We start from the raw sequence: 72,089 nt of genomic DNA, 5'->3' as shown, positions 1-72,089 counted from the left end.
TGCTTTGAGCAAGGAGATTGAAAATGGCAGCAAAACGAGCTTGGACTCGGGTTTGAGCTGGTTATTCGTGTTTGGGGGAGGAAGAAGAAGTGTATGGGTGAAAGGATAAGTGGAGGAGAGCCACCGTGGGCCCACGAGGCAGGGGGCGCGCCCAGGGGGGTAGGGCGCGCCCTCCACCCTCGTGGGCAGGTGGTTGACCCCCCCTGCTGTGTTCACAGTGCCAAATATTCTCAAATATTCTAGAAAAAAATCATATTTAAATTTCAGGGCATTTGGAGAACTTTTATTTTCAGGGTATTTTTATATTGCACGGATAATCAGATAACAGACAAAAAAATATTTGTTTTTATTTTATTTAATATAAATATCAGAAAGTAAAAGTGGGGTACAGAAGGTTGTGCTCTCTAGTTTCATCCATCTCATGCTCATCAAAAGAAATCCACTAACAAGGTTGACCAAGTCTTGTTAACGTACTCATTCCGAATAACAAGGAACCAGAGAAATTTCGAATAACACTAAGTTACCTTAACGGGGATATGCACATCCCTAATAATAAGAATATCATATTTCTTCTTGACAGTAGTGTAACATCCCAAATTTTCAATTTCGAATGTTATACATCAGATCATTTGCATATCATATTTTATTGCTTTTGGCCTGATCCAGAAATTCTACACCACTCAAGGACCCACGGAGAGAGTTGGGGATTTCGTTATTTTCATATTTGAGTTTTCTCAAATTTTGAAAATAGGATCATTTGATTTTATTTATTTTATCTTCAAGTATTTCTATTATAAAAATATGAGAGAGGGAATAAAATGAATTTCCCAAAATAAAGAAATATTGAGGATTTAATAAAAAATCAAATAAGATTTTATTTCAGAGTTTTGGCTAGTTCTATTTGAATTTAGGAAAAATTGCATGTTTTTCAAGACTGCATTTTAGGGCCAAGAAAATGTTCATCTCGTTTTAAATATTTTATTTAGGCGGTGAAAATTTATTTTGGCATTTGTAGAATTTTATTTTATTTTCTAGAATTTTTCTTAGTTTCGGCGGAATTTGTTTTTTTAAGTACCGCGCGCCCGACTGGGCCGAAGGCCCAGCCGAGCCAGGCCAGGCCCGTGCTGCCGCCGCCTTTTCCCGCGGGAGTCCGCCCCGCCGCCGCCGCCGAGTCCGGCCGGGGCACGCCTCCCGAGGCTGACCCCGACACGGCGCCCCCTTCCCCAAGCCGGACGCCCCCCTCTTAACTACCGCCCGCCTCACCCCGCCACCCCGACCCGCCCCGCCTCCCGCAGCAGCCGCGCCGCCCGCCGCCGTGTGCCGCCGCTTGCCGCGCCCGTCGACGCCGACACCACCCCACCCCGCCGGAGCCCCGAGTTCCACCGGTTTTTTTGAAAACCCTAGGTTTTATTTTTTTTATTTAGATCGTTTTTTTGTTTTTTCGGTTCACTTATTTAGCGAGCATTCGCCCGTTCGATCGTTTTAACGGACGAGTTCACCGTTTAGTTTCAGTTAATGAACGTTCGTTCGTTAATCTGTTCGTCAGTTTTTCTTTTTCTCGGATTTTCCGCGATTATTTCTGATCGCGATTTCTGATCCGATTTTCGTTTTAGTATAACTTTTCGCTCATTTATCGGAATCAGGCAAGTCAAGCGCCTAGAATTTCGTCTTGAAACCCTCTTTCTGTTTAACCAACTCAAACAAGTTTTTGCTTCTTTAAAATTTGACTTAAGTCCAGATTAGTAAACGAAGCTTGTTTCTTTCGCCGTTTGACTTTCGTTGTTCCGTTCGATTTGTTTCTTCTTGCAAACCGGAGTTCTTAAGTTGAACTTTCTGGTTAGATCTCTTATTTGAGTTTTACCTATGCATTAGATGAGTGCTTATCGTATGCTTGTTTGTTTGCGATAGAGTACCCGGAGTGCACCGCTTGCAACTTCGAATCCCTAGGTTTGACGGATCATCAGCAAGGCAAGTAACAGTTTGATCATACCTCTTTACTACCCAGTTTTATTGCATTAGATCAATCCTCAAACAATTGCATGAATAGGATCTGATTAATATGTGGGTTTTGGGAAGTAGATGAGGTAGTACCTATTACCTGTTTTATTATCAAACCTTTGGGAGTTACTTCTACGTTATCTTATGCCATGATATGCTAGTAGATGTGGATTGGGTGAGTGTATCCATGACAGATGTGAGATTGTTATTTAATGGTTTAATTAAGATGGCAACTTTAACACACATCTGGGTGGATTGAGGCACTTGGGTATTCCAGCGATTGCCTGTTTTTCTTTATGGACCGCCACCTAGGCTCAAAGGGATCATGAGATTATTCATGTTAGAAACTTCTGTGTGTAGCCACAAGCTACTATGGGCTCTAGCATAGTTGATTAAGTCATGCGAACTCTTACAGTGGTAGACTAGCAGATGTAGGGGAAAGTAGGTGTAACTGTCTACCCGATCGTAAGGTGCTAGCGCTTCTGAAAGACTATGTCTCGGTCATCCGTTTCTCAAACACCATGTAGTGCGAGAATCCCAATGAAGGAGATCGAGTCTTGTGGGGAAAAGTGCGCAAACCTCTACAGAGTGTATAAACTAATCATGATTAGCCGTGTCCCCGGTTATGGACGTCTTGAGTATCTAGTACTTGGATTATCATGTGAATCTCATCATGTGACTTTCATTAATTTTGTTGGGTTTTAATGATGATGCTTAATTGGGATTGAGAGGGTGTCTACACTCTCAATGTTTAACAACCACCATGTTAGTTAAATAAAATTTGTTCCTTTGCAGTAGGGAAAAATTGGCTTTACGCAAAACTGTAACCATAGAGCTTTCCACCAGCCATATATGCATGTAGTATAGCCTAGTTCTGTTCATTACTCTCTATGTGTTACCTTGCCAGCATATTCCATGTGCTGACCCGTTTTCAGGCTGCAACATTCATGTTGCCGACTTTCCAAACAATGAGTAAGGTGCCTATAGGTCGTGATTCTATACTCAGTGATGCCGTTGGAGTTGATGGAATCACTTATCTTCCAAGCCTTCCGATGTTATCGTTATTAGATGGCCTTAAGCCATATTTATTGTAATAAGTTTTATTTTGAGACATACAATGTAATAAGTGTGTGATTGCTACTCTGTTATAAATCCTTGAAGTACTGTGTGTGTCAGCATTACTGATCCGGGGATGACACTGAAGCACAGAGATCAGACTGTTTGAGGTCTGGTCGCTACAAGATGGTATCAGAGCACACGCTGACTGTAGGACACAACCACTAAGATAAAGCCCTGGATCACTACTCTCTTCTCATTTCTGACTCCTCATCTTTTCTACTATTTTAGGATGGCAGATGCAAGGAACAAGTTCACGCAACCGGATGAAGATACACCCTTTGGACGCCACCTGAAGGAAGTCGCTAAGTACCTGAACATCGGAGTACCAAGCTTCACCGGGACCTACAACGCCACTTTACCTGAGGAGGAGCGCTGGATGATCCAAGTTCAAGTTCCAGGAAGGACATTGGCGCCAGTCACTGAGCCTATAGAGTTTTCCTTTGATGCACCAACCTGGAGTCTAGGAAAGAGCATGGCAGCCCACATCACCATGGGACATATTGGAGAAGTTTACCACAATGATCTCAAGGATACTATCTACTAGATTTGTGGGCACCGAGATGAGCAATGGGAGATGATCAGCACCAGGAAGGATAGATTAATCGCAGCTTTTATCCAGGAGTTAAACCAGCACATTCGACGCCAGGAGAACCAGATGTGCGTAGGCATGATAGATCTGAAGAAGGCGATGACAAGAATCATGGAACTGGAGGAAGAACTCAAGGCTACACGTGAAGATTATGAAGAGGAAATCACCATACTAGTGGAGAAGAATGATGACCTGATTAAGAAGATCGGAATATTCATGGGAGACCCCACACCAGTAGAAGAAGACGAAGAACCCAAGGAGATTCGCCCGGAGGAATACATCATCATCGACGGCACCGACTCCGACCTTAGCGATGATGACTTTGAAGATGAAGCTGGAGCAGATATCATGGAGTCTGCAACCGAGGAATATTTTTAGTAGACCACCACATCAGTAGTAGTATTCCACCATGTAAATAGTATAGTCCGAGCACTTTTACAATAACTAGACCGATTGTATGCCTTGCTTGATTGAATTGAGTGAAATGTTTGTGTTGTCTCATGTGCATACGGTAGTGTTTTCTCTCTAGACCTCAATCTATTCTATACTCTCATCTTTTCTAAACCCTCAGATGCCTCCGAGACGTGACAATGGATTTGCTTTCCCACCGGAGCTCACTCAGTTGATCCAGCAGCAGAATGCATTGATGCAGTTGCTAGTCCAGAATCAGAATCAGGGGAACAACAACAAAAACCCACCACCACCACCACCTGTTGATCACTTAACCGTTTCCTTAGACTGAATCCGCCGGTGTTCTCCAGTAGCACCGAGCCGATAGTGGCAGATGATTGGCTCCGCAAGACTGGGAGGGAATTGACCACAGCAGGATGCACAGACGCAGAAAAGGTGTGTTTTGCCGCACATCAGCTTGAAGGACCCGCAACATCATGGTGGGAAAATTTCATAGCCACTTATCCTATCGACACTATCACATGGGATCAGTTTCAGCAGGCTTTCCGTACAGCCCATGTTTCAGCAGGAGCTATGGCCATGAAGAAGCGTGAGTTTCGCAACTTGCGCCAAGGAGGACGGACAGTTGGCCAATATGTGGATGACTTTACTAAGTTTGCACGTTATGCCCCGGATGACGTTGCTACGGATGCAGCTAAGCAGGAGAAGTTTCTGGAAGGACTGAATGATGAGCTGAGCATGCAGTTGATGGTAGCAACTTTCAACAACTACCAAGAGTTGGTAGATCGTTCTCTTATGATTGAAGGGAAGCAACAACAGATTGAGAACCACAAGAGGAAGTATGGACAAGGGAAGTACAATTCAGGAGCTCAGCAGAAGCCACGTTTTACCCCGAAATCAGGAGGACATTTTCAGCATACCCATGGAGGAGGGAATTCGCATAATCATAATGGCCCCAAGAACGGTAATGGGAATGGGGGAAGAAATGGTCAGAACCGTACCAACCCATCAACCCCAGCCAAGAGAGACCCGAGCCAAGTCACTTGTTATAAGTGTCAGAAGACTGGACATTATGCCAATGAATGTCCTGAAGCCTAGAATGGAAATGGCAATGGAAGCTCTGGGAAGAAGCCGAACCCTTTCAACAGGGGACAGGTGAACCACATTAACATGGAGGAGGTTGAAGCCCAGCCAGATGCAGTAATAGGTAAGTTTTTGGTTAAGTCATTTACTGCAATCGTTCTTTTTGATACTGGTGCATCGCATTCATACATCTCAAGGGGATTTGTGGATAAGTATAAACTGCCCACCAAGGTTCTTAGAACACCCATGTTAGTAAGCTCACCAGGAGCAGAGTATATGGCCAGCTGAGGATGTTTTCAAGTGCCATTGAGTATAGGTAGGCATGTGTTCCCATCGGATTTAATCATTTTGGAATCGCAAGGTCTGGATGTAATTCTGGGTATGGATTGGCTATCGATGTATGGAGGAAACATCGATTGCACCAGTAAGTCGATTTTGCTTACCACCCCGGAAGGGAGAAGGATCAAGTATGTATCAAGACATGAGCCGAAGAGGACACAAGTAAATACCTTATCAGGAGTTGTGCAGGAGGAAGTAGCAGTGGTGAAGGATTTCCTTGATGTATTTCCAGAGGAGTTGCCAGGCATGCCACCGGATAGAGACATTGAGTTTTTGATTGAGCTTTTGCCAGGCACAGGGCCGATAGCTAAGAGACCATACCAGATGCCCGCACAGGATTTAGAGAAAATTAAGAAGCAGATTAAGGAGTTACTGGATAAAGGCTATATTCGCCCAAGTTCTTCACCTTAGGGATCACCAGTACTTCTAGTGGAGAAGAAGGATGGATCATTGAGGATGGTTGTTGATTATCGAGGATTGAATGAAGTAACAATTAAGAACAAGTACCCACTGCCGATGATCAATGATTTGTTTAACCAATTGCAAGGAGCTAAGGTATTTTCCAAGATCAATTTGCGATCAGGATACCATCAGTTGAAGATTAGAGAGCAGGATATACCTAAGACGGCTTTTACCACCAGGTACGGGCTGTATGAGTATACTGTTATGTCATTTGGTCTGACTAACGCACCTGCCTATTTCATGAACATGATGAACGAGGTGTTTATGGAGTTTCTAGATAAGTTCATCGTGGTGTTCATTGACGATATTTTGGTCTACTCAAAGAATGAAGAAGAACATAAGGAGCATTTGCGTTTGGTACTGGAGAAGCTCAGAGAACATCAGTTGTATGCCAAGTTCAGCAAATGTGAGTTTTGGTTGAAGGAAGTTGGATTCCTCGGACATGTTATATCCGGAGAAGGAATAGCAGTAGATCCCACCAAGGTTGACACTGTGACAAAGTGGGAAGCCCCAACAATAGTTTGAGAGATCCGGAGTTTTCTTGGACTCGCGGGATACTACCGGAGATTCATTGAAAATTTCTCGAAGATTGCAAAACCTATGACGGAGTTGTTGAAGAAGGATACCAAGTTCAAATGGACTGAAGAATGTGAGGCCAGTTTCCAGGAGTTGAAGAAACGTTTGGTTACATCGCCAGTGTTGATTCTACCAGATCAGCGCAAGGATTTTGAGGTATATTGTGATGCTTCACGTCGAGTACTTGGAGCAGTGCTTATGCAGGAGGGAAGAGTTGTTTCATATGCCTCACGACAGCTTAAGCCCCATGAGTTGAATTATGCTACACACGACTTGGAGTTAGCAGCCGTAGTGCACGCATTGAAGACGTGGGGACATTTTCTCATCGGAAACCATTGTGAGGTGTACACGGATCACAACAGTTTGAAGTACATCTTCACGCAGAAGGAGTTGAATCTCAAGCAAAGGAGATGGTTGGACTCATCAAGGATTATGATATGAGATTGCATTATCATCCCGGAAAGGCTAACATAGTAGCTGACGCATTGAGCCGCAAGAGCCATGTGAACACACTAGTGACTGGAGAGTTACCAAAGGAGTTAGCCGAGGATCTTCGTGAGCTATGTTTGGAGATAGTTCCGAGAGGCTATGTAGCAGCATTGGAGATTCAGTCTACTTTGATGGATAAGATCAGAGAAGCTCAGAAGACTGACAGGGAGATTGCCAGTATAAAGGAGAAGGTGAGCAAGGGAAAAGTTAAAGGATTTCGTGACGATGAACACGATACCTTATGGTTTGAGGATCGCGTTTATGTGCCCAATGATCCGGAGATCGGGAAGTTAATTTTGCAAGAGGCCCATGATTCGCCGTACTCGATTCACCCAGGAAATACCAAGATGTATTTGGATTTGAAAGACACTTTCTAGTGGACCGGAATGAAGAAGGATATTGCCGAGTATGTAGCAGTTTGTGATGTATGTCAGAGAGTGAAGGCAGAGCATTAGAAGCCAGCAGTATTGCTACATCCATTGCCGATACCCGAATGGAAGTGGGATAAGCTAGGCATGGATTTTATCATGGGATTAACTGGGACCCATTCAGGCTATGACTCGATATGGGTTGTAGTCGATCGCTTGACGAAGCTAGCTCATTTCATCCCAGTGAAGACCACTTACACCAGTGCTAAGTTGGCAAAGATATACATGACCAGGATCGTATGTCTGCATGGAGTTCCGAGGAGCATTGTATCAGATAGAGGAACCCAGTTGACCTCAACGTTTTGGAATCAGTTGCACGAAACCTTGGGTACCAGATTAGAGTTCAATACAGCTTTTCATCCGCAGACAGATGGACAGACCAAGAGAGTCAATCAGATTTTAGAGGATATGCTGAGAGCTTGTGCGCTAGATTATGGATCTAGTTGGGATGACAACTTGGCATATGCGGAGTTCTCTTACAACAACAGTTATCAATCCAGTTTGAAGATGGCCCCTTTTGAAGCCTTGTACGGAAGAAGGTGCAGAACACCATTGTCGTGGGATGAAGTTGGAGACCGCCAGTTGTTTGGACCAGATTTGATTAAAGAGTCTGAACAGAAGGTGAAGTTGATTCGCGATAGGCTCAAGGTAGCCCAGTTCAGGCAGAAGAGCTATGCAGATTCTAAACGCAAGGAGACAATTTACGAAGCCGGAGATAGAGTTTATCTTCGTGTATCTCCACTTCGAGGAGTTAAGCGCTTTCGAGTTAAGGGAAAGTTAGCACCACGTTTCGTGGGACCATACAAAGTTTTGGAACGCGTGGGAGAAGTTGCTTATAAGTTGGAATTGACTGAGGGATTGTCAGGAGTTCACGATGTGTTCCACATTTCCCAGTTGAAGAAGTGCAACGCAGAGATGGCGGATATACCGCTGAGAGATACAGTGCCGCTGGAAGAGATTCAGTTCGATAGTGATTTAACCTATGGGGAGAAACCAGTCAAGATTCTCGAGTATGCCAGCTGAGGGAGTCCTGGATTAGGGGGTGTCCGGATAGCCGGACTATAACCTTTGGCCGGACTGTTGGACTATGAAGATACAAGATTGAAGACTTCGTCCCGTGTCCGGATGGGACTTTCCTTGGCGTGGAAGGCAAGCTTGGCAATACGGATATGAAGATCTCCTCCCATTGTAACCGACTCTGTGTAACCCTAGCCCTCTCCGGTGTCTATATAAACCGGAGGGTTTTAGTCCATAGGACGAAGAACAATCATACCATAGGCTAGCTTCTAGGGTTTAGCCTCTTTGATCTCGTGGTAGATCTACTCTTGTACTACCCATATCATCAATATTAATCAAGCAGGACGTAGGGTTTTACCTCCATCAAGAGGGCCCGAACCTGGGTAAAACATTGTGTCCTTTGCATCCTGTTACCATCCGGCCTAGACGCACAGTTCAGGACCCCATACCCGAGATCCGCCGGTTTTGACACCGACATTGGTGCTTTCATTGAGAGTTCCGCTGTGCCATCGCCATCAGGAAGGATGCCTCATCCCGTCGTTAAAGACGGCACTGTTGCTAAGGGAGCTTTGGTTGTCGGCCAAACTCTCCGGCTAGGCGGTTTTCTTATGACCGCCCGTTCGGCCGCTGCGCCGACGATGACTTCTCGGGTCATCAAAAACAATCTTCACATCAACTTGGAACTCGCCGAGCAGTTAGATCCAATGGAGCTCTCTTCCCTAAACGAGCTCTTGGATCGCATCGCCGCCCTGGGAGTCACTACAGACTATGATCAGATTGGGCCTAAACCCGATCTGAGAGAGATCAACTCTCCCCAGGTCACCCATCACGTTGCAGTGGTGGAGGAACAATGCGGTGACCCTTCATCTATCTTAAGGAATAGCTATGTGTGGATTCCCGATCCCTCCAAGCTGGATACCCGTGGAGGGGAGGATGTCACTCAAGACCCGAACCTAGAGTCAGGCAGCGGGCTAGATCCCAGGTCACCCATCACGTTGCAGTGGTGGAGGAACAATGCGGTGACCCTTCATCTATCTTAAGGAATAGCTATGTGTGGATTCCCGATCCCTCCAAGCTGGATACCCGTGGAGGGGAGGATGTCACTCAAGACCCGAACCTAGAGTCAGGCAGCGGGCTAGATTCAGTGGAAAACATCCAAGAATCCAAACTTCCGAGTTCGGAAACTCCTTGGCCCCTGAGTCTCAGATTGGGTGATGTTTCGGATTCAATTCCGCCCACCCACCCAAACATAAGAGATCTATCCCAAATTAGGCAAGAGCCCGAAGAAACAGTACACCATTACTGGGCCAGATTCCTCCTGGTCATGAACAGGATAAAGGACTGCCGCGAGGAAGATGCAATTTCATTCTTCTGCAATAATTGCACGGACAAGGGAATCCTCAACGCCATAAGTCGCCATGAAATTACACGCTTTGCCGACTTGGCGTCCATAGTACGAAAGTACTGTGCGATGGAAAGTGCCTGGAAAACCGAAATAAAATTTTGGGACAATCTGGCCCTGAATACAAACCCAGTCTGAAATAAAAGGGTGCATTATCGCCAGACACCCGGGTTAAACACCAAAAAGAAAAAACCCTCTACAGGGCATGGAACCGTACTGGAGGGATGGCTCAATGGACCCTATAAAATTCACAGTGCACAGGGCGCCACACCAACTCATAGCCTTAGAGCATGTTGGATACTCTGGCAGGTGGCCAAAAGTGGCGAAGATCTTCTAACCCCAGAAGCCACAGAGCGCCAGCCCAGGGATACCAGTACGGTATTAACAGTCTTTGAGACTTTCGCATCAAATAATATGCGAAAACGAACACTCCGCAGCCTTGCCGAAGTCTACCACGTGGCAACAATAAACCCATGGAGTGACACGGCTATTACTTTTAATGCCAGTGACGAACCTAAATTCCGAATAGCCCGAGCACCAGCCGCATTGGTCCTCAGTCCAATAGTGGACGACTTTCGACTCACCAAGGTACTCATGGACGGTGGCAGCGGATTGAACCTCATTTATGAGGAAACCCTTCAAAAAATGGAAATAGACTGGAACCGCATTGAGCGAAGCAGCACAACCTTTAGAGGAATAATCCCCAGTCAGGAAGCGCGCTGTACAGGAAAAATCACACTAGATGTGCTGGTTCGGCACGCCGGATAATTACATGTCCAAAGAGGTCACGTTCCAAGTGGCCCTGTTCAGTAGCGGATACCATGCTCTATTAGGGAAGGAGGCGTTTACAATCTTCCAAGCCATACCCCATTATGGGTACATGAAGCTCAAAATGCCCGGGCCCAACGGAATCATCACTCTTGCTAGTGATCCGGACATAGCACTCCACGCCGAAAATAAGACAGCCGCATTGGCTCTCGAGGCACTATCCGAAGCCCTAGCGGCCGAGGAACTGACTGCGCTGCGCTCCATGGTGAATAGGGACGACGTGATACTCGATAAAAGATCCAAGTCCACCTCCTTTAAACCGGTGGACGAAATAGTCAAATTCCAAGCCCATCCAATGGACCCTACAAAAATAGCTTCCATCGGGGCACAATTAAACCCTGATGTAGACGCCACACTACGAGAGTTCCTACGCAAGAACTGGGACATTTTTGCCTGGCACCCTTCAGACATGCCAGGAATCCCACGCAGGCTGGCCGAGCACAGCCTAAATATCCTAAAAGGATTCAAGCCAGTCAAGCAGGCTCTTCGGCGTTTCTCCGAACCTAAGAGACAAGCCATGGGAGAGGAACTAGCCAAGCTATTGGAGGCCGGATACATCAGAGACATAAAACATCCGGACTGGCTAGCAAACCTGGTGATGGTACCAAAGAAGGACAAATCCTGGCGCTTGTGCATCGATTTTAAGGACCTCAACAAGGCTTGCCCAAAGGATCCCTTCCCCCTCCCCCGCATCGACCAAATTATCGATGCATACTCCGGCTACCATCAAATTAAGATGGCAGAGCCAGACCAAGCCGCAACGGCATTCATCACACCATACGGCCCATCCTGCTTCAACACAATGCCCTTCAGGCTCAAAAACACCGGCGCAACATATCAGCGCATGATTCAGACATGTCTGGCAAACCAGATCGGCAAAACAGTGGAGGCATACATAGATGATGTGGTTGTCAAAACCAAGCATGTCGAATCTCTAGTAGATGACTTGAGGCTCACATTCGATAACCTCCGAACATACGACATCAAGCTCAACCCGGAAAAATGTGTTTTCGGTGTACCAGCCAAAAAGCTCTTGGGCTTCATTGTATCCAGTAGAGGAATTGAAGCAAATCCAGCCAAGATCCGAGCTCTGTCACAATTGGACATCCCAAAGGACCTCAAACAAATACAAAAATTGACCGGATGCGTGGCGGCTTTAAGCCGCTTTATCTCCCGCTTGGGAGAAAAGGCATTACCCCTTTATCGCCTCCTTCGGTGAACCGAACACTTCGAGTGGACGGATGCCGCCATGGCCGGACTCGACGAAATAAAAGCCATATTGGCAACAAACCCAGTCCTGGCCGCGCCAAACATTGGCGAACCAATGCTATTATACATTGTGGCAACTCATCAAGTTGTAAGCGCAGTGCTCGTCATCGAACGAGAAACGGACGGACACAAATTCCCCCTTCAAAAGCCAGTTTACTATGTGTCCACTGTCCTTACTCCATGCAAGTCACGGTACCCGCATTATCAAAAGATAGCGTATGCGGTATTTATGGCATCCCGGAAGCCGCGACACTACTTTCAAGAGTGTTCGATAATGGTAGCCTCGGAAGTACCACTTAACGATATTATAAACAACCGCGACGCGAAGGCCCGGATTGCCTCATGGGCCATTGAGCTCCTCCCGTTCGACATAATTTAGAAGCCACGACGAGCTATTAAGTCACAAGTTTTGGCCGACTTCGTCGCCGAATGGACGGAAGCCGAACTCCCTAAAGAGTACGTCACATATTCCAACTGGATCATGCACTTCGACGGCTCCAAAATGTTGGCTGGTCTGGGGGCTGGCGTCGTTTTGACATCCCCAACAGGAGATACAGTTCAATACGTACTCCAGATAATGTATACATACTCCAACAACGCAGCCGAATATGAGGCCCTTCTACATGATCTCCGGATGGCAGTATCCATGGGCATTCAACGCCTAGAGGTGCGCGGGGATTCGAACCTCACGATATCCCAAATAAATGGAGACTTTGATGCCAAGGATCCGAAAATGGCAGCTTATCACAACGCCGTCCTAAAAATGTCAGCTCAGTTCGAGGGGCTCGAATTTCACCATATAACCCGGGAAAACAATCAGGCAACAGATGTCCTGGCATGCATCGGCGCAAAACGCAATGCCGTCCCACCCCAACATCTTCTTGGAGAGGCTGTTCAAACCATCCGTAGTATGGGAAGGGGAACCCAGAAATAACAGCCCGGACCCAACCGCACTGCCCGACACCGAACATTCTGACATAATTGGAGGCTCTGCCAACGAAATAACATCTTCAGCCCACGTAATAATGGTAGTCATTGCCCCGTGGACAGAACCATTCCTAGCCTACCTAACTAGGCAGGAACTTCCTGAGGACCAAAACGAGGCACGCTGCATAGTGCGGCGATCTAAATCCTATAAAGTCCATAAGGGAGAGCTTTATAAGAAAAGCACCACCGGAGTCCTTCAAAGGTGCATCTCCGAAGAGGAAGGGTGGAATCTTCTGGTGGAAATTCATGCCGGACTCGGTGGTCACCACGCTGCAGCTCGGGCCCTTGTAAGCAAGGCCTTTCATACAGGCTTTTATTGGCCGACGGCCCGGGCAGACGCTTAGGACTTAGTCCAACGTTGTGTTGGTTGCCAGCCTTTTGCAAACCAAAGCCATATGCCACCCACCGCCCTCCATACTATCCCCATCACCTGGCCCTTCGCGGTCTGGGGGCTTGACATGGTTGGACCCCTTAAAGGAGGAACCCACAAGCAAAAATACTTACTGGTCATGGTGGATAAGTTCACCAAATGGATAGAAGCCAGGCCTGTTAAGACGGCCGAATCCGGACCGGTGATAGACTTCATATCCGGGGTCGTACACTGTTACGGCGTCCCCCACAGCATCATCACTGATAATGGCACGAACTTTACGGCCGACGAGGTAAAACTCGGGTGCAAAAACATGGGCATCAAGCTCGATTATGCTTCAGTCTATCACCCACAAACTAACGGTCAGGTCGAGCGAGCAAATGGTCTTATCATGAGCGGCATCAAACCCAGATTAGTGCGGTCCCTCATGGAATCTAACACACCTTGGGTAGAGGAGCTTGACTCCGTACTCTGGGAGCTGCGGACCACGCCGAATCGCACTACCGGATACACACCATTCTTTATGGTATACGGTGCAGAGGCGGTTCTGCCCTGTGACATAATTCATGACTCACCTCGAGTGCGCATGTACGAAGAAAGAGAAGCCAAGCTCGATTGGCAGGACAGTTTGGACGCCTTGGAGGAGGAGCGTGACGTGGCAAAAGCCCGTTCCACATTCTATCAACAGCAGGCTCGAAGATACCAAAGCAGAGAAGTACGGGCCAAAACCTACAATGTTGGCGAGTTAGTTCTACGCCTGCCGGATAAGAAAAAGTACAAACTCAAGCCCAAATGGGACGGTCCCTTCATCATTTACCAAGTCCTGACTGGTGGAGCGTACCGTCTGCGGGATGCATCGGATAATCGACTCGAGCCGAACCCATGGAACGCAGCCTGACTCCGAAGATTCTACGCCTAACGCCGGTGTAACACCCTCGATGCGACTATATCTCCCACGTGCCGAGGCACGACTTAGAGGCATAATCGCATTGAAGGCATATGTCGCAAGTCAGGTAATCATCACAAACATCCCATGTAATATAGATAATAAAAGGGATAACATAGTTGGCTTACACTCGCAACGTCAATCAAGTACATAAATAACATTACATCGTCCAACCACTCATGGCCCGACTACGACGCCAAAATAAAAGATAACCCAACATGCGACACGGTCCCGATCACCCCCAACAGGGCACCACTACTGATCATTAGGAAAGGAAACATAGTAACGTTGAGAGTCCTCGTCGAACTCCCACTTGAGCTCGAGCGCGTCACCTGGAGCGGAATCATCAGGCCCTGCATCTGGTGTAATAGTAATCTGTGAGCCACATGGACTCAGCAATCTCGCACCCTCGCGATCAATACGATTTAAGCGTAATAGGTAAGGTAAGGTAAATATAAGTGGAGCTGCAGCAAGCGACTAGCATATATGGTGGCTAACTTATTCATAAAAGAGAGCGAGAAGAGGAGGCAAAGCGCGAGCGAGAAACTAGAGACAACCTGCGCAGACATAACTCGAACACCGTGTCCACTTCCCGGACTCCGCCGAGAAGAGGCCATCACGGTAACTCACATGGTTGATTCATTTTAATTAAATTAACGTTCAAGTTATCTACAACCGGACATTAACAAATTCCCATCTGGCCATAACCACGGGCACGGCTTTAGAAAGTTCAAATCCCTGCAGGGGAGTCCCAACTTAGCCCATGACAAGCTCTCACGGTCAACGAAGGAATAGACCTCCTCCCGAGACGTTCCGATCAGACTCGGTACCTCGGTTCTTCAAGACACTTCGACAGGTTAAAACAAGACCAGCAACACCGCTCGAATGTGCCGACAAATCCCGATAGGAGCTGCACATATCTCATTCTTAGGGCACACTCAGATGAGACTAGCTACGAGTAAAACCAACCCTCAAGTTGCCCCGAGGTGGCCCCACAGGCAACTCAGTTCGGACCAACACTCAGAGGAGCACTGGCCCGGGGGGTTTAAAATAAGATGACCCTTGAGTCCACGAAACCCAAGGGAAAAGGCTAGGTGGCAAATGGTAAAACCAAGGTTGGGCACTGCTGGAAAAGATTTAATCAAGGCGAACTATCAAGGGGTTCCCATTATAACCCAACCGCGTAAGGAACGCAAAATTCGGGAACATAACACCGATATGACGGAAACTAGGGCGGCAAGAGTGGAACAAAACACTAGGCGAGAGGCCAAGCCTTCCACCCTTTACAAAGTATATAGATGCATTAATATAACATGGCAATATAATGGTATCCCAACAATTAAATAAATGTTCCAACAAGGAACGGTCTCCAATCTTCACCTGCAACTAGCAACGCTATAAGAGGGGCTAAGCAAAGCGGTAACATAGCCAATCAACGGTTTGCTAGGACATGGTGGGTTAGAGGTTTGACATGGCAATTCGGGAGGCTTGAAAGCAAATGGAAGGCATTGTAGCATTGGCATAGCAAAAGAGCGAGCAAACTAGCATAGCAAAGATAGTAGTGATTTTGAGGGTATGATCATCTTGCCTGCAAAGTTGTCAGAGTTGACTGGATCCTCGAAAGCAAACTCAACGGGATCCTCGTTAGCGAACTCGTCTCCTGGCTCTACCCAAACAAGACAAACAAGCAAACGGAACACAATCAACCACGTGCAAAGCTCAAACAATATGATGCAAAGATGGTATGCTATGCGGGATGCGATGCGGGATGCATATGCAAGATGTGAAAAGAAATGCATGGACCTGGCCTCAACTTGGAAATCCAAGTGTGCCACTGGAAAGATGATATGAAATCGCTTGAAAACGATATAAAGAACGCCGGAATCGGAGTTACGGTTTGGAAATGGCAAGCGATTCAAATATGACACCGGTCTGCGATTTACTGCAAGTAGCCATCTAAATGCAATGAGATGAACATGCTACAGCACTCAAACATGACAACAAAATACATAGTAGGGATGCATTCAAGATGCTTAACAAAAGTCTAGCGCTGAGCTACGGCCAATTCATCCATTAACAGGTTCAAACAAGCATGGCAAAAATGCATATGGTAAACAGATCTCAGACTTAGTGAAATTAACACTTGTCTGAAATTTCAGATCAGGTAGCACTCTTCGGAGCAACAAAACTACATGCTACAGGACCTGAACATGGCAAAGTAAAACATGGCATAGAGCTACTCAAATAGCTTAACAAAAGTCCTTTAGTGACCTTGAGCCAAAAGGGATCAGAAAATATACTAACAAGCATGCGAACATAGCAAAAGCATAATCAGTTTTCAGACTTAGTGAAAACTGGCACATGCTGGAACATAACTCAAGTAGGCATGTTTACGAGCTCAATGCACTCACTACGGAGCAAGTCATGAAAATATAAGAATACATCTATCAAGAACACACAAAATACAAGCTAGAAATGGCAAGAACAATAGCATAGCATGTACGGATCAACTACAACATCATCGGCAAAATTGCAAACAAGTTGACAATCTGCCCAGATTCACAAAGTAGCAAAAGTAGAGCTCGATTGACTCAAGCTAGGATGCTCCATAATTGCAAACAAAGGCATGGATGGATAGAGCACTAAAAGATTAACAAAACATCCTTACTGATCATCCTCAAAAGAGGCACGGATCACTAGGAAACAACATGGACATAAGGCATCATGAGATAAACAGCTCAAGGACTTAGTGGAATTGCTAAGTCCCTGAAAACAGAATTACCAAGTGCCTCACTTTGCAAGCTTGCACTAGTCACCACACACATCACAAAAATACATGGGTTGCACCTCTGGAGAGATGGCAAATCCCTTAACAAAACATATGTAGAGCATCAGGGCATATCATGCACACATTAATCATGGCAAAAATGACAAAAACCTAAATGGAGCAGCAGATCTGACAATTAACTCAAGTAGCCTCCTTCTAACAGCATTTCGGGCATCAAGATAAACTCAAATGAAAATGATGCAATGGAATGAAATGATTTACTCTCTGAGATGAACAATTTGATATGCTATATGCCCAAATCGGAGCTACGGATGCGGAGATACGATGCTATGAACATGGGCACATGGATTAGGAAATCCGGGGACTTGGTGAAAAAAAATTCTCAGATCTAGGGTTTTCATGGAATCCGAAGCGGCGGCGGATCTCACCGGATCCGCGCCGGGAAAAGGCAGGCGCGGTGGCCGGAACCGCGGGGATGGACGGAGCGGTGCGCAGGCTCGCCGGCTGGAGAGGGAGGAGGCGACGAGGTCCGGCGAGGTGGCGGTGGTCGGCGCCGGAGAGGAGGGCCGGAGCGGCGGGCGATGCGGGGAGGCTCACGGGGGCCGGCATCGAGCTTGCCTTCGCCGGCGACGAGGAACGGGGCGGCTCGCGGCGGACTTGGGCGGCGGGGTGGCGGCCGGTCGCGGGGGAGACGAAGGCGGCGCGGGCGGCTCCTCTGGCCCGTGCGCGGGCGCGGGCGGGCTGGCCACGGGCTCCCGGGCCACGCGGTGGGAGGCGGCGGCGGTGTGGACATGTGGCAGCCCCTCAGTGGCTGCGGGCAGCGGCAGCATTTGTCCGGCGCGGACCGGACGTGTCCGGCGCGCGGAGGGGAAGGGGGCTAGGTTTAGGGTGGAAATGATCCGAGAATTTCGGTGATGAACCTATTTATAGAGGTAGGAGGAGCTAGGGAGCTCCAAATGAGGTGTGGTTTTCGGCCACGCGATCGTGATCGAACGCTCTAGATGATGGAGCAGGTTTTGGTGGGTTTTGGGCCAAATTGGAGGGGTGTTGGGCTGCAACACACACGAGGCCTTTTCGGTCCCTCGGTTAACCGTTGGAGCATCAAACGAGGTCCAAATGGTACGAAACTTGACATGCGGTCTACCGGTAGTAAACCAAGGCCGCTTGGCAAGTCTCGGTCCAATACGGAAATGTTTAATCCCCACACACGAAAGAAAGCTAGAAATGACCACCGGAGGAGAACGAAGCGGCGGAATGCAAAACGGACAACGGGGAAAATGCTCGAATGCATGAGATGAACACGTATGCAAATGCAATGCACATGATGACATGATATGAGATGCATGACAACGATAACAACACATGGAGACAAAGACCCGAACCCAAGAAAATAAAATAATTTAACGCCGGAAATGGCAAGAGTTGGAATACAAATTGGGAAAGTTACATCCGGGGTGTTACAACACTCCACTACTACGAAAGGATCTCATCCCGAGATCTAGGACTGAGAGAACGCCGGGTACTCAGAACGGAGGTGATCCTCGCGTTCCCAGGTAGCTTCACGGTCGGAATGGTGTGACCACTTGACTTTGAGAAATTTGATTGACTTGTTGCGAGTCTTGCGTTCAGTCTCTTCGAGAATAGCAACTGGGTGCTCACGATAAGAGAGATCTTCTTGGAGCTCAATGTCCTCGAAGTTGACGGTGCGGTCAGGAGTCTTGAAGCACTTTCGGAGCTGAGAGACATGGAACACATCATGAACATTTGCAAAGTTTGAAGGAAGATCGAGTTGATAGGCGAGATCGCCTCTCTTGCTGACAATCTTGAAAGGTCCCACGTATCTAGGGGCAAGCTTCCCTTTGATACCGAAGTGACGAGTACCTTTCATAGGAGAGACGCGGAGGTAAACATGATCTCCGATCTCGAAGGCCAAATCACGGTGCTTACTATCATAGTAGCTCTTCTGGCGGGATTGGGCTGCTTTGAGGTTATCTCGAATGACTTTGCACATTTCCTATGCCTCTGTGATTAAGTCATTACCCAAAAGCTGACGTTCACCGGTTTCAGACCAGTTGAGAGGGGTACGGCACTTCCTGCCATACAGAATTTCAAATGGGGCCTTGCCCGAACTTGCTTGAAAACTGTTGTTGTAGGAGAATTCAGCATAAGGAAGACAATCCTCCCACTTCATGCCGAAGGAGATGACACAAGCCCTGAGCATATCTTCAAGAATCTGGTTGACACGCTCGACTTGACCGCTAGTTTGAGGATGGAAAGCTGTGCTGAAGCGGATGTTGGTGCCCATGGCCTTCTGAAAAGAATCCCAAAACTTGGAGGTAAAGATGCTGCCACGGTCTGAAGAGATCACTTGTGGAATACCGTGCAGAGAGACAATCCGAGAGGTATAGACTTCCGCCAATTAAGCTGCAGTGATCGACTCTTTGATAGGCAGAAAGTGAGCCACTTTGGCGAGTTTGTCGATGACAACGAATATAGCATCATTGCCACGCTTGGACTTTGGAAACCCAGTCACGAAGTCCATCTCAATGTGGTCAAACTTCCATTCTGGAATGGCAAGAGGTTGGAGGAGACCTGCTGGCCTTTGGTGTTCTGCCTTCACTCTTCTGCAGACATCACACTCATTCACGAATTGAGCAATCTCGCGCTTCATTCGAGTCCACCAATAAGCCTGCTTAAGGTCCTGATACATCTTCGTACTCCCAAGGTGGATGGAGAGGAGAGAATTGTGAGCCTCGTTCATGATCACTTTACGAAGGTCACCTTTGGGCACAACAATACGATCCTCGAAGAAGAGAGTATCCTTGTCATCAAGGCGGTAGCACTTGTACTTGGGTTGACTCTTTGCAATCCCAATCTTCACCTTTTTCACCATAGCATCAAGAAGCTGGGCTTGGCGAATCTGGTCTTCCAAGGTAGGAGAGACTTGAAGGTTGGCGAGGAAACCTTGAGGAACAACTTGCAGATTAAGTTTGCGGAAAGCTTCACAAAGCTCGGGTTGATAAGGCTTGAGAATCAGACTGTTGCAATAAGCCTTCCTGCTCAATGCGTCAGCAATCACATTGGCCTTGCCTGGAGTATACTCGATACTCAGATTATATTCTTGAATCATTTCGACCCATCGAGTTTGCCTGAGGTTGAGATTAGGCTGAGTGAAGATGTACTTGAGACTCTTGTGATCAGTGAAAATGTCCACTTTTCTTCCCAATAAGAGATGTCTCCAAGTCAAAAGAGCATGCACAACTGCCGCCAATTCGAGATCATGAGTGGGGTAGTTCTTCTCATTAGGCTTCAATTGGCGAGAGGTATAAGCAACAACTTTCTTCTCTTGCATCAACACTGCGCCAAGACCTTGGAGAGAGGCATCACAAAAGACCTCGTACGGTTTGGATTCATCAGGCGGAGTCAGAACTGGAGCGGTGATCAATTTCTCTTTCAAAGTGTTGAAAGCAATGTCACACTCCAGAGACCAAACGTACTTGACGTGCTTCTGGAGAAGATTAGAGAGAGGCTTCGCGATCTTAGAAAAGTTCTAAACGAATCTTCGGCAGTAGCTTGCAAGACCGAGGAAGCTACAGAGTTGCTTCACGTTCTGAGGAGGTTCCCAATTCACAATTGCATACACCTTCTCAGGATTCACGGCAATGCCCTTGGCAGAGATGATATGACCAAGATAAAGAACCTCATCGAGCCAAAATTCGCACTTGGAGAACTTGGCGTAGAACTGATGTTCCCTTAGCTTATCAAGCACCAAACGCAAGTGCTTGGCATGATCTTCCTTGTTCTTCGAGAAAACCAGAATGTCGTCGAGATAGACCAGAACGAAGTCATTGGTGTAGGAGTTGAAGATGAAGTTCATCATGCGAGAGAACGTCGGAGGAGCGTTGACGAGGCCAAAAGACATGACAGTGTACTCATATGACCCATAGCTTGTCCTGAAAGCCGTCTTGGGAATATCTTGCTCACGGATTCGAATCTGATGATAACCCATACGAAGATCAAGCTTGGAGAATACTTGGGCACCTTTGAGTTTTTCGAACAGCTCGTTGATGTTGGGAAGTGGGTATTTGTTCTTGATGGTCTTCTTGTTCAATGGACGGTAATCAACACAAAGTCGGTCCGTTCCATCCTTCTTCTTCACAAAAAGAACACCACAACCCCACGGAGAAGAACTAGGCCGGATGAGACCCATTCTTTCTTGAATATTGAGTTGCTTCTTCAGCTCCTTCAACTCTTCAGGTCCAAGCTTGAAAGGACGCTTGCACACAGGTTTCGTACTGGGTTCAAGATCAATAACGAATTCAACTGGCCGGTGCGGAGGCATTCCTGGAAGCTCTTCTGGAAAGACGTCTTGATATTCGCAAACGACTGGAATTTGCGAGATAGCATCCAGTTCACCCTTCTCATTGAGAGAAAACAGAAGGATGGTATTATCCCGAGCGGCAAAGACAATTACATCCTCAGACGAATGAGTCAATTGAATCTGCCTGGCTGCACAATCAAGCTGAGCCTTGTGCTTAGAAAGCCAATCCATCCCGAGAATAAGATCAATATCCGAGTTACCAAGAACCATTGGAGATGCCAGAAACTTGAAATCACCCATCATGATAGAAATATCCGGAATCATCATACTAGAACTCAGACGCTTAGCCGGAGAGACGACTTGCATAGCTCTAGGTAAAGCCTTAGTACTAAAATTGTTCTCCGATGCAAATGGGAATGTCATGAAGGAATGCGATGCACCAGAGTCAAAAAGTACTTTTGCAGGAATATCATTAACAGGAAGGTTACCCATGATGACATCTGATGAGTCCTCTGCCTGAGCTGCATTCATCAAGTTGACCTTGGCGTGCTTGGGGTTATGCTTGACCACAGCTGTACTTGCCGATCTGACAGGAGGAGGAGGAGGAAGACGCCTCTGGTTGAAACACTTGTTGGCATAGTGACCCTTCTGTTGGCACTTGTTGCACGTGACCTCTGAAAGCGGACGGTGATACGGAGCACTCGATCTTGGAGCTTGAGACGAAGTCTTGTTCTGAAAGCCAGGGTTGGGTGGGTGGGTAGAACCACTGCCACCTTTGCTCTTCTGCTGATACGGCTGACGAAACGGAGGAGGAGGAAGCCAATACTTCTGCTGCTTGGCCACTTGAGTAGAGGAAGAAGGAGTAACATCTCTGACTCGTTTCTTGGAAGCATCACACCTCAACTGAGCGGCCTCTTGCTTCAGTGCCATGTTGTAGAACTCATCGTATCTCAAGGGCTCAAAGAGAACAAGAGCTAGCTGAATTTCTTCTCTAAGACCACCCCTGAACTGGTATATCATGCTCTTCTCATCAGGGACGTCCTGCTTGGCAAAGCGGGCTAACTTCTGAAACAACTTGTTGTAGTCATAGACAGACAAAGAGCCTTGCTTCAGGTTGCGGAATTCCTCACGCTTACTTTCATCCACGCTCTGAGGGATATGATGAGCTCGGAAATCTTGACGGAATTCATCCCAAGTGATCACACGTCCACCTCTAGAATCCTTGTACTGCTGGAACCATTCTGCAGCTTGATCTTTGAGTTGGAAAGAAGGGAACTTGACTCAGCAATCTCGCACCCTCACGATTAAGACTATTTAAGCTTAATAGGTAAGGTAAGGTAAATATAAGTGGAGCTGCAGCAAGCGACTAGCATATATGGTGGCTAACTTATTCGCAAAAGAGAGCGAGAAGAGGAGGCAAAGCGCGAGCGAGAAACTAGAGACAACCTGCACAGACATAACTCCAACACCGTGTCCACTTCCCGGACTCCGCCGAGAAGAGGCCATCACGGTAACTCACACGGTTGATTCATTTTAATTAAATTAAGGTTCAAGTTATCTACAACCAGACATTAACAAATTCCCATCTGCCCATAACCGTGAGCACGGCTTTCGAAAGTTCAAATCCCTGCAGGGGAGTCCCAACTTAGCCCATGATAAGCTCTCACGGTCAACGAAGGAATAGACCTCCTCCCGAGATGTTCCGATCAGACTCGGTACCTCGGTTCTTCAAGACACTTCGACAGGTTAAAACAAGACCAGCAACACCGCCCGAATGTGCCGACAAATCCCGATAGGAGCTGCACATATCTCGTTCTCAGGGCACACTCAGATGAGACTCGCTACGAGTAAAACCAACCCTCAAGTTGCCCCGAGGTGGCCCCGCAGGCAGCTCAGTTCGGACCAACACTCAGAGGAGCACTAGCCCGGGGGGGTTTAAAATAAGATGACCCTTGAGTCCGCGAAACCCAAGGGAAAAGGCTAGGTGGAAAATGGTAAAACCAAGGTTGGGCATTGCTGGAAAAGCTTTAATCAAGGCGAACTATCAAGGGGTTCCCATTATAACCCAACCGCGTAAGGAACGCAAAATCCGGGAACATAACACCGATATGACGGAAACTAGGGCGGCAAGAGTGGAACAAAACACTAGGCGAGAGGCCGAGCCTTCCACCCTTTACCAACTATATAGATGCATTAAGATAACATGGCAATATAATGGTATCCCAACAAGTAAATAAATGTTCTAACAAGGAACGGTCTCCAATCTTCACCTGCAACTAGCAACGCTATAAGAGGGGCTGAGCAAAGCGGTAACATAGCCAATCAACGGTTTGCTAGGACATGGTGGGTTAGAGGTTTGACATGGAAATTTGGGAGGCTTGAAATAAAATGGAAGGCATCGTAGCATTGGCATAGCAAAAGAGCGAGCAAACTAGCATAGCAAAGATAGTAGTGATTTCGAGGGTATGATCATCTTGGTTGCAAAGTTGTCAGAGTTGACTGGATCCTCAAAAGCAAACTCAACGGGCTCCTCGTTAGCGAACTCGTATCCCGGCTCTACCCAAACAAGACAAACAAGCAAACGGAACACAATCAACCACGTGCAAAGCTCAAACAATATGATGCAAAGATGGTATGCTATGCGGGATGCGATGAGGGATGCATATGCAAGATGTGACAGGAAATGCATGGACCTGGCCTCAACTTGGAAATACAAGTGTGCCACTGGAAATATGAGATGAAATCGCTTGAAAACGATATAAAGAACGCCGGAATCGGAGTTACGGTTTGGAAATGGCAAGCGATTCAAATATGACACCGGTCTGCAATTTACAGCAAGTAGCCATCTAAATGCAATGAGATGAACATGCTACAGCACTCAAACATGACAACAAAATACATAGCAGGGATGCATTCAAGATGCTTACAAAAGTCTAGCACTGAGCTACGGCCAATTCATCCATTAACAGGTTCAAACAAGCATGGCAAAAATGCATATGGTAAACAGATCTCAGACTTAGTGAAATTAACACTTGTCTGAAATTTCAGATCAGGTAGCACTCTTCGGAGCAACAAAACTACATGCTACAGGACTTGAACATGGAAAAGTAAAACATGGCATGGAGCTACTCAAATATCTTAACAGAAGTCCCTTAGTGACCTTGAGCCAAAAGGGATCAGAAAATATACTAACAAGCATGCGAACATAGGAAAAACATAATCAGTTTTCAGACTTAGTGAAAACTGGCACATGCTGGAACATAACTCAAGTAGGCATGTTTACGAGCTCGATGCACTCACTACGGAGCAAGTCATGAAAAGCTAAGCATACATCTATCAAGAACACACAAAATGCAAGCTAGACATGGCAAGAACAATAGCATAGCATGCACGGATCAACTACAACATCATCGGCAAAATTGCAAACAAGTTGACAATCTGCCCAGATTCACAAAGTAGCAAACGTAGAGCTCGATTGACTCAAGCTAGTATGCTCCATAATTGAAAAAAAGGCATGGATGGATAGAGCACTAAAATATTAACAAAACATCCTTACTGATCATCCTCAAAAGAGGCATGGATCACTAGGAAACAACATGGACATTAGGCATCATGAGATAAACAGCTCAAGGACTTAGTGGAATTGCTAAGTCCCTGAAAACAGAATTACCAAGTGCCTCACTTTGCAAGCTTGCACTAGTCACCACACACATCACAAAAATACATGGGTTGCACCTCTGGAGAGATGGCACAACCCTTAACAAAAAATATGTAGAGCATCAGGGCATATCATGCACACATTAATCATGGAAAAAATGACAAAAACCTAAATGGAGCAGCAGATCTGACAATTAACTCAAGTAGCCTCGTTCTAACAGCATTTCGGGCATCAAGATGAACTCAAATGAAAATGATGCAATGGAATGAAATGATGTACTCTCTGAGATGAACAATTTGATATGCTATATACCCAAATCGGAGCTACAGATGCGGAGATACGATGCTATGAACATGGGCACATGGATTAGGAAATCCGGGGACTTGGTGAAAAAAACAACCTCTCTCAGATCTAGGGTTTTCACGGAATCCGAGGCGGCGGCGGATCTCGCCGGATCCGCGCCGGGAAGAGGCAGACGCGGTGGACGGAACCGCGGGGATGGCCAGAGCGGCGCCCAGGCTCGCCGGCTGGAGAGGGAGGAGGCGACGAGGTCCGGCGAGGTGGTGGTGGCGGCGCAGGAGAGGAGGGCCGGAGCGGCGGGCGATGCGGGGCGGCTCGCGGCGGCCGGTGTCGAGCTTGCCTTCGCCGGCGACGAGGAACGGGGCAGCTCGCGGCGGACTTGGGCGGCGGGGTGGCGGCCGGTCGCGGGGGAGACGAAGGCGGCGCGGGCGGCTCCTCTGGCCCGTGCGCGGGCGCGGGCGGGCCAGCCACGGGCTCCCGGGCCGCGCGGTGGGAGGCGGCGGCGACATGGACACGTGGCAGCCCCTCAGTGGCTGCGGGCGGCGGCGGCGTTTGTCCGGCATGGACCGGACGTGTCCGGCGCGCGGAGGGGAAGGGGGCTAGGTTTTGGGTGGAAATGATCCAAGAATTTCGGTGAGCGGCCTATTTATAGAGGTAGGAGGAGCTAGGGAGTTCCAAATGAGGTGCGGTTTTCGGCCACGCGATCGTGATCGAACGCTCTAGATGATGGAGCAGGTTTTGGTGGGTTTTGGGCCAAATTGGAGGGGTGTTGGGCTGCAACACACACGAGGCCTTTTCGGTCCCTCGGTTAACCGTTGGAGCATCAAACGAAGTCCAAATGGTACGAAACTTGACAGGTGGTCTACCGGTAGTAAACCAAGGCCGCTTGGCAAGTCTCGGTCCAATCCGGAAATGTTTAATCCCCACACACGAAAGAAAGCTAGAAATGACCACCGGAGGAGAACGAAGCGCCGGAATGCAAAACGGACAACGGGGAAAATGCTCGAATGCATGAGATGAACACGTATGCAAATGCAATGCACATGATGACATGATATGAGATGCATGACAACGATAACAACACACGGAGACAAAGACCCGAACCCGAGAAAATAAAATAACTTAACTCCGGAAATGGCAAGAGTTGGAATACAAATTGGGAAAGTTACATCCGGGGTGTTACAGCCGGACTCTGTGTTCATCTCCTTCCTCTGTCCATTTTTTATACACTATCTGTCTTATATTTTTCTCCTTCTCCCTTTCTTTTCTCTCACAGCCTTTAGGGGCCCATTCGTGCCTTGTTTGCACACAACTGACGCGCTATCCGCGCTCATTATACCTGGGGGCTTCTTTAACAGAAGCTTATTCATACGGGCTTTATGCCCAACACATGTGTTATCCTTCCGCATGTACCATTTATTCACCATTATATGCATCGATATAACTTAAGTTTTGGCCAAGCTGGGTTGCCTGGCTCTTGTATTTATGCCCTACGTTCTCGTTAATTCGGCTAGGGCATAAGGGGAGCACCTCTGCGATTGTTACTGCCGGGTCAGCCGGATGTGTACCTCAGACTGGGTGAAGCCGAAAGCTAGCGTTCTTAAGGGAATATTAGGTCGGTGAACTAAAGATGATTCTTCACTTATTTACTTATCCGCCCCCAGATGTTTTTTCTCCGTCTCTTCTCGCAGTCCGGACATGCACTTTAGGGCATGCCTCCCAGGGAAAGGAACCCCTAACGGAACTATTCTCACTGGAATATGTTTCTTACTAACCATGTAATATAACATAACTAGTTGGGCACTTGTCTGTTCAAGCACTAATGACCCCTACGCCTGGTCTCCACGCATGCCCCGGTTCTTACATAACCGAGAGGGTATTCGGATACACTCCGGACCGTCGGGTCCTGAGGTTGAAGCGAAAAGGTCCGCCACGACAAACGATCTACAATCCGGCTAGAAGGCATTATACATGTCACTTTAAATTACATAGTCAATTTGACTGGTTGAATTCCTCTTCAATACCATCCAATAGGCTGTCTAGTCTACAGTCCTCTTGGGAATACTTTGCGGCCAATTCTACTTGGCCGTACACTAAGTTCACAGGGATCTCCTTCCCATCGGGCCCCACAGGTCCAACCTCGGCCATGTGGTTTGGGTCAACCTTCATGTACCGCGTCTTCACCATGGCCCAGGCTTCCCTGGCGCCCTGACGGTAGGCCGATATCTTCCATAATCGGAAGCGCCGCCGCGCTCCCTTCAGCTTCTTTGCAAGCTCTCCAAGGCCTTCGGGCATGGAGATGGATGGCCACAAGGCCTGGGCGACGCCTTGCATCACCTGCTGAACTCGTTTGTGCAGTTGTGAGAGCTCGGGAAGAAGGTCACCCGTAGAACCGGGCATTTCCTCTGCAGGACGACCTGTTAGCATACCTACAGACATAACTCTGTCAGCCAACTTCCTCGTCGAACTCTTTTTCAAAGTTCGTTCAAGCACTTACTAAATATGCCGTGTCGAAGCCGCCGATTCTCCTTAACGGAGTCCGACAGTTGGGCACGAACATCCTTTAGTTCCACGCCCAGCTTGGTGTTGGCATCTAGGAGATCATTCTTCTCCTGCCTCACCCTCGTAAGCACGCTCTCACCGGCCTTTAGCTGGCATAGGAGTTGTTGCTTATCCGGATTTACTCCAGCGTCATCTGCAATTTTACCGTCAGATCTGCATATACACCGCACTTTATATGATACTTATCGTTTGAAGGATATATTACTAGAGGGGTCTCTTTGGGCTCCCCTGCTGCGGCTAGTGCGCCCTGAAGTTGGGCTTTGCACCCTTCCAGCTCCTGGGACAGTTGGATATTCTTTTCTGTAAGAACCTGCATAACAAATGATCCTTAAATCAGTTATTCTAACTGTTTCAAGTCTTAGGGGCTACTGGTATATATAATCACCAAATTTTCTCACCCGTATGTCTTTTACATACTGCTCTGTGGCTCTGGCTAGACCATTTTGAGCGGCACGGAGGTACGCATCTCCCGAGTTGAATGCATCCAATGCCTCTTGGGAGAAACAAGCGTCACGAAGAACAGTCCGGCGACGCCTGTGGTTAATGGCACTTTCCACCTCGGAATTGGTGGCGGACAGTCTATCCGCATCCTCTGTCGGAGGAGCGCCCGGTGCACGCCTCGTATTCATTCCCACCTCCGAATCCTGCCTTGGAGCCTGGCTGGTGCAGGCGCGATTAGTAGCCTCTCCAGATATAGTCCAGCGAGCGCTCTTTTTCCTAAAAAGAAGGCATGGGTGTTAGTATGCCTCTGAGAATAATGTCTTGGAATAAAGACGGCGCGCCGTACCGCTGCGCCGGTGTCTCAATCCGGATTGCGTGTCTTTTCAGCCTGCCTGACCTCATGGCCCCTTGTTGGCTAGTCGCCGCAGGCTCGGCCTTCCGCCTCGAGGACCTCCCCTGCAAAACACGGTTGTTATATGGTAATCAAAAACACTCAAGGACGGATCCCTTTTCATAGTACTGGGACTTCGGTCTCGGTTACCTGTGAGGCTGGAAGTAGCCCAGGGTAATCGGCCGTAATGGCCACCAAGGCGTTGTCATTGCTCAATTGGTAAAATACCCCATCGATCAGCTTCACAGATATGTCCGGATCCTCTTGGGAGGCCGGGTCAAGGGACCGTTCCGGGTCCTCGGGTTGTGGAGGAGGGCTGTTTATCTCCCTTACAGCCTGGCGCAGCTCCTGCGTTGAAATCGCTAGACTGAATACTTAACTATGGGAATATGAAACGGATGGGCGGGAAAAAGTGTCCGCTTACCCAGCTCGGAGGATTGTACATAGAAAATCCGCCCCGCAGGTTGACGCGGAGGAATTCTTCCTCTTCTCCCTTGTACAAAGTGGATAAGATCTTTATTAGATCAACAACCGATTTCGGCCCTTTACGGTTGTAGCGGGTGGCGTCATCCTCCCCGTTGCAATCCGACATGGGGTGGCCTCTATACTGAAGCGGCTGCACCCCCCGCATGATGCATGTGGCCATGACCTCGATCATGGTCAATCCGGATCGAGCTAACAAACTTATCCGGCTCATCAGGTAAAGAACGTCCCTGTCATCTTCCTCCTGGGGGCTCCGTGGACGCCAGCTCCGGCGCTTCTTCAAAGGGGCGTTGTCGAACTCAGGGAGGCCGATTCGAATAGGGTTTGGGAGGGGGACGTCTTCTATATAAAACCATTCTGAAGGCCAGTCTTCGGATGTCTTCTTTGGGGTTCCGGATAGATATCCGGTCCCGGCAATACGCCACACTTTGGCTCCGCCCACTTGATATATTGACCCCTCCTGAGAACGGGGCACAAGGCAGAACAGCTTCTTCCACAGCGCGAAATGAGCCTCACAGCCCAAAAACAGCTCGCAAAGGGCTACGAAGCCCGCGATATGCAATATGGAGGCAGGCGTAAGGTTGTGCAACTGGAGGCCGTAGAACTCCATGAGCCCCCGGAGAAATGGATGAATTGGAAATCCGAGCCCTCTTACCAAAGGAGGGACAAGGCATACCCGCTCTCCCTTGGAGGGATTGGGAAGGCTCTCCACTTGCTCTCCACCATTATAGGTGGCGAGCCCGGCTCGAACCGGGACCATGTATGCTGGGGGAAGAAATCCCTTGGTCTGAAGCATCACTAATTTGTCGTGCGGGACGGAACATCTCTCTGAATCTCCAGGCTTGGGGCTAGGGGAGCGAGAGGAGGAGCTGCGTCGACCGGCCATGATGGAATGGATCTCTGTCGGATGCGCTCCAATGAAGGCTTGCCAAGGGAGGATGGTGTGATTTGGATCTGAATCCTCGTCTCTTTAATAGGCAGCTCATTCGCACAGCTAGGGGGTAAAAGTAAAAACACCCTGGCTCTTCACATTCGCTCGACACGTGGAAAGTGGCCATTATTGGGCGTGGAAGCCAAGGAGCGCAACATTCACAAGAAGCCGGACACTGTTTAAACAGGTACACGGAATTTGGAGATGAACCCGCCTTGCAATGCCGAAGACAATCCGCGCGCCGAACTCATCGTCATTGAAGCCTGGTTCGGGGGCTACTGAGGGAGTCCGGGATTAGGGGGTGTCCGGATAGCCAGACTATAACCTTTGGCCGGACTGTTGGACTATGAAGATACAAGATTGAAGACTTTGTCCCGTGTCCGGATGGGACTTTCCTTGGCGTGGAAGGCAAGCTTGGCAATACGGATATGAAGATCTCCTCCCATTGTAACCGACTCTGTGTAACCCTAGCCCTCTCCGGTGTCTATATAAACTGGAGGGTTTTAGTCCATAGAACGAAGAACAATCATACAATAGGCTAGCTTCTAGGGTTTAGCCTCTTTGATCTCGTGGTAGATCTACTCTTGTACTACCCATATCATCAATATTAATCAAGCAGGACGTAGGGTTTTACCTCCATCAAGAGGGCCCGAACCTGGGTAAAACATTGTGTCCCCTGCATCCTATTACCATCCGGCCTAGACGCACAGTTCGGGACCCCCTACCCGAGATCCACCGGTTTTGACACCGACACCAGCCGAGTCACCCGCAGCAAGGTTATAAAGTTTTGCAAAGTTCAGTGGAGCCACCACACCGAGGATGAAGCCACCTAGGAGCGAGAGGAAGATCTGCTGAAGGACCACCCTCACCTATTTTCTAGCCAACCCGAATCTCGAGGGCGAGATTCATCTAAAGGGGGGTAGGTTTGTAACATCCCAAATTTTCAATTTGGAATGTTATACATTAGAACATCTGCATATCATATTTTACTGCTTTTGGCCTGATCTAGAAATTCTAGGCCACACAAGGATCCACGGAGAGAGTTGGGGATTTTGTTATTTTCATATTTGAGTTTTCTCAAATTTTGAAAATAGGATCATTTGATTTTATTTATTTTATCTTCAATTATTTCTATTATAAAAATATGAGAGAGGGAATAAAATGAATTTCCCAAAATAAAGAAATATTGAGTATTTAATAAAAAATCAAATAAGATTTTATTTCAGAGTTTTGGCTAGTTCTATTTGAATTTAGGAAAAATTGCACGTTTTTCAAAACTGCATTTTAGGGCCAAGAAAATGTTCATCTCGTTCTAAATTTTTTATTTAAGTGGTGAAAATTTATTTTGGCATTTTTATAATTTTATTTTATTTTCTAGAATTTTTCTTAGTTTCGGCGAAATTTGTTTTTCTTAAAGTACCGCGCGCCCGACTGGGCCGAAGGCCCAGCCGAGCCAGGCCAGGCCCGCGCCGCCGCCGCCTTTCCCCGCGGGAGTCCGACCCGCTGGCGCCGCCGAGTCCGGCCGGGGCACGCCTCCCGAGGCCGATCCCGACCCGGCGCCCCCTTTCCCAAGCCAGACGCCCCCTTCCCCAAGCCGGACGCCCCCCTCTCTTAACTACTGCCCGCCGCCTCACCCCGCCACCCCGACCCGCCCCGCCTCCCGCAGCGGCCGCGCCGCCCGCCGCCGTGTGCCACCGCCGATGCCCGCGCCGCCCGCCGCCGACGCCACCCCAACCCGCCGGAGCCCCGAGTTCCGCCAGTTTCCGACAAGGTAGCCGCTGTCCGCAGCCGGTTTTTTGAAGAAAACCGATTCTGTTTTTTTTGAAAACCCTAGGTTTTATTTTTTTTATTTAGATCGGTTTTTTTAATTTTTTCCGGTTCACTTATTTAGCGAGCGTTCGCCCGTTCGTTCGTTTTAACGGACAAGTTCACCGTTTAGTTTCAGTTAACGAACGTTCGTTCGTTAATCTGTTCGTCAGTTTTTCTTTTTCTCGGATTTTCCGCGATTATTTCTGATCGCGATTTCTGATCCGATTTTCGTTTTAGTATAACTTTTCGCTCGTTTATCGGAATCAGACGATTCAAGCGCCTAGAGTTTCATCTTGAAACCCTCTTTTCTGTTTAACCAACTCAAACAAGTTTTTTCTTCTGTAAAATTTGACTTAAGTCCAGATTAGTAAACGAAGCTTGTTTCTTTCGTCGTTTGACTTTCGTTGTTCCGTTCGATTTGTTTCTTTTTGCAAACTGGAGTTCTTAAGTTGAACTTTCTGGTTAGATCTCTTATTTGAGTTTTACCTGTGCATTAGATGGGTGCTTATCGTATGCTTGTTTGTTTGCGATAGAGTACCCGGAGTGCGCCGCTTGCTAATTCGAATCCCTAGGTTTCACGGATCATTAGCAAGGCAAGTAACACTTTGATCATACCTCTTTACTACCCAGTTTTATTGCATTAGATCAATCCTCAAACAATTGCATGAATAGGATCTGATTAATATGTGGGTTTTGGGAACTAGATGAGGTAGTACCTATTACCTGTTTTATTATCAAACCTTTGGGAGTTACTTCTATGTTTGCTTATGCCATGCTATGCTAGTAGACGTGGATTGGGTGAGTGTATCCATGACAGATGTGAGATTTTTATTTAATGGTTTACTTAAGGTGGCAACTTTAACACACATCTGGGTGGATTGAGGCACCTGGGTATTTCAGCAATTGCCTGTTTTTCTTTATGGACCGCCACCCAGGCTCAAAGGGATCATGAGATTATTCATGCTAGAAACTTCCGTGTGCATCCATAAGCTACTATGGGCTCTAGCATAGTTGATTAAGTCGTGCAAACTCTTACAGTGGTAGACTAGCAGATGTAGGGGAAAGTAGGTGTAACTGTCTACCCGATCGTAAGGTGCTAGCGCTTCTGAAAGACTATGTCTCGGTCATTCGTTTCTCAAACACCATCTAGTGTGAGAATCCCAATCGAGGAGATCGAGTCTTGTGGGAAAAGTGCGCAAACCTCTGCAGAGTGTATAAACTAATCATGACTAGCCATGTCCCCGGCTATGGACGTCTTGAGTATCTAGTACTTGGATTATCATGTGAATCTCATCATGTGACTTTAATTAATTTTGTTGGGTTTTAATGATGATGCTTAATTGGGATTGAGAGGGTGTCTACACTCTCAATGTTTAACAACCACCATGTTAGTTAAATAAAATTTATTCCTTTGCAGTAAGGAAAAATTGGCTTTATGCAAAACTGTAACCATAGAGCTTTCCACCAGCCATATATGCATGTAGTATAGCCTAGTTCTGTTCATTACTCTCTATGTGCTACCTTGCCAGCATATTCCATGTGCTGACCCGTTTTCAGGCTGCAACGTTCATGTTGCAGATTTTTCAGACGACAAGTAAGGTGCCTTAGGTCGTGGTTCTATACTCAGTGATGCCGTTGGAGTTGATGGACTCACTTATCTTCCAAGCCTTCCGCTGTTATCTTTATTATATGGCCTTAAGCCATATTATTTTGCAATAAGTTCTCTTTGGAGACATTCGATGTAATAAGTGTGTGATTGCTACTCTGTTATAAATCCTTCAAGTACTGTGCATGTCAGCATTACTAATCCAGGGATGACACTGAAGCACAGAGATCAGACTATTTGAGGTCTGGTCGCTACAAATAGGAAAAGGAAATTCAAAACCTCCAAATATAATCGATGGAATTTTTCCAATAGAGTTGGTACTATGAACTTGAGGTTGTTTCCTCGGAAAGTGTACCGTGTGCTCATTACCATTGACATGAAAAGTGACATTGGCTTTAGTGAAACCAATAACAGCCCCTGCAGTATTCAAAAAGGGTCTTCCAAGAATAATAGACATACTATCATCCTCGGGAATATCAAGAATAACAAAGTCTGTTAAAATAGTAACGTTTGCAACTACAACAGGCACATCCTCACAAATACCGACAGGTATAACACTTGATTTATCAGCCATTTGAAAAGATATTTCAGTAGGCGTCAACTTATTCAAATAAAGTCTACGATATAAAGAGAGAGGCATAACACTAACACCGGCTCCAAGATCACATAAAGCAGTTTTAACATAGTTTCTTTTAATGGAGCATGGTATAGTGGATACTCCTGGATCTCCAAGTTTCTTTGGTATTCCACCCTTAAAAGTATAATTAGCAAACATGGTGGAAATTTCAGCTTAGGGTATCTTTATTTTATTTGTAACAATTTCTTTCATATACTTAGCATAAGGATTCATTTTGAGCATATCAGTTAATTGCATACGCAAAAACATAGGTCTAATCATTTCAGCAAAGCGCTCAAAATCCTCATCATCCTTTTTCTTGGATGGTTTGGGAGGAAAAGGCATGGGTTTCTGAACCCATGGTTCTCTTTCTTTACCATGTTTCCTAGCAACAAAGACTTTCTTATCATAACGTTGATTCTTTGTGGGTTATCAAGATCAACAGCAGGTTCAATTTCTATATCATTGTCATTACTAGGTTGAGCATCATCATGAACATTATCATTAACATTATTACTAGTTTCAGGTTCATTACCAGATTGAGTTTCAGCATTAGAAATAGAAATATCATTTGGATTCTCAGGTGTTTCAATAACAGGTTCGCTAGAAGCATGCAAAGTCCTATCATATTTCTTTTTCTTCTTTTTAGAAGGACTAGGTGCGTCTATATTATTTCTCTGATAATCTTGCTCAATTCTCTTAGGGTGGCCTTCAGGATACAGAGGTTCCTGAGTCACTCTACTAGTTCTAGTAGCCACTCTAACAGCATAATCATTATCTTTACTATTCAATTCATTGAGCAAATCATTTTGAGCTTTAAGTACTTGTTCTACTTGAGTGGTAACCATAGAAGCATGTTTACTAATAATTTTAAGTTCACCTTTAACATTAGCCATATAATCACCCAAGTGTTCAAGCATATTTGAATAGTATTTCAATTGTCTACCAAAATAAGCATTAAAGTCTTCTTGCTTAGCTATAAATTTATCAAACTCATCTAATCATGGGCTAGCAAACTTAGTAAATGGGATTTCTGCTTTATCATATCTATAGAGAGAATTTACCTTTACTACCTGTGTTGGGTTATCAAGACCATGAGTTTCTTCAATAGGTAAGGGATTAAGATCATATGTTTCTTCAACAGGCGATAAATTAAGACCGTGTATTTCTTCAATAGGAGGTAAATTCTTAACATCTTCAGCTTTAATACCTTTTTCTTTCATAGATTTCTTTGCCTCTTGCATATCTTCAGGACTGAGAAATAGAATACCCCTCTTCTTCGGAGTTGGTTTAGGAATAGGCTCAGGAATTGGCTCCGAAGGTGTCCAATTATTTTCATTTGTCAACATATTATTCAATAGAATTTCAGCTTCATCCAGTGTTCTTTCCCTGAAAATAGAACCAGCACAACTATCCAGGTAATCTCTGGAAGCATCAGTTAGTCCGTTATAAAAGATATCAAGTATTTCATTTTTCTTAAGAGGATGATTAGGCAAAGCATTAAGTAATTGGAGAAGCCTCCCCCAAGCTTGTGGAAGACTCTCTTCTTCAATTTGCACAAAATTATATATATATATATCCCTTAAAGCAGCTTGTTTCTTATGAGTAGGGAAATATTTAGCAGAGAAGTAATAAATCATATCCTGGGGACTACGCACACAACCAATAGCAAGCGAATTAAACCATATCTTAGCATCACCCTTTAATGAGAACAGAAATATTTGAAGAATATAAAAGTAACGAGTTCTCTCATCAGTAGTGAATAGAGTGGCTATATCATTTAATTTAGTAAGATGTGCCACAACAGTTTCAGATTCATAGCCATGAAAAGGATCAGATTCAACCAAAGTAATTATATCAGGATCAACAGAGAATTCATAATCCTTATCAGTAACACAGATAGGTGAAGTAGAAAAAGCAGGGTCAGGTTTCATTCTAGCATTTAGAGATTGCTTGTTCCATTTAGCTAATAACCTCTTAAGTTCGTTTCTATCTTTGCAAGCTAAAATAGCTAAAGAAGCTTCTTGATCAAAAACATAACCCTTAGGAATAACAAGTGATTCTTCATCATCACTTTCATCAGTATTATCAGATTCAATATTTTCAATCTCTCTAGCTCTAGCAAGTTGTTCATCAAGAAATTCACCAAGTGGCACAGTAGTATCAAGCATAGAAGTAGTTTCATCATAAGTATCAGGCATAGCAGAAGTAGCATCATCAATAACATGCGACATATCAGAACGAATAGCAGAAGCAGTTTTAGGCATCACAAGCTTACTCAAAACAGAAGGTGAATCAAGTGCAGAGCTAGATGACAGTTCCTTACCTCCCCTCGTAGTTGAGGGATAAATCTTGTTTCTTGGATCTTTCAAGTTCTTCATAATGATAAGCAGATATAAATCCCAAGTGACTCAAAGAATAGAGCTATGCTCCCCGGCAACAGTGCCAGAAAATAGTCTTGATAACCCACAAGTATAGGGGATCGCAACAGTTTTCGAGGGTAGAGTATTCAACCCAAATTTATTGATTCGACACAAGGGGAGCCAAAGAATACTCTCAAGTATTAGCAGCTGAGTTGTCAATTCAACCACACCTGGAAACTTAGTATCTGCAGCAAAGTTTTAGTAGCAAAGTAATATGATAGTAGCGGTAACGGTAACAAAAGGTAACAGTAGTAAAAGTAATGTTTTTGGTATTTTGTAGTGATGATAGCAATAGCAACGGGAAAGTAAATAAGTGAAGAACAATATATGGAAAGCTCGTAGGCAATGGATCGGTGATGGAGAATTATGCCGGATGCGGTTCATCATGTAACAGTCATAACCTAGGGTGACACAGAACTAGCTCCAGTTCATTGATATAATGTAGGCATGTATTTCGAACATAGTCATACATGCTTATGGAAAAGAACTTGCATGCCATCTTTTGTCCTACCCTCCCGTGGCAGCAGGGTCCTTAAGGAAACTAAGGGATATTAAGGCCTCCTTTTAATAGAGTACCGGAACAAAGCATTAACACATAGTGAATACATGAACTCCTCAAACTACGGTCATCACCGGTAAGTATCCCGATTATTGTCACTTCAGGGTTAACGGGTCATAACACATAATAGGTGACTATAGACTTGCAAGATAGGATCAAGAACTCTCATATATTGATGAAAACATAATAGGTTCAGATCTGAAATCATGGCACTCGGGCCCTAGTGACAAGCATTAAGCATAGCAAAGTCATAGCAACATCAATCTCAGAACATAGTGGATACTAGGGATCAAACCCTAACAAAACTAACTCGATTACATGATAGATCCCATCCAACTCATCACCGTCCAGCAAGCCTACGATGGAATTACTCACGCACGGCGGTGAGCATCATGAAATTGGTGATGGAGGATGGTTGATGATGACGATGGCGACGGATTCCCCTCTCCGGAGCCCCGAATGGACTCCAGATCAGCCCTCCCGAGATGTTTTAGGGCTTGGCGGCGGCTCCGTATCATAAAACGCGATGAATTCTTCTCTCTGGTTTTTTTCTCCCCGAAACACAATATATGGAGTTGGAGTTGGGGTTGGAGTCGGAGAGGCACCAGGGGGCCCACGAGGTAGGGGGCGCGCCCCCACCCTCATGGACAGGTGGTGGGCCCCCTGGCCTTCATCTTTTGCAGGTATTTTTTATATTTTCTAAAAAGTTGCTCCGTGAAGTTTCAGGTCATTCCAAGAACGTTTGTTTCTGCACATAAATAACACCATGGTAATTCTGCTGAAAACAGCGTCAGTACGGGTTAGTTCCATTCAAATCATGCAAGTTAGAGTCCAAAACAAGGGCAAAAGTGTTTGGAAAAGTAGATACGACGGAGAAATACCAGGGACTTGAACTTAGAGGTCCACAAACTCGGTCCCGGCGGCTACAGAGTGGCGGAACCTATATGGGACAAGGAGGACGCGGAGCGTGCCGAGCAAGGCCTACCGCCCCTCTTTGATAAATACCATGACAAGCAGACCAGGAACTATGTCAGGGCCCGGTACAAGATTGACCCGGTAACCAAGGAGCTTACCACGGATCCGAAGACCAAGGCGCTTGAACTAGTTCTTGTAAGGAATACACCCCCGCGTAATTAGCTCCATATGGTTGCATTCTAATTAATGAAGCCAAATTTCTAAATGGTTCATGTTCCTTCCGCGGGAAACTGAAAGCAGTAGCGCGGGGTCGTCCCAGAGCTCCCCTTGGGACACCACTTTAAATAGGGCGTTGAACGTAATGAAACACAAGGATAAGCTCAGTAAGCCAACGTCAGCTGGTCGTGTGGCCGGCAAAGGCTTGTCCACGAAATGGTCGGAATACTATACCGCCGCCCGAAAGGAGAGAAAGACCAGCTGGGAAAGCCAGGAGCGCGAGGTTCAAGAACTCAAGGCACAAGTGGCGCAGATTCCGGAGATTGTCGAAGAGCAAGTGCGAGACCAACTGGGAGCGACGATCACCGCCATTATGCCTACCTTGCTTGAGGGGCTGCAGGCGTGGATTGCGGGTGGCCAACAGGGGCCGCACCTGATTCCCAGCTTCACGGGCAGCAACTCGCACAACGCGCCGGCGGCGCCATTGGTGTCTCCGGTGGAGGCGGCATTTGTGTCTCCGGTGTCGGTGCCGGCATTGGAGCTTAATGCACCCGGGTGTGGGAAGAATACGCCGGCCGGCACCTCGGCAGCAAGCGGCCCCTCCGTCACTTGCACGCCCACCGTTGGCGGTGCCTCGACATTAGCCGAGCTCGACGCCATCATGGTAACTAAGCCTCTTGGCCGATGACTTCATATCCTTGCCTTTGACTGGGCATCCCTAACGCCCTACATGTTTTCGCAGGGCGCCGCCGACGTTCCATGCACTCTCCTGCACTTCGTGGACAACGAGTTGATCGATGTCGCCAAGGCCAGAATCGTTCAACCGGGCAACCGCCTGTTCCACGGTAATCCGATGCCACCCAACGTGTATAGGGTTCAACTGGTTCGGGTGCTGTGGGGCTGCGACGACTTGTTACCTCCGTATCGACCCCCTGGGGCCGACGAAGATGATTTGATGACCCTCAGCCCCTGCATAAGCTGGTCCATACTTTGGCCGAAGAGCCAGATTCGTTTGGGGGTGGGGGACACCACCCCACAGACAACACCGCCAGTCGTGCCGGCACCAAGCCATGGCAAGACCGCCGCAACGGTACCGCCGTCAGTTGATCCGGACATGCATATGGCACAGGATCCAGACGACGATGGTACATTTACCAGGGTCGATAAGTACTTCAACGAACATGGATACGGCGACGAATTCTTGGGGCCTCCTTCTCAAGAACCCAACCCTGCAAAAGACGATCGCGATCTAGCTGGTACCGCAGAGAAACCCAATTGCAACAGGCGTCGTCTGGCATTCAGTTCTCGGGAGACGCCTCCAGCTGCCGCCTTCACCGAGCCTCAGATAGCCGAGGTGCGAAATATTATCAGCCCCAACACACTCAAGAAGGTGGTCTCTGAGCAGAACTCGATCCCATTACACCAGAAGAAGAAGAGACGGAAAAGAAAGAATAACAAGGGTGCGAGCCAGCCGGCACCGAGTACGATCCGTGCTTAGGACGGGCCACCTTCACCTAAGGATATCTCGAGGAGGGTGCATGTGGCAGGTAGGCCGATGCTACCGACTAATCTGCTCAATGCTGCAACCGGTGCTATGCGGAGTCTGCATGAAAGTGTTCTTTCTTTGGAAAAGCGGCGTCTCTCCGAGAATGATGTGGCATACCCGGTTTTCGTGGCCAAGGTGCCAGAGGGCAAGGGCTTTGTCGATAACACCATCGGGGGTATGATCGTCCTGCGGTTTGATGACATATTTGCTATGTTTAACCTTCATCTGCTGCACTACACCTTCATTCGGCTATTTTCGCTAAGTATGGAGATGCGGCTCATTAGAGACAAGACCCCGGACATCGTGATAGTCGACCCATTCTACATGCGTGACAAGATCTTGGGCAGCGATGGGGACCGGCAAGTCGCGAGTTCATACCTCGAAGGCGTTATTCTGGCGAACCCAGATAAGGATAACTTCCTCGTGCCTTACTTTCCCGAGTAAGTCATCCCCTCACCGCCATGTAACATATGATTTCTTAGATTTCGATCGCTCTTTTTTCTAACATTCCGTGTTTTGTGTAGTGACACACGTTGCACACTCAACCTCTTAATCCCGAACTATTCCATGGCCACGTATTTCGACTCGGACCGTCAGTTGAATAAAGACCACAAATATCAAGAAAGTTCTTGATGATGTTCTCCCCGGCTATGCCAAATCTGGAGGCACCTTCAGGAGGCCAATTTTTAGGTCGGCAAGCACGTGTTCACCCACATAACGATGTTCCCCTGCGTCAAGCAGCCACCTGGCGGTCAGAAGGATGCCTACTACACCCTCCATCACATGCAGGCGATCGTACGGGACCATAATCACCTTCTGCTACCAAATAGTCTCAAAGATTGGGCCGCGTGCTTGTCGGCAATCCAGGACGCGGACCTCAGACAAGAATTCTTTCGCATCCAATTGGAGTTTGCGGAAATCATCCATCAAGATGTCCTTCATACCTCGGGGCAGTTCTACCTCAGATATCAACTGTCCAACAGTGAAATAGAAACAACGCTACAAATGCAGGCTGACAACGATCGTGATTTCATGACCATCACGAAAGACGACGGCTTCATCCATGCTCCGGTCCCTGAGTCGAGTCGAAAGCAGTGATGCTATGTAGTTCTGAAATATCAATTAGCTCATGTTGTAATTAAACTTTAATGAACTTGTACGTCTCTTTGGTTTGGACAGTCATTCAACTTATATGTAATCGATGCTATTTATTAGTAGGACCATGAATCGTGCTATTAATGTTTTGCTTTTCTCTTCCGATCCTTTTGTTGCATACTTATATATTGCTTATGTATTGTCTGTGAATTGCTACTAACGTTTTGTTTGTCTAGTGCATAGAGATGCCGTCGTATGTCGTGTACAAGGGTAAGGTTCCCGGAGTCTACGACGACTGGGAGGAGTGTCGGAGACAGGTTCACCGTTTCAGCGGTAACAGTTACAAAGGGTACACCACTAGGGCGGAGGCGGAAGCTAGATACGCGCGCTATCTAGCGGGAGAGAGGAGGGAGCGGAGGAGGAACCGGATGAAGACCAGTTTCATCGCGATGATGCTCATCGTGATGACCGCAGCTCTCTTCTATGTGATGGTAGTTTAGATGATCGATATCGACCTGTAATGTGAAGACAAACTCGCTACTCGCGGTCTCGAGACTTGTAATGTTCTAACTTTGTTCGGTCTTTTCAATTCGGAGACTAATATGATGAATTGTATTCGGAGACTAATCTTCTATTGTATTCGATTAATCTGCTGTTTATATGTTGTGTCATCTATATTTTGTGCGGTAATATATTTTGTAACCTGCGAAAATATTAGAAAAGAAAAAAATCCTAATATTCATACTAGTGGCGCACCATACTGCACTTTAGTGGCGCACTGCAATAAACACACTAGTGGAGGATTATCTAGAAGTGCGCCATTAGTAACCTAGAGCACAAGGTAAATATGGCCCCCTGGGAGGCATAGTAATGGCGCACCAGGGGACATATTAATGGCGCACTGCCAGGTGCGCCACTATTGTCTAGTATACTAATGGCGCACCAGGGGTGCGCCATTAGTACTTGTTACTAGTGGCGTGATGATAGTGGCGCACCTATAGTGCGCCATTAATGGCCAAAATAGGTGTGCCACTAATTAGCCTTTTTCTAGTAGTGTCACTCTGAAATTCTTTGAACTTTTCAAATGTTTCAAACTTATGTTTCATCAAGTAGATATACCCATATCTGCTCAAATCATATGTGAAGGTCAGAAAATAATGATGCCCGTCGCGAGCATCAACACTCATCGGACCGCATACATCAGTATGTATTATTTCTAATAAGTCTGTTGCTCACTCCATTGTTCCGGAGAACAGAGTCTTAGTCATCTTTCCCATGAGGCATGGTTCGCAAGCATCAAGTGATTCATAATCAAGTGATTCCAATGGCCCATCAGCATGGAGTTTCTTCATGCGCTTTACACCAATATGACCTAAATGGCAGTGCCACTAGTATGTTGCATTATCATTATCAACTTTGCATCTTTTGGCATCAATATTATGGATATGTGTATTACTACAATCGAGATTCACTAAACCATCCACCTTGGGTGTATGACCACATAAGGTTTTATTCATGTAAACAGAATAACAATTATTCTTGGACTTAAATGAATAATCGTATTGCAATAAACAAGATCTAATCATATTATGCTCAACGCAAACACCAAATAACATTTATTTTAGGTTCAACATTAACCCGAAGGTAAAGGGAGTGTGCGACAGTGATGTTATCAACCTTGGAATCACTTCCAACACACATCGTCACCTTGCCCTCGACTAGTCTTTGTTCATTTTGTAACTCCTGTTTTGAGTTACTAATCATAGAAACTGAACCAATATCAAATACCCAAGGGCTACTAAGAATAGTAGTAAATTACACATCAATAAAATGTATATCATATATACTTTTGTTCACTTAGCCATCCTTCTTATCCGCCAAGTATTTGGGGCAGTACCGCTTCTAGTGACCATTTCCTTTGTAGTAGAAGCACTCAGTTTCAGGCTTGGGTCTAGCTTTGGGCTTCTTCATGGGAGTGACAACTTGCTTGCCATTCTTCTTGAAGTTCCCTTTCTTTCCCTTACCCTTTTACTTGAAACTAGTGATCTTTTCAACCATCAACATTTGATGCTTTTCTTGATTTCTACCTTCGTTGATTTCAGCATCACGAAGAGCTCAGGAATCATTTTCATCATGCCTTGCATATTATAGTTCATCACGAAGTTCCATTAACTTAACAATAGTGACTAGAGAACTCTGTCAATCACTATCTTATCTGGAAGAATAACTCCCACTTGATTCAAGCGATTGTAGTACTCAGACATTTTGAGCAGATGCTCACTAGTTGAGCTATTCTCCTCCATCTTGTAGGAAAAGTACTTGTTAGAGGTCTCATACCTCTCGACTTGGGCATGAGTCTGAAATACCAATTTCAGCTCTTGGAACATCTTATATGCTCCATGGTTTTCAAAACGTTTTTGAAGTCCCAGTTCTAAGCCGTAGAGCATGGCGCACTAAACTATCAAGTAGTCATCATACCGAGCTTGCTAAACATTCATAACGCCTGTATCTGCTCCTGCAATAGGTCCGTCACCTAGCGGTGCATCAAGGACATAATTCTTTTGTGCATCAATGAAGATAACCCTCAGATCACGAAGCTAGTCCGCATCATTGCTACTAACATCTTTCAACATAGTTTTCTCTAGGAACATATCATAAATAAAACGGGGAAGCTATACGCGAGCAATTGATCTACAACATAGATATGCAAATATTATCATGACTAAGTACATGATAAATTTAAGTTCAATCAATCATATTGCTTAAGAACTCCCACTTAGATAGACATCTCTCTAGTCATCTAAAGGATCACGTGATCCAAATCAACTATACCATGTCCAATCATCACATGAGATGGAGAAGTTTTCAATGGTGAACATCACTATGTTGACCATATCTACTATATGATTCACGCTCGACCTTTCGGTCTCAGTGTTCCGAGGCCATATCTGCATATGCTAGGCTCGTCAATTTTAACCTGAGTATTCTACTTGTGCAAAACTAGCTTGCACCCATTGTATGTGAACGTAGAGCTTATCACACCTGATCATCACGTGGTGTTTCGGCACGACGAACTGTAGCAATGGTGGATACTCAGGGAGAACACTTATACCTTGAAATTTAGTGAGAGATCATCTTATAATGCTACCGCCGTACTAAGCAAAATAAGATGCATAAAGGATAAACATCATGTGCAATCAATATAAGTGATATGATTTGGCCATCATCATCTTGTGCCTTTGATCTCCATCTCCAAAGCACCATCATTATCACCATCGCCACCGGCTTGACATCTTGATCTCATCATAGCATCGTTGTCGTCTCGCCAACTATTGCTTCTACGACTATCGCTACTGCTTAGTGATAAAGTAAATCAATTACATGACGATTGCATTTCATACAATAAAGCGACAACCATATGGCTCCTGCCAGTTTCGATAACTTCTACAAAACATGATCATCTCATACAACAATTTATATCATCACGTCTTGACCATATCACATCACAACATGCCCTGCAAAAACAAGTTAGACGTCCTCTACTTTGTTGTTGCAAGTTTTATGTGGCTGCTATGGGCTTCTAGTAAGAACCGTTCTTACCTACGCATCAAACCACAACGAATTTTCATCAAGTGTGTTGTTTTAACCTTCAACAAGGACCGGGCGTAGTCAAACTTGATTCAACTAAAGCGGGAGAAACAAAAACCACTAGCCACCTGTGTGGGAAGCACGGTGGTAGAACCAGTCTCATGAACGCGGTCATGTAATGTTGGTCTGGGGCGCTTCATCCAACAATACCGCCGAATCAAAGTATCACTACTAGGGAAAACCTTATACACAGAACTTTAGCAGCAGCGCTTGTTAAAAAATCGCGCTACTGCTACACAGCAGTAGCGCGTGCAGAATAACCGCGCTGCAGATACATATATAGCGGTAGCGCGTCGCATGGTAAAAGCGCTACTACTAAAATTCCCACCACTAAGTCGATAGGCTACACATAGTAGTAGCGATCTTTTAGAAACAGCTCTACCACTAATATTGTTGTAGCAGCGCGTTTAGGTGTAAGGTGCTACTGCTAACGAAAATAAAATAAAATGAAAAACAAGTAGAAAAGTAAATGAAAATGAAAGAAATAGAAAAAGGAGAAAGGAAAAAAATAAATGTAAAGAAAAATAAATTAAAAAGGGGAAAAAGGAGAAAGGCATAGCAGTAGCGCTTTTCTGAAAATGCGATGTAGCTAACTTAGCTATAGCGCGTTTTTAGAAACGTGCTACCATTATGTTTCACTTAACCAGCGGTTTCCCTCCCCCGGCAACCACTTCTCCCCAAAATCCCTCGCCCCACTTCGCCACCATCTCCCCAATTCGCCGTCGCCCCACTTCGCCGCTGTCTCCCCAATTCGCCATTGCCCCATTTTGCCGCCGTCTCATGCCGGTGTGGACGCCCGCAACCTCACCGTCTCCCCCCGAGGCCGCCCTCATCCTCACCGTCGTCGCCCGAGGCCGTCCTCAGTCTCACCGCCGCCGCCCGAGGCCTCCCTCGACCTCACTGTCATCGCCATCGACCTCACCGTGGCAGACCTCGACCTCACCGCCGCCTGAGCCCGCCCAGGACCGCCACTGCCCGAGCCCACCCCCCCCCCGCCCCTGCCTCCGTCGCCGAGCACCTCCCTGCCACCGTCTCTCCCCTGTCTATAAGCCCCCCACCCCTGCCCCCACTACTCCTTTCTCTCTCTGCATTTTAGAGCAAAAATTATTAGAGCAAAAGTTAGTTTATAGCAAAAAAATAGTTTAGAGCAAAAGATGTTAAGTAGTAGATGTTAGAGCAAAAGATGTTAACTGAATTTTTTTCCTTTCATCATTATAGAGCACTAAAGTAACTGAATTTTGTTCTATTAGTAGTCAAATGAATTTTCTTCTACACTTAGTTTTTGAATTAGCTTGTGAAATTTGGACATGTGGTTGCTCGTGTATATTTGGACATGTGTTGCGGTGTCGAAGATGGATACCTGAACACTGTTTCCAGGGAATGAAGCCGAGTGGCCTATGTTTTGCCGGAATGTTGATTCATTTCCATTCCATCAAATTTCAGGTGCTTGATTGTCCACTTTTTAGCAAAAGTCATGCCGAAATTTTCCATGAATTTCGGCATGACTTGTGCTACAAACTAGGACATATCGAGTGCCCGGGATTTGCCGCACCGGGAAGGGGTCAACGTTCCTGCAAAGCATAGGCCTTTTTTATGTAATTATTCATTTTATTAGGTCTAGAATTAATTGACTAGATTTAATCATAGGAAACATGGCTAGCAACGATGAAGGACAGGGTTCTGGTGACTGCGACAACGTGTACCTGGCGGCAGAGGAATTTTTGAGGGAAGCCAACGATCAATAGTTGATGTTGCTGGGTCATCGAGACCGGCACTGAGACTAAGACTGGTGCTAAGACTGAGACCGACATCAAGACTGGCGCTTAGACTGAGACCAGCGCCGAGACTAGCGGAGCCGGTATAGAACCGAAAGCAAAGAGGCAACGGCTTCCTAACAAGCTCAGGACTACTAGACTGGTGATCACGGAGGTGGACGACGGCAATTTTGAGCCAAACACGGCCGTGGAAGCGCGCATGTGCTAGGACAATGAAATAGGCTGCATCATACGGACAACCGCCACCATCAACAATGAGAAACTAAACAAGATAGATAATATGAGGCCCTCCCTACTAAAGAAGTTGCACCAAATATTCTTGTTCCCGGGCCGGGATGAAAAGGATTATAAAGATCCAGATAAGGACCCGACAATGAAGAAGATAAACAAACACGCCATGCCCAAGTTTAGCGACGCGTTGGTCGCCTGGAAATCAAGGGTGAAATATCGGATCGTCAACAAAAAGGAACCCTACTCCGAGATTGTAAAGGATAATCCGACAATCACGGCAGAGCACTTTCAAATATTCAAGGCGGCTTGCGAGGCCGAAGCTACCAAAAAAAAGTCGAAGTACATGAAGGGGCTTCAATAGAGGAACATTGGGTTCCACCACCTCGGAAGCCATCGTTATGGCGGGAAGAGGTCCAAATGGGCCAAGGAGGATGCGGAAGCCACGAGTCTGGGCATCCCAGACCCCTTGGCGGAGTTGACCGTCCTGCAGGAGCATGACGTCCTCAGGGCCCGACACCATTGGGACACAGTGAAGAAGGTTTTTGAGACGAACGCGGTCACCACGGAGTTCATGAGACTGCTGGTAATTTTAGTTTCTGATCAATTCGACTGCATGTTAGTCATATTTGTAAACGATCCTTGTGCCTTTTGTACAGAGAGCAACATAGGATTGCGGCCGAAAGCAACTTGCCGTCTGAGGCGTTGGCGAGGCCCAAGTGGGACACTCCATTCAACTGGGTGTTGAACATATTGAAACGACTCCCGGTGGAGACTCGACTGTCATATGGACGCGTGCACGGTGTCGGAGATGGCGCCACGTGGAAGAAGTACTACTGTGAGACCACAGAGGAGAGAAAGGAAAGACGGAGGTTAACTGAAGAAAACATTGACAAGAAGGTTGAGATGGCGGTTGAAAAGAAATCATCCGAGAAATTCGCAACAGTAGTAGCTGCCGCAAAACAGGTGCTTGTAGATATGTCTACTACCTTGGTTCCGACCGTTTTCAATTGGAGCACGCAACATCCAGAAAAAATGCAGCGGACTTCCCCTTGCTGACTTCCTCAAGAGCAGCTCGACTAGCGTTGCACCAGCACCTGCATCTGCATCTGCACCTGCTCCCGCACCGGCTCCTGCACCTGCTCCCGCACCGGCTCCCGCACCTGCTCTGGCACCGACTCCGGCACCGGACATGCTCGGTGGTGCTTCATGTTTGGCTGAGCTCGATGCCCTCACGGTATCTGTCACACTAGCCCCCTTCAATAAATGTATAATCTCTCGTTTTTGTTGCCTTTCGGATGTCTCACGTCGCAGAATTTTCTTTGCAGGCTGACGAAAGCCCGTGCACCATATTGTACACCATTGGTGACCAGAAGGTGGACGTGGGGAAGGCGACGATAATGGAGCCGAAGGAACCATTGTTCCACAGCCGGCCGATCCCCCCGGACGTCTTCAAGGTTTCTGTGGCCAGTGTCAAACCAGGCCACGAGAATTTGGCTCCTCCGGTACTAGTGAGGGATGACGACGAGACCCCGTGGCGGCTTGGTGATTGTTGCAATGGGTGGGTCCTGTTGTGGCCAAAGAGTCTGCTTCGTCTAGAGGCGGCTGGGAGCACACCCACGAGCACGCAGTTAGGTATGAACATCAACACGTCACCTACTCCATTAGTCACTGGTGACGTCGCCATAGATGAGGATGAGGATGACGATGACACTCAACAGTATGTCAATACTGGCGCCTACTTAGGGTTTGAGCGTCATGAGTTGGTGCCCGAATTGCCGCCTCCGGAGTCTAAACGTATTATGGACAACCTTCCGGTTGTAAAGAAGTCCAGGAAGAGACCGAGGAAAGGCAAAAAAGATGCTTCTATGATCCAGCCGCCTCAGCGGGCTCGGGTTCAAGACCGTATAGATATCCCCGGCGTGGCAAAATGGCATATCCCCGGTCAACCAATCCTACCTGAAGCAGCGCTAGGGGCCAGATTTAGCGATTTAAGGAGAATTCATGGCGATGTGCTGCAGATAGATAAAGGCCTCATTGCCTCAAAAAATCCAGTATACCCACTCTACATGGTTAACATGCCGCGGGGATTGTCGTACGTCGACACATTCCCCGCGGAGAAGTTCTTCCTTCGATTCGATTACATCTTCGACATGTTTCACTTGAAGAAGCTGGATTTTGTGTTTGTCCGCCTTTATGCCTTGCACATGAACTACCTCATATTTGTGTCGCTGACCCGTACTTCATGCACGAGGGCTTCTTGGGAGTCTGCGCAAAGCACCGTGAATACGCGAGGGAATACATCGCCAATTTCATGCTCGCCAATAAGGACAAGGAGGCGATTCTCATGCCTTATCATCCCGTGTAAGTCATCTGCGCGGATATCCTTCCTTTGATTTCAATCATTCATTTGCACGGTGGAGGCTAATTAATTTGACGTGTACTTATTTTGCGCAGCGGTGGGCGTGCCATCCTCATCATCCTCTACCCCCGATACTCCCACGCTCTTTACTTGGACTCGTCGAAGAAAATTAACAAAAAGGATTACACCCACATCAAGTCCGTTCTCGATAGTTCTATGTTTTACTAAGGTGAACGGGGTGGAGAGGTCAAGGACAAGTAGAAAAGGGACAGCAGCCCGCCTTCAGCCATAAGACCGACTTCTGCTGCATCCAGCAACCGGGTGATTCTCTGAATGATGGATTCTATGTCCTACACCACATGCTGGAGTACAGACGGGATCACCAGAACCTTCGCATGTCACCTAGATCCAGCGATGCCCATATTCTGCAATGGGCAAAGAACTTAGGAGATATCGAGGATCATCAACTTCGAGCTGAGTTCTATCACATCCAGCGTGAACTTGCCCAAATCATCAGGACGGAGGTCGTCGGAAAAACAGGGATGTTCTACGAAGAAGGACAAATGTCGTGGGAAGACGTCCGAACACGCGTAGCCGCTCAGCGTCTCGACCTAAAGCCTTTCACTAAGCTTGGGGACTATCTCCCTAACTTGGATGGATGGCACGACATGGACTGATTGCCGATATATGACAATGTGTCTGTTTAGTCCATACTATCTGTATGACGAAACTTTGAATTATGCATGACGAAAATTTATTTGTGATGTAATTAAACCGTCCTCCTCGACTAGCAAAGATCACTCTAGTTAGGGCATTTTGGGTACGATGAACTTTGTTATTTATGCTTATGATATGTTGCTTCTATTTTTGCCAAGTCTGTCTCTTTCTGTTGCTCAACTATATATGTTGCATATCATCGACTCATGTGACGATGCAGGTGTATAGATCATCCATGGCGAAGAAGTGCTACGCCAGGAGTATACCACGAGTGGCCGGAATGTCAGGCCCAGGTGTACCGATTTCCGGTTTCCGAGCGCCAGCCAGTAGTTAGTTTAGGTTCACGCTAATGCGAGAGAGGGATACAAACTCCTGTACTGCATAGTTCCGCTCTCACTCAAAGTGATAGCTCTTCTCGTGTATATCATTGTTTAGATGGATGACGATGTAGTTGCAAGTAATCGAGACTTGTATTGCTATTTTCGAGATGATGACGAGAGACCACTTTGTGTTGGATGATGATTATGATGATGACATGATTTGATGAGACTATTTGTATGTATATGCTATGATTACATTTGTATGTGTATGATATTCTGAAGATTATTGTATAAAGCCTATTCAAATACAAAACAAATATGCAGAGAAAAATAGAAACTAATAAAACTAGCAGTAGCGAGGGGAACAAAGTTAGCAGTAGCGCTCCCTTACTAGTAGAGCTTCCTACTAAAAGCGCTGCAGATATTAGCAGCAACGCTCTGCACTAAACCCCGCTACTGCTAGCCATGTATAGCAGTAGCGTGGGACGACAGGTGCTACTGCTACACGTTAGGTGTAGCGCCTTATCAGTAGCACGGCGTCCCGCGCTACTAATAGGGAAAATACCAGCGCTACTGCTAGGGTTTTCCCTAGTAGTGTATGACATGCTGGTAAGCAGTATGACTATTATCGCCTAGAACTCTTTATGTTCTACTCGTGCATATAACATCTACGCATAGACTTGGCTCGGATGCCACTGTTGGGGAACATAGTATTTCAAAAAAAATTATCTACGATCACGCAAGATCTATCTAGGAGATGCATAGCAACGAGAGGGGAGAGTGTGTCTATGTACCCTCGTAGACTGAAAGCGGAAGCCTTTAGTAATGCAGTTGATGTAGTCGAACATCTTCGTGATCCAACCGATCCAAGTACCGAACGTACGGCACCTCCGTGATCTGCACACATTCAGCTCGGTGATGTCCCTCGAAATCTTGATCCAGTTGAGGCCGAGGAAGCATTCCGTCAGCACGACGGCGTGGTGATGGGGATGATGAAGTTGCCGGCGCAGGGCTTCGCCTAAGCACTACGACAATATAACCGAGGTGTAAAACTGTGGAGGGGGGCACCACGCACGGCTAAAGATCAACTTGTGTGTCTTTGGGGTGCCCCTGCCTCCGTATATAAAGGGGGGAGAGGGAGAGGCAGCTAGCCCTAGGAGGGTGCGCCAAGGTGTGAAGTCCTACTAGGACTCCCTAGTCCTAGTAGGATTCCACCTCCCACGCGGAGTAGGAAAGGGGGAAGAGAGAAGGAGAAGGAAAGGGGGGCCCCTTCTCCTAGTCCGAATCGGCCTCCTGCCCAAGGGGAGGGGCGCACCAGGCCCTTGTGGGATGGTGTGCTTCCCTCTTATGGCCCATAAGGCCCATAACTTCTCCCGGGAGGTTCCGATAACCTCACAATACTCCAGAAAAATACCCTAACCACTCGGAACCATTCCGATGTCCAAATGCAACCTTCCAATATATGAATCTTTACCTCTCGACCATTTCGAGACTCCTCGTCATGTCTGTGATCTCATCTGGGACTCCGGACAAACTTCGGTACATCAAATCACATAACTCATAATACAAATCGTCATCGAATGTTAAGCATGCGGACCCTACGGGTTCGAGAACTATGTAGACATGACCGAGACACATCTCCATCAACAACCAATAGCGGAACCTGGATGCTCATATTGGCTCCTACATATTCTACGAAGATCTTTATCGGTCAAACCGCATAACAACGTACATTGTTCCCTTTGTCATCGGTATGTTACTTGCCCGAGATTCGATCATCGGTATCACCATACCTAGTTCAATCTCATTACCGGCAAGTCTCTTTACTCGTTCCGTAATGCATCATCCCGCAACTAACTCATTAGTCACATTGCTTGCAAGGCCTATAGTGATGTGCCTTACCGAGAGGGCCCAGAGACACCTCTCCGATAATCGGAGTGACAAATCCTAATCTCGATCTATGCCAACTCAACAAACACCACCAGAGACACCTATAGAGCAACTTTATGATCACCCAGTTACGTTGTGACGTTTGATAGCACACTAAGTGTTCCACCGGTATTCGGGAGTTGCATAATCTCATAGTCATAGGAACATGTATAAGGCATGAAGAAAGCAATAGCAATAAACTAAGCGATCATAGTGCTAAGCTAGCGGATGGGTCTTGCCCATCACATCATTCTCTAATGATGTGATCCCGTTCATCAAATGACAACACATGTCTATGGCTAGGAAACTTAACCATCTTTGATTAACGAGCTAGTCAAGTAGAGGCATACTAGGGACACTTTGTTTGTCTATGTGTTCACACATGTACTAAGTTTCCGGTTAATACAATTCTAGCATGAATAATAAACATTTATCATGATATAAGGAAATATAAATAACAACTTTATTATTGCCACTAGGGAATATTTCCTTCACGTAGGGCCCACCCGTCAGCGCGTATATGAAAGACAGAAATGGTAATAAATTAGTGGTCCGTGGGGATTTCAAAGTTGTGAGACCTCTGGTTGGCAGCCCACGCCCCTAACCATAGCGGACAAGGATCGCCTTGTGATGATGTGCTGAGCTGGCCGCTTTAATTACATGCATGCACGAGCCACTGTGGTGAATACAAACACATCACACATATGCACAAACACGCCTACAACGCCCGCATGCATGCATGCAATACTCACACGTACACATGCACGCACACAACACTCACACGAACACATGGATGCATGCAGGCGTGCTATACTAACATGTACACATGCACTCACGAACACATGCACACACACACATGCATTCAACACTGAAACGTACACATGCATGCACGCAACACTCACACGCCTGCATGCATACAACACACGACGAAAGACACACGCTCAACCTATATGTGCATGCACCCTTTGTTATGGACATGGATTGTTACGGGTATTAATCAATCTTATCTGTGATAAGCAGAACATTGATGTTTGAAGCGGTCTTTATGAACCACAACATATCGAACGGGCAATCAACGTATATATGAAAATATTAAAATCCCCTTACATTATATAGTAGGCTTATCAACCTACATGATTTAGATGACGTCACACTCAATGAACAATCATCGGTTTATGAAATGAATGCTTCTCACGGCCCTGGCCCACCAAAAGCTCCTCTGCCATGCGCTGCCTACGTTGGGTCACTGACATGCAGGCCAGGTACCCAACGAGCCCCCACATCAGATGAAGAACGACGCGGTGTCCTATGTCATAGTCGAGGGCGCCACTTGCTGCCCGCCTGCCTGAACACGCCTCCTTGTTGTATTCAAACGCCTCCATGAAACCCGCGTGGAAGCCGAGAAATCCACTCCGGACACACGTCCGTTCATGACCGGACCGACATTAAACGCAACACCGGCCGAGCTCCTCCTGTCCGCCGTCTATTTAATCTCCTATTTAAATGAGGCCAGACGCCGACCAAGAATAGCACACCTCCACCACTCCCATATCTCCTCCTTCACCATTTTCTCCACTCTTACAATGGCTTGCGAAGAGTAGTTATCCGGCATCCAAGTCGGCTAGGTGGCCCGCCGAGCCCGCTGGATACGAGCTATGCAGCTCGCTGATCCACTGCTACCTCTTGAGCACTGCGTTGGTTTTCCCCGAAGAGGAAGGGATGATGCAGCAAAGTAGCGTAAGTATTTCCCTCAGTTTTTGAGAACCAAGGTATCAATCCAGTAGGAGGCTACGCGCTAGTCCCTCGTACCTGCACAAAACAAATAAATCCTCGCAACCAACGCAAATAGGGGTTGTCAATCCCTATAAGGCCACTTACGAGAGTGAGATCTGATAGATATGATAAGATAATATTTTTAGTATTTTTATGATAAAGATGCAAAGTAAAATAAAGGCAAAGTAAATAGCAAAGGAAATAACTAAGTAGTAGGAGATTAATATGATAAAGATAGACCCGGGGGCCATAGGTTTCACTAGTGGCTTCTCTCGAGAGCATAAGTATTCTACGGTGGGTGAACAAATTACTGTTGAGCAACTGACAGAATTGAGCATAGTTATGAAAATATCTAGGTATGATCATGTATATAGGCATCACGTCCGAGAAAAGTAGACCGACTCCTGCCTGCATCTACTACTATTACTCCACTCATCGACCGCTATCCAGCATGCATCTAGAGTATTAAGTTAAAAATAGAGTAACGCCTTAAGCAAGATGACATGATGTAGAGGGATAAACTCATGCAATATGATGAAAACCCCATCTTGTTATCCTCGATGGCAACAATACAATACGTGCCTTGCTGCCCCTACTGTCATTGGGAAAGGACACCGCAAGATTGAACCCAAAGCTAAGCACTTCTCCCATTGCAAGAAAGATCAATCTAGTAGGCCAAACCAAACTGATAATTCGAAGAGACTTGCAAAGATAACAAATCATACATAAAAGAATTCAGAGAAGATTCAAATATTATTCATAGATAGACTTGATCATAAACCCACAATTCATCGGTCTCAACAAACACACCGCAAAAAGAAGATTACATCAAATAGTTCTCCACAAGAGAGGGGGAGAACATTGTATTGAGATCCAAAAAGAGAGAAGAAGCCATCTAGCTACTAACTATGGACCCGTAGGTCTGAGGTAAACTACTCACACTTCATCGGAGGGGCTATGGTGTTGATGTAGAAGCCCTCCGTGATCGATGCCCCCTCCGACGGAGCTCCGGAACAGGCCCCAAGATGGGATCTCGTGGATACAGAAAGTTGCGGCGGTGGAATTAGGGTTTTGGCTCCGTATCTGATCGTTTGGGGGTACGTAGGTATATATAGGAGGAAGGAGTACATCGGTGGAGCAACAGGGGGCCCACGAGGGTGGAGGGCGCGCCTGGGGGGTAGGCGCGCCCCCTACCTCGTGGCCTCCTCTTTTCTTTCTTGACGTAGGGTCCAAGTCTCCCGGGTCTTGTTCGTTGAGAAAATCACGTTCCCCAAGGTTTCATTCTGTTTGGACTCCGTTTGATTTTTTTTCTTCGAAACCCTAAAACAGGCAAAAAACAACAATTCTGGGCTGGGCCTCCGGTTAATAGGTTAGTCCCAAAAATAATATAAAAGTGGATAATAAAGCCCAATGATGTCCAAAACAGTATATAATATAGCATGGAGCAATCAAAAATTAAAGATACGTTGGAGACGTATCAAGCATCCCCAAGCTTAATTCCTGCTCGTCCTCGAGTAGGTAAATGATAAAAACAGAATTTTGATGCGGACTGCTACTTGGCATAATTTTAATGTAATTCTTCTTAATTGTGGTATGAATATTCAGATCCGAAAGATTCAAGACAAGAGTTCATATTGACATAAAAAATAATAATACTTCAAGCATACTAACAAAGCAATTATGTCTTCTCAAAATAACATGGCCAAAGAAAGTTCATCCCTACAAAATCATATAGTTCAGTCATGTTTCATTTTCGTCACACAAGAATGCTCTCATCATGCACAACCCCGATGACAAGCCAAGCAATTGTTTCATACTTCAGTAATCTCAAACCTATAAACTTTCACGCAATATATGAGCGCGAGCCATGGACATAGCACTATGGGTGGAATAGAATATAATGAGGGGGTTATGTGGAGAAGACAAAAAAGGAGAAAGTCTCGCATCAACGAGGCTAATCAATGGGCTATGGAGATGCCCACTGATTGATGTTAATGCAAGGAGTAGGGGTTGCCATAACGGATGCACTAGAGCTATAAATGTATGAAAGCTCAACAAAAGAAACTAGTGTGTGTGCATCCAACTTGCTTGCTCACAAAGACCTAGGGCACTTGAGGAGGCCCATTGTTGGAATATACAAGCCAAGTTCTATAATGAAAATTCCCAGTAGTATATGAAAGTGGCAAAACAAGAGACTCTCTATTATGAAGATTATGGTGCTACTTTGAAGCACAGGTGTGGCAAAGGATAGTAACATTGTCCCTTCTCTCTTTTTCTCTCATTTTTTGGGCCTTCTCTTTTTTATGGCCTTTCTCTTTTTTTATGGCCTTTCTCTTTTTTTATGGCCTTTCTCTTTTTTTATATTCCTCACTTGGGACAATGCTATAGAAAATGATGATCATCACACTTCTATTTATTTACAACTCGATACTAGAACAAAGTATGACTCTATATGAATGCCTCCGGTGGTGTACCGGGATATGCAATGGACCAAGAGTGACATGTATGAAAGAATTATGAACGGAGGCTTTGCCACAAATACTATGTCAACTACATGATCATGCTAAGCAATATGACAATAATGAATGTGTCATGATGAACGGAATGATGGAAAGTTGCATGGAAATATATCTCGGAATGGCTATGGAAATGCCATAATAGGTAGGTATGGTGGCTGTTTTGAGGAAGATATAAGGAGGTTTATGTGTCAAAGAGCGTATCATATCACGGGGTTTGGATGCACCGGCGAAGTTTGCACCAACTCTCAATGTGATAAAGGGCAATGCACGGTACCGAAGAGGCTAGCAAGGATGGAAGGGTGAGAGTGCATATAATCCATGGACTCAACATTAGTCATAAAGAACTCACATACTTATTGCAAAAATCTACAAGTCATCAAAAACCTCGGTACTACGCGCATGCTCCTAGGGGGATAGATTGGTAGGAAAAGACCATCGCTCGTCCCTGACCACCACTCATAAGGAAGACAATCAAATAACACCTCATGTTTCAGATTTGTTGCATAACGTTTACCATACATGCATGCTACGGGACTTGCAAACTTCAACACAAGTATTTCTCAATTTCACAACTACCCAACTAGCACGACTTTGATATTATTACCTCCATATCTCAAAACAATCATCAAACTTCTCTTAGTATTCAAAACTTTGAATACCTAGCATATTAGGATTTTAAGCAAATTACCATGCTATTAAGACTCTCAAAATAATCTAAGTGAATCATGAGAGATCAATAGTTTCTATAAAACAAATCCACCACCGTGCTCTAAAAGATATAAGTGAAGTACTAGAGCAAAACTATATAACTCAAAAGATATAAGCGAAGCACATAGAGTATTCTAACAAATTCCAAATCATCTATGGATCTCTCAAAAGGTGTGTACATCAAGGATGATTGTGGTAAACTAAAAAGCAAATCTCAAATAATACAAGACTCTCCAAGCAAAACACATATCATGTGGCGAATAAAAATATAGCTCCAAGTAAAGTTACCGATAGAAGTAGACGAAAGAGGGGATGCCTTCTGGGGCATCCCCAAGCTTTGTCTTTTAGGTGTCCTTAGATTATCTTGGGGGTGCCATGGTCATCCCCAAGCTTAGGCTCTTGCCACTCCTTGTTCTGTAATCCATCAAATCTTTACCCAAAACTTGAAAACTTCACAACACAAAACTTAAAGTAGAAAATCTCGTGAGCTCCGTTAGCGAAAGAAAATAAAAGACCACTTCAAGGTACTGTAATGAACTCATTCTTTATTTATATTGGTGTTATACCTACTGTATTCCAACTTCTCTATGGTTTATAAACTATTTTACTAGCCATAGATTCATCAAAATAAGCAAGCAACACACAAAAAACACAATCTGTCAAAAACAGAACAGTCTGTAGTAATATGTAGCTAGCGCAAGATCTGGAACCCCAAAAATTCTAAAATAAATTTCTGGACGCGAGGAATTTATCTATTAATCATCTGCAAAAATATTCCCTTCCACCGAAATATCCCTATGGATAAATACTTACACCTGTCGTGCTTACTTTTATTCCCAGTCGATCTTGTTATTATAAGATACCCCGAGAATACTTTGTGCCTACTGCCTTGCAGTTCTTTGCCACATGCATACCACTACGGATAATTACTCGCATTTATCGAGTATCCGCTCATCCCCAGATATTCATGCAGTTCCCAAAATTCTTCGAAATACCATTCGGTCTTCCGAAAATCCTGAGCAACCTATTGCTCCTGAAATTCTTGCTTTCTTGCATTATGGTTAAAACCATAAGTATAGTAATCTTATTGGCAACCTTGTCAATATCATTTTGAGTCCATTGACTCAATATGTTGCGAAGCTCGCAATCCTCACTCAGATCATAGAATTCATCCTTCCAGCTCAGATGTCATTTAAAACGTGAGCTGGTCCTCGGCCAATCAGATTGCCATCGATTGTACCCCTAAGTCTATTCAACTTGTCCGTCCTTGATCAGAGCGTTTGCTCCTGATCCCTTGATTTGAAAATCATAATTCCTTTGTTATTTAAACGTTGAATTATTCAGATGTTCTATAAAACGATGCATTTGCATTCTTTCTTCCTCTGATTGGGTATCGATACTCACATCAGCTCCATTGTGGATCACCATATCCACTGTTGGATTATTATCCGACCATGTCCTTCATAATTAATCACCTTGTGAGTTCTTTCTCCGATACATAATGCCTTTGGTAATTTGTATCCTCTCCTTTTGCCAACCATGCTCTGCTTTCGAGCTGGTAATATTTACTCTCAAAGCTTGTGGTATATGTTTCCACGATACCCTGATGGGTTGAACCTATGCCTTCCTTAATTTGTGTGACCTCGAAAGTTATGCGGGTTATACCCTACTGACGCTTCGTCAGATAACTTTTCAACACTACAACTTCGAAAAGGGGAGGTAAATGTAAGGTTATGCATTGAAGAAGTGGGAGTCGACCTTGAACTTTGTGTTCATGCCCATGGACACGATGTCGATCTTATCATTAAAGTTTCTCTTAAATTAATTACTCCCTTGGTATAAGTTCATATTATATCTGGGATCTGGCCTTTTGTAATCGTGGTTTCGACCATGTTCTCTTTTAGGTACCGTTTCTCGTGAAAGTTTAAGCACTTGTCTTCTGCAGAGCAATACCCCAGTCCAACCTCTACTTTGATCTGTCGTCGAGTATTACCCCCTGGTATCTCGAGGATACCACGGAATACATAACTTCTTATGAGTTCTTCATCAACTAATATTCTTGCCGATTCCATTTTTCCAACGGGTTCTCAGTTGTTAGAACCCCTCAAGGACACCGACAACTGAATTGAGTCAGCACTACGATTCAACAACTCTTGGTAACCTTCATTACTTACGAGTCTGAACTCGATCACGTCATTCCGAGCCTACTCGGCTATATCATTATCGTGCCAAATTTTAACTGTGCTACCTGGTCCTTCTTTCCGGAGCACAATTTCGACGATGAGCTAAGCTTACATCGATCTTCCTTGTCTTATTGTTTCACCTCAAACAACAAACTTGATTTCAAGTTTGTGTCGTACCCATGGTTCCAATAACCTTTCGCTTCATCATTCGTTTGACTTGATGTCATCACCGACCGATTACATCTCCATGAAACCTCTCGACAGAAATTGTCATGATCATCATCAACATTTCGAGCTCCTCAAGGATATCAATTGAATTCCTGATGAGAAATACCATCCTTGCCCTCGATGATTTGTGTTATCATCGACCACTCGATTTCCTTCCGTTCAACACAAACTTGTTCGTGTTTTGTGTTATACCTTGAGATCCTTGCTATCCAGCATTTGTTCTCCTTTACCTTGGATTATTACCATCTTTTATGTCAAGAATGTTGTGAGAATTGCTCCACCTCTTAAGAATTCTTGGTATATTGATGCTTCTCACCATCAGCATTCTTTCTTGGTCTCCGTGTTGTTTCTAACCGTAATACCGACAAATGGTCTGTGATGTGTAAATGCTAAACCTCTAGCAACCCTATTGCTTTGAGGTTATTGGTCTACAGTTTCATTCTAAGTCTATTGCTTATTGAATTATCATTCGAACATTGATCGTGCTACCTAGTCTAGATTCCTGGGTGCACCCTTCTATCATTGTTCAGTTGTGTATGTTTCCCTCGAGCATACATCATTATATCATTTGATCCGACAAATGATATTTCCTTGTTCACATAATTGCGGAAATCAATCCTTTGGAAATCTCGATGATTTTTGCTGAGCCTATCAGCCACCTCCTCATCCTCTCCTTGGTTTACTGATGAACTCTTGTGTCGGAACTCGCTCCCATAGTTCAATTCCCGAGAATCTGACAATGTCATCTCGACAATTTGTGTTGCACCTCTCTTCCCAGGCATCCCGAGTCTGCGATATCCTGACGCCAATCAGAAATGGATCTCGGTCAGATATGATGGTTGGAACATATTTCCAAGAGTTATAACATTGATCTCTAAAGGTGATGTCATGCCTAGCACACCTGGCCGGAGGGCCTATTGTTATAGTTCTTCCTTTTAGCAATGTTAACCATTCTTCCCACAGGAAATTGAAAGACTTATTCTATAAGTTGTTCCTGATAAATCCATTGAGTATCCAAAGTCCGACCTTTGCCTGAAGACCATGTCAATGCTATCTCGAAGCATATATATGTACTCCAATTTGCAACAAGAACATTTAAAGCCTAAAGTTAAATGTTTACTGCTCAATTATCCAAACACCATTGTATGGGTAATGTCATGTAATTTCTCTCACCTTACCTAAAGAGTTTTCTACATTATATCCTGTCATGGATATAATGCTCTGCTTGTCCTTGGGAAGGATATACCCCTGAAATATGTGTTTAAACACATTTTCCTATCCATTGGTTTATTTAAAACCTTCTTGTGATCTATATTATATAAGCAGTTATATATCCCGGCCTATGTAAACACCTCGTTGTACCACTCTGTCAGCAAGACCCTGTTGCCATTGTTGATGACATTTCGGTAACACCGATGGACGAGAACCTTGCCTATTGGTCCAGCTCGTTCGATGAGCAGGAAAATGGTTCTCTTCGTCCCTCGTCCTTGGTACTGATGTTGTTGCTGACATAACTGGCAGGCTATCCTCTGACATGCCTTGCTTACCTTATCATGCAAGACGTCGTCACCCTCCCTATTTTTAACCCACATGGTGGGCCCATAACCCACATTTCCACAGGATCGAAACCTGACTCTCCTATACACCCCCGGTCTCCAAAGTTAATCCCTCGCGCATGGCCTCGTGCGAAATTCATGAACCACCTTCCTACAGATCTATTCTGGTATCACACGCATTACTTTTTCTCGTTGTCCTGAAACCCTTTCACCTTCTGAGTAGGCATCGAGCGATTGCCTAGCCGCTTGAAACTCCTTATTGCACCTTCTTACTTTCCTCTCAAAATTTTCTAAGTTTCAATTCGAGAGTTACTTTCGTCGTCTTCATTGACGTTATCTATCAGACAAGAACCTTGTAGAGGTCCGTTCTTCTGAAGTTACCCCTTATCCTTTTCGAACGTGCGATGAAGCTCCCGAGGGAAGGATGACGACTTCATCATGATGGCCTGAAACAGAGGAATGAGGACATCAATGCAGTAGTTCGGCCTCTTCGAGAGGAGCAAGCCAGAATGAGGAGACCCGCTGGCTTCGTTACCAAACCTCTCCCCCTTTCACTACATCTTAAATCTCGGGACGAGATTTCTTGTAGTGGAGGAGAATTGTGACGCCCGGATAGTTACGCTACAGTAATCCCACGTTAACGATGCTGAGTCACCACGATTATCGTTGTTAATCTTGCGATGATTCAAGTCCCGTTCAAATTTCAAATTTAAAAATCAAGTCAAACAGTTAAAGTTTTCAAAAGTCAAAACTAAAATGTTCTAAATGTAACAAATAATTCATAAGTAATGTTGGTGGAGGAACCACATTTTTATAAAATGTCTAAATGCATTCAAATAATTAAAACTGTAGGTAAAACAAATAAATAAATGTGTTGGTATTTTATAAAATACTAAACTATATTATTTGGGGGTTAAACCTTTTTGTGGCAGAGGTATAATTAGTGTTACTATTTAAGATACAACTTTTATGTTTTATAAAACTAGAATAAAATAAAACAGTAAAAGAAAAGGAACAGAAAAAAGAAAGACAAGAAATTACAGCCCCCCCTCGCTGGGCCTCGGCCCAGATGGCCTCGGGGCCAATCAGGCCGGCCCAGCCGGCCCCTCCTCTCTCTCCTTATCCCCACCCCGTAACCCTAACCCCCCCCCACTCGCCCCACTCCCTCCCCCGATCCCCCTGGATCGGGATCGATCCCCTCTCTCCCCTCGTCTCCCCCAGCGCGCACCCGCACCGCCGCTCAACGCCGTCGCCGGAGATCACCACGTCGGAGCCGCCCCGCCATCTCGCCGTCGTCGGTGCCACCACGCCGTCTCCATCGCCTGCACCACGACGTCGCCCCGGACCGCCCCGACATCGTCGGTGCCGCCTTACTGGACGGCCCCGACCTCGTCGCCGCCGTCCGTCTACCTCAGGCCCTCCCCGAGCACGCGCTTACACAACTACAGGCTCGATGTGAGCCTCTTCCCCTCCCCTCTCCCTCGCGCGACCCCTCCTGCCCGCGTCGCGCATGCTCGCGCTCGTCGCCGCGGCCCTCGCACCGGCCATCGCCCCGCGCGCTCCTGGCCACCGCGCTGCCCGCGCCCACCGGCGTCGTTCGGCTTCCGCGCCCGTTGTCCCCCTGAGGCCGCGCACCCGTAGTCACGCGGCTCTGCCGCAACCACCTCCTGCCGTCCCTCGCGCGCGCGCCATGCCGCGGCCTTGTCCCCGCACCGCGCCTGGGCCGCGTGCCCCGCTCACGCCCTGGTTGTGCTCCGGCACCACCGCGCGTTGCTCGTCTCCGCCTCTGGCTCCCGCCGCTCCGGCCACTCGCCGTGGCCTCGCCACTTCCACCGGAGGCGGACAGCCCCCGTCGCTGCGGGCGGGCATCCTGGCGCCCCGCACCTGATCCACCGCCCGCGCCCGTTTGGCCCTATGGGCCACTGCCCAGTGGGGCCCCCCACCCACGCCCCTGTTAAAAAAAGAATAAAAAGAAAAACATAATAAAAATAATTAATTAATTAATTAATTAGTTAACTTAATTAGATCTGTTAAATTAACCTAATCACTTATTAAACTAACTAATCCTGTTTAGTTAACCTAAGTCAATGACAACCGGGACCCACGCGTCAGTTTGACCAAGTCAACTGACTGTTGACTACTGACATCACCCTGATGTCATGCTGACATCATAATGGCATTTCCAAATTAATTTTATTCTATTAATTTCAAAAATGATTTAAATCTTTTAAAATTAATATAAAATAAACCGTAGCTCGGATGGAAAAACTTTGTACATGAAAGTTGCTCAGAACGACGAGACGAATCCAGATACGCAGTCCGTTCGCCCGCTACACATCCCTAGCATAGCAAACACGCAACTTTCCCCCTCCGGTTCATCTGTCTGAAAATGCGAAACACCGGGAATACTTTCTCGGATGTTTCCCCCCTTCGCCGGTATCACCTATCCCTGCGTTAGATCACCTCTAGCACCACGTTTGTCATGTTATGATTTGATTGCTCTGTTATTTATTGTGTTCCCCCTCCGTTACTTCTTTCCGGTAGACTACGAGACCGACGCCGTTGATGCCCCGGTCGACTACGGTGTTGACGACCCCTCATTCTTGTCTGAGCAACCAGGCAAGCCCCCCCTTTGATCACCAGATATCGCCTACTCTTCTCTAAACTTCTTGCATTAGAGTAGTGTAGCATGTTACTATTTTCGTTATTCCTATCCTGATGCATAGCCTGTCCTTGCTACTACTGTTGATACCTTTACCTGCAATCCTACTTGCTTAGTATAGGATGCTAGTATTTCCATCTGTGGCCCTACATTCTTGTCCGTCTGCTGTGCTATACTATCGGGCCGTGATCACTCGGGAAGTGATCACGGGTATATACTATATACTTTATACATGATACATGTGGTGATTAAAGACGGGTCAACTCGTAGGAGCACCCGCGAGTGGATCTTTGAGGCGGAGCGACAGGGCAGGTTCAGACCACCTAGGAGAGAGGTGGGCCTGGCCCTGGTCGGCGTTCGCGGATACTTAACACGCTTAACGAGATCTGGGTATTTGATCTGAGTCTGGCCATTTGGTCTATACGCACTAACCATCTACGTGGGAGTAGTTATGGGTATCCCGGCGTCGTGGTATCAGCCGAAGCCTTTGTGACGTCAGCGACTGAGCGGCGCGCGCCGGATTGGAACGTAAGCCTGCTCTTGTATTAAGGGGGCTAGTTCTGCTTCCGGCCGCGTTCGCAACGTGCAGGTGTGCTAAGGGCGATGGGCCCAGACCCCTGTGCGCTTAGGTTTAGACCGGCGTGCTGACCTCTCTGTTGTGCCTAGGTGGGGCTGCGACGTGTTGATCTTCCGAGGCCGGGCATGACCCAGGAAAGTGTGTCCGGCCAAATGGGATCGAGCGTGTTGGGGTATGTGGTGCACCCCTGCAGGGAAGTTAATCTATTCGAATAGCCGTGATCTTCGGTAACAGGACGATTTGGAGTTGTACCTTGACCTTATGACAACTAGAACCGGATACTTAATAAAACACACCCTTCCAAGTGCCAGATACAACTGGTGGTCGCTCTCTCACAGGGCGACGAGGGGAGGATCATCGGTTAGGATTATGCTATACGATGCTACTTGGAGGTCTTCAGTCTACTCTCTTCTACATGCTGCAAGACGGAGGCTGCCAGAAGCGTAGTCTTCGAAAGGACTAGCTATCCCCCCCTTATTCCGGCTTTCTGCAGTTCAGTCCACATATGATACCCTTACTCCATTTGATACCCATGCATATGTAGTGTAGCTCCTTGCTTGCGAGTACTTTGGATGAGTACTCACGGTTGCTTTCTTCCCCTTTTCCCCCTTTCCTTTCATTCTGGTTGTCGCAACCAGATGCTGGAGTCCAGGAGCCAGACGCCACCTTCGACGACGACTCCTACTACACCGAAGGTGCCTGCAACTACGTGCTGCCCACTGACGACGACCAGGAGTAGTTAGGAGGATCCCAGGCAGGAGGTCTGCGCCTCTTTCGATCTGTATCCCAGTTTGTGCTAGCCTTCTTAAGGCAAACTTGTTTAACTTATGTCTGTACTCAGATATTGTTGCTTCCGCTGACTCGTCTATGATCGAGCTCTTGTATTCGAGCCCTCGAGGCCCCTGGCTTGTAATATGATGCTTGTATGACTTATTTTATTTGTAGACTTGTGTTGTGATATCTTCCCGTGAGTCCCTGATCTTGATCGTACACGTTTGCGTGTATGATTAGTGTACGATTAAATCGGGGGCGTCACAATATCACCTTCCAAATAAAAATGACAGCAGTTCTCGTGAGCGCTAAAGTTTCTGCTTTTTACAGCAAGTTCAAGAAGACTTTCCCCAAGTCTTCCCAAATGTTCTACTTGGAACAAACACTAATTAAACACAAAAACACAACCAAAACAGAGGTTAGATAATTTATTTATTACTAAACAGGAGCAAAAAGCAAGGAATAAAAATAAAATTGGGTTGCCTCCCAACAAGCGTTATCGTTTAACGCCCCTAGCTAGGCATAACAAGCAAGAATAGATCTAGGTATTGCCATCTTTGGTAGGCAATCCATAAGTGGCTCTCATGATAGATTCATATGGTAATTTTATTTTCTTTCTATGGAAGTGTTACATGCCCTTTTTTAATGGAAATTGAAATCTAATATTCCCTTCCTTCATATCAATAATTGCACCAACCGTTCTAAGGAAAGGTCTACCGAGAATAATAGGGCAAGAAGGATTGCAATCTATATCAAGAACGATAAAATCTACGGGCACATAATTCCTATTAGCAACAACAATAACATCATTAATTCTTCCCATAGGTTTCTTAATAGTGGAATCCGCAAGATGCAAGTTTAGAGAGCAATCATCAAAATCACGGAAATCTAGTAAATCACACAAAGTTTTGGGAATAGTAGAGACACTAGCACCCAAATCACAGAAAGCATAAAACTCATAATTTTTAATTTTAATTTTAATAGTTGGTTCCCACTCATCATAAAGTTTTCGAGGGATAGAAACTTCCAATTCAAGTTTTTCTTCATAAGATTGCATCAAGGCATCAACGATATGTTTAGTAAACGCTTTATTTTGACTATAAGCGTGAGGAGAATTTAGCACGGATTGCAACAAGGAAATACAATCAATCAAAGAGAAATTTTCATAGTTAAATTCCTTGAAATCCATAATAGTGGGTTTAGCAACATCTAGGTTTTAATTTCTTCAATCCCACTTTTATCAAATTTAGCATCAAGATCAACAAATTTCAAATTCTTGGAACGCGTTCTAGGTAAAGGTGGATCATATTCAGTCCCATCATTATGAAGATTCATATTGCAAAACAAAGATTCAATAGGGGACACATCAATAACTTTTAGATCTTCATCTTTATTTTCATAGGAACTAGAAGAACACGCTCTTATAAAGGCATCTTTCTTAGCATGCATCCTAGCGGTTCTTTCTTTGCACTCATCAATGGAAATTCTCATGGCTTTGAGAGACTCATTGATATCATGCTTAGGTGGAATAGATCTAAGATTCAAAGAATCAACATCAAGAGAAATTCTATCAACGTTCCTAGCCAAATCATCAATCTTAAGCAATTTTTCTTCAATCATAGCATTGAAATTCTTTTGCAAAGTAATAAATTCTTTAATATTAGATTCAAAATCAAAGGGCATCTTATTATAATTTCCATAAGAATTGTTGTAGGAATTACCATAATTATTAGAGGAATTACTAGGATAAGGCCTAGGGTTGAAATTTCCTCTATACGCGTTGTTTCCAAAATTGTTCCTACCAACAAAATTCACATCAATAGATTCATTATTATTCTCAATCAAAGTAGGCAAGGACATATCATTAGGATCAGAAGAAACACTCTTATTAGCAAATAATTTCATAAGTTCATCCATCTTTCCACTCAAAACATTAATTTCTTCTATCGCATGCACCTTTTTATTAGTAGATCTTTCAGTATGCCATTGAGAATAATTAACCATAATATTATCTAGGAGTTTAGCAGCTTCTCCTAAAGTGATTTCCATAAAAGTGCCTCCCGCGGCCGAATCTAAAAGATTTCTAGAAGCAAAATTCAATCCGGCATAAAATTTTTGTATAATCATCCACAAATTAAACCATGAGTAGGGCAATTACGTATCATTAATTTCATTCTCTCCCAAGCTTGTGCAACATGTTCATGATCAAGTTGCTTAAAATTCATAATATCGTTTCTAAGAGAAATGATCTTAGCGGGAGGAAAATACTTAGAGATAAAAGCATCTTTGCACTTGTTCCATGAATCAATACTATTTTTAGGCAAAGACGAAAACCAAGCTTTAGCCCGACCTCTAAGCGAAAAAGGAAATAGCTTCAATTTAACAATATCATTATCCACATCTTTCTTCTTTTGCATGTCACACAAATCAATGAAGCTATTTAGATGGGTAGCGGCATCTTCACTAGGAAGGCCAGAAAAAGGATCTTTCATGACAAGATTTAGCAAAGCAGTATTAATTTCACAAGATTCAACATCGGTAAGAGGAGCAATCAGAGTGCTAATAAAATCATTGTTGTTGGTATTGGTGAAGTCACACAATTTAGTATTATCTTGAGCCATCGTGACAAGCAAGCAAACTAACACACAAGCAAACAAAAAGCAAGCGGGCAAAAAGAGGCAAATAGAGAAAGAGAGGGAGGATAGAGAGAGAGGGCGAATAAAACGGCAAGGGTGAAGTGGGGGAGAGGAAAACGAGAGGTAAATGGCAAATAATGTAATGCGGGAGATAAGAGTATGTGATGGGTACTTGGTATGTTGACTTTTGCGTAGACCTCCCCGGCAACAGCGCCAGAAATCCTTCTTGCTACCTCTTGAGCACTTCGTTGGTTTTCCCCAAAGAGGAAGGGATGATGCAGCAAAGTAGCGTAAGTATTTCCCTCAGTTTTTGAGAACCAAGGTATCAATCCAGTAGGAGGCTACGCGCTAGTCCCTCGTACCTGCACAAAACAAATAAATCCTCGCAACCAACGCAAATAGGGGTTGTCAATCCCTATAAGGCCACTTACGAGAGTGAGATCTGATAGATATGATAAGATAATATTTTTGGTATTTTTATGATAAAGATGCAAAGTAAAATAAAGGCAAAGTAAATAGCAAAGGAAATAACTAAGTAGTAGGAGATTAATATAATAAAGATAGACCTGGGGGCCATAGGTTTCACTAGTGGCTTCTCTCGAGAGCATAAGTATTCTATGGTGGGTGAACAAACTACTGTTGAGCAATTTACAGAATTGAGCATAGTTATGAGAATATCTAGGTATGATCATGTATATAGGCATCACGTCCGAGACAAGTAGACCGACTCCTACCTGCATCTACTACTATTACTCCACTCATCGACCGCTATCTAGCATGCATCTAGAGTATTAAGTTAAAAACAAAGTAACGCCTTAAGCAAGATGACATGATGTAGAGGGATAAAAACTCATGCAATATGATGAAAACCCCATCTTGTTATCCTCGATGGCAACAATACAATACATGCCTTGCTGCCCCTACTGTCATTGGGAAAGGACACTGCAAGATTGAACCCAAAGCTAAGCACTTCTCCCATTGCAAGAAAGATCAATCTAGTAGGCCAAACCAAACTGATAATTCGAAGAGACTTGCAAAGATAACCAATCATACATAAAAGAATTCAGAGAAGATTCAAATATTATTCATAGATAGACTTGATCATAAACCCACAATTCATCGGTCTCAACAAACACACCGCAAAAAGAAGATTACATCGAATAGTTCTCCATAAGAGAGGGGGAGAACATTGTATTGAGATCCAAAAAGAGAGAAGAAGCCATCTAGCTACTAACTATGGACCCGTAGGTCTGAGGTAAACTACTCACACTTCATCGGAGGGGCTATGGTGTTGATGTAGAAGCCCTCCGTGATCGATGCCCCCTCCGGCGGAGCTCCGGAGCAGGCCCCAAGATGGGATCTCGTGGATACAGAAAGTTGCGGCGGTGGAATTAGGGTTTTGGCTCCGTATCTTATCGTTTGGGGGTACGTAGGTATATATAGGAGGAAGGAGTACATCGGTGGAGCAACAGGGGGCCCACGAGGGTGGAGGACGCGCCTGGGGGGGTAGGCGCGCCCCTACCTCATGGCCTCCTCTTTTCTTTCTTAACGTAGGGTCCAAGTCTCCCGGGTCTTGTTCGTTGAGAAAATCACGTTCCCGAAGGTTTCATTCCGTTTGGACGCCGTTTGATATTCCTTTTCTTCAAAACCCTAAAATAGGCAAAAAACAGCAATTCTGGGCTGGGCCTCCGATTAATAGGTTAGTCCCAAAAATAATATAAAAGTGGATAATAAAGCCCAATAATGTCCAAAACAGTAGATAATATAGCATGGAGCAATCAAAAATTATAGATACGTTGAAGACGTATCATCCACCTCCGTCCCCTCACCCAACGGAGCCATTTGCTGCCCCAAGCCGGCGCGTCGTTCAGCAACTCGCCGCTCCAAGCCAGCTCGACGAGGAGCGTCGAGCTGTTCCACACCGGCACGGCGGGGAGCACGGGCATCGTCGCTGCCGGCCACGCCGCCGCCTCGTACCACGCCTGCCATGTCTATGACCACGTCTCCCGTTTTTGTGGCTGAGACTCCCATGCCTGCGGCGGTGCCATGCAAGTAGAGACAGAAGCCGGGTGCGCGGAGAGCGACGAGTCGGTGGCCAGCGCCTCCGCGTTCGCCACCATCATCAAGGAGAAGTAGAACACGGGAGGCTTCTGCCGCTTGGGTCCCATGAAGGCCACTGCAAAGGCGACGCCGGCATACACAGCAGGTGTCTTGCTAGATCCTTCTGTTGCAAGGACCTTCGTCGACCCCGCATGGGCTCCACAGAAGCGGAGAAGCCCCCTTCAGACTCCATCTTGGGCATCAGCCAACGATTTCAGTTGAGCGGTGGGGAAGCGAGTCATCCTTTGCGCTGAAGCATATACCTCTGGGGCTCCCGACAGTCCGGTGATCGTGCTGCCGCACATGAGGAAGACAAATGGATCAGCGGGCGACCATTTAGGCTAGGTATTATTATACCTGTGTTGTTCAGGAGTGGCACCACTTAGTTGATTTGAACGTAATGAAATCCGCCATCTTTATATGAAAATCCGGTTTCTTATATGAATTCTGTCACTATTTATATGAAATATTGTCGTGTTTGCATGAATTTCGTCCGGTTGGTTGAGTTGTTGTCAGAATGTGTGCGGCTACGGTTGGATGGCATAATTTGTGGGTCGCCAGTCAGTCTGCGGCCGGCTCGGGTAGCGTTATGGGACAAAAAAAGCACAGCTTGTGCGAGCTTGTCTCCAACGCGTGCGCTGGAGGATGCATGAGCACCCAAGCTCTTCCTCATTCATCGGTGGCAAAGGCACGGGTGGACAAAAGGGTTGCCAATATTTTGGCTACCCCCAGCAAGATCCAAACAGCCCCTTGATACGTCTCCAACGTATCTATAATTTATGAAGTATTCATGCCAATATATTATCATTCTTGGATGTTTTACAATCATTTTATAGCAACTTTATATCATGTTTTGGGACTAACCTATTGACCCAGTGCCCAGTGCTAGTTGCTGTTTTTTGCTTGTTTTTTACATCACAGAAAATCAATATCAAACGGAGTCCAAACACCGCGAAACTTTTTGTGGATTTTTTATGGACCAGAAGACTCCCGATGGGCCAGATCAGCACCTGGGGGTGCCCCTAGGGGGCACAACCCACCAAGGCATGCCAGGGCCCCCTGGCGCGCCCAGGTGGGTTATGCCCACCTCGATGGCCTCCCATACCCCTTATTTGCACTATAAATTCCCAAATATTCCGAAACCCCTCGGGATTAACCTAGATCAAAAGTTCCGTCGCTGCAAGGCTCCGTAGCCACCGAAAACCAATCTAGACCTGCTCCGGCACCCTGCCGTAGGGGGGAATCATCTCTGGTGGCCATCTGCATCATCCCGGCGGCCACCACGATGAGGAGGGAGTAGTCCACCCTCGGGGCTGAGCGTTTGTAACAGTAGCTATGTGTTTAATCTCTCTCTCTCATGATCTATATCATTGGCTTTGCTAATATAGTTGGATCATATGATGTTTCTCCCATATATACTCTTGTTGTGACGAATTGAATCTTTACCCTTTGAAGTTTTGTCTTGTCGGATTGAATATTCAGATATGAGAACACATGATGTATGTCTTGCGGTATGAAGACTTGAGGTGACAATGGGGTATCATATTGACTCACTTCATATGTGATTTGGCATTCAACTCGCAGATTCCCGCGGTGATATTGGGGTAATCTATTCATAGGGGTTGATGCATGTTTTTATTATCTTTTCTCTGATAGAAACTTTGGGGTCTCCTTGTAGTTCTTTGTGTTGGATTGAGTATTATGAATATGAATTTATTTTGTGGTTATTTTAGTACGAACTCTAGGATAGATCGAACGGAAAGAATATCTTTGTGTTATTTTAGTACGAACTCTTGAATAGATCGAACGGAAAGAATAGCTTTGAGGTGTGATACGTCTCCAATGTATCTATAATTTATGAAGTATTCATGCTATTATATTATCTATTTTGGATGTTTATGGGCTTTACTAAACAGTTTTATATTATTATGGGACTAACCTATTAACCAGAGGCCCAGCCCAAATTGTTGTTTTCTTGCCTATTTCAGTGTTTCGAAGAAAAGGAATATCAAACGGAGTCCAAACGGAATGAAACCTTCAGGAGAGTTATTTTTGGAACGAAAGCAATCCAGGAGACTTGGAGTAGATGTCAGGGAAGCTTCGAGGAAGCCACGAGGTAGGGAGGCGCGCCCTACCCCCTAGGCGTGCCCCACCCTCGTGGGCCCCTCATGACTCCCCTGAACGACTTTTTCGCCTGTATATGTTCATATACCCTAAAAACATTATAGAACACAATAGATCAGGAGTTCTGCTGCCGCAAGCCTCTGTAGCCACCGAAAACCAATCTAGACCCATTCCGGCACCCTGTCGGAGGGGAGAATCCCTCTCTGGTGGTCATCTTCATCATCCTGGCGCTCTCCATGACATGGAGGGAGTATTTCACCCTCGGGGCTGAGGGTATGTACCAGTAGCTATGTGTTTGAT

At 45.8% G+C, this 72,089-nt stretch overlaps 1 pseudogene; it reads left to right on the top strand.

The window, feature by feature from the left end:
- The first annotated feature begins 39,062 nt into the window (after positions 1-39,062).
- LOC147990747 (uncharacterized) lies at positions 39,063-40,322 on the top strand (annotated as a pseudogene).
- Positions 40,323-72,089: the final 31,767 nt, after the last annotated feature.

Source organism: Triticum urartu, chromosome 1A, assembly GCF_056163025.1.
Source record: "Triticum urartu cultivar PI428250 chromosome 1A, HENAU_Tu73, whole genome shotgun sequence".
NCBI classification, from domain to species: Eukaryota; Viridiplantae; Streptophyta; class Magnoliopsida; order Poales; family Poaceae; genus Triticum; species Triticum urartu.
Note: the sequence above shows the minus strand (reverse complement) of the source record. Positions and strands in the feature narration are given on the sequence as shown.